The 70928-nt window shown below is 47.8% G+C and overlaps 3 protein-coding genes and 1 long non-coding RNA gene across 7 annotated transcripts in view; 1 reads left to right on the top strand and 3 right to left on the bottom strand.

Annotated features, from left to right (window-relative positions):
* Window positions 1–32071, bottom strand: part of WWOX (WW domain containing oxidoreductase) — a 483433-nt gene extending 451362 nt beyond the window's left edge. Inside the window, exons 1-5 of the mRNA XM_021541209.3 lie at window positions 31936–32071; window positions 28866–28930; window positions 27563–27620; window positions 26911–27089; window positions 7741–7847 (exon numbers count right to left, since the gene is read on the bottom strand). Of these exons, the coding sequence (XP_021396884.2) occupies window positions 7741–7847; window positions 26911–27089; window positions 27563–27620; window positions 28866–28930; window positions 31936–32042 (516 nt within the window). The 5' untranslated portion in view covers window positions 32043–32071. The remainder of the gene's footprint in view (window positions 1–7740; window positions 7848–26910; window positions 27090–27562; window positions 27621–28865; window positions 28931–31935) is intronic.
* A 2795-nt stretch (window positions 32072–34866) lies between these two features.
* NDRG4 (NDRG family member 4) lies at window positions 34867–54096 on the bottom strand. Of its 4 annotated transcripts, XM_021541204.3 has the most exons (17): window positions 53996–54096; window positions 50210–50301; window positions 49725–49769; window positions 43133–43238; window positions 41809–41929; window positions 41484–41546; window positions 41226–41286; window positions 40835–40921; window positions 40682–40738; window positions 40255–40358; window positions 39675–39731; window positions 39527–39578; window positions 38900–38947; window positions 38630–38665; window positions 38429–38480; window positions 37814–37852; window positions 34867–37201 (listed from the first exon to the last, which is right to left on the bottom strand). In XM_021541204.3, exons 1-17 carry the CDS (start codon window positions 54030–54032, stop codon window positions 37047–37049), a joined length of 1212 nt encoding a protein of 403 aa, XP_021396879.1. In that variant the 5' UTR covers window positions 54033–54096; the 3' UTR covers window positions 34867–37046. The 4 variants fall into 4 exon arrangements, with proteins under 4 accessions (XP_021396879.1, XP_021396880.1, XP_021396882.1 ...); XM_021541205.3 differs by lacking the exon at window positions 37814–37852; XM_021541207.2 differs by lacking the exons at window positions 49725–49769; window positions 50210–50301; window positions 53996–54096 and adding an exon at window positions 45623–45784.
* A 1039-nt stretch (window positions 54097–55135) lies between these two features.
* On the top strand, window positions 55136–56656 carry LOC144247039 (uncharacterized). Its single transcript, XR_013340733.1, has 2 exons — window positions 55136–55310; window positions 55510–56656. It is a non-coding gene; the product is annotated as an uncharacterized LOC144247039 (long non-coding RNA).
* Window positions 56657–62645: 5989 nt separating this feature from the next.
* GINS3 (GINS complex subunit 3) lies at window positions 62646–69000 on the bottom strand. The gene is made up of 3 exons (XM_021541072.3): window positions 68798–69000; window positions 67943–68176; window positions 62646–65510 (listed from the first exon to the last, which is right to left on the bottom strand). Exons 1-3 carry the CDS (start codon window positions 68969–68971, stop codon window positions 65280–65282), a joined length of 639 nt encoding a protein of 212 aa, XP_021396747.1. The 5' UTR covers window positions 68972–69000; the 3' UTR covers window positions 62646–65279.
* Window positions 69001–70928: the final 1928 nt, after the last annotated feature.

Raw genomic sequence — 70928 nt, 5'->3', positions numbered from 1 at the left:
CGGCGACAAAAACGACCCAGCAGATTCTAGCAGGACTTCCACAATAAAAAGATCCGAGTGCACATGAAATCATTAGCGAGACACAGCGCTGGCTGTTTTAAGATGCAGAGGTGGAAGTGGAGCAGAGGCAGGAGAGCAGCAGGGCTGTAATTACAAGCAGGGCTGTGCAGCCCAGTTAATGCCTGCTCTGACAGTGCAAGGCTACTCCTGTCCCCCGAGCCCCGCTGCAGACAGGGCTCGCTCTAATTGGGTCCAAAGCACAGCCCACCACCAGCAGCTCCTCCAGCCCAGGAATGGTAATTTCCACACCACTGTAAATAGTGTTTGCAAACAATACAAACACGGTAATAAGAGGCTAGGTGGGTAATTAATGTGGTTACAAAGCAGCTTATTTGCATTTTTATTTAAAACTGCCTTCTTTAAAAAGCTGCTCAGATTTCTTTTTGCAAGAGGAGCCTTGGTTAAGGAATAGAGCAGTAATTACTCTCTTTAGGGGTTCTTTTATGCATTCTTTAGGGAATTAGAATGAAAAGATAAGCAGAATTATAAAGGGAATCATGTAAAATATGAAATGCACTATAAACACTTAGTACTGTATTTACCATAAGCTAAGCTTGTCTTCTTCATTAATGGAATATATTACAAGCTTATGTTACAATCAGATTAATTGTGAAGATGGTTTAAAATATATATATATATATGTATATATCCAGACACTTTAATTCCTCCTCTCCCAGAACTGACAGCTAGAAATCCAGTGACAGCAGAACTCCCTCGATGTAAGAACACATCTATCTGGACTACAATAAATAAGTTTTTGACATCAGCAACATAAAATAGTTTTATAAAACACATTCTGAGAGAGAAAGGTTCAGGAAAAGACCAAATCCAAGTTACACTAAATATATAAATTATGAGAGAAACCCCAAACATTGCATCCTATAAGCTACACTTAAGTCAATGTACAAAGTCTACTTTTCTATAAAGACAGATATCCCCAGAAAGGTTGGTCATATATTTGAGCACACACTGTCTCCTAGTGACTTTTAATTGAAGACCAAGCATGAAGTGCAGTTTTTAAAGGGGTTATCCTGAGGTCTCTTACTGTCTTGGGGGGAGGGGGGGGGGTCTTAATTTTTTTTTTTTTTTTTTTTTAAAAAGCTCAAACTACATTTAAGTAGTATTATTATAAAGCTCAAGGCATGATAGGGATTTTGTGACTCACATTTCCAGATTAAGAACAGCAGGGCAGTGCTAAAGAAACAAATTACCAAAAAGATTGCTTCGACATTTCTATGTATAAAATTCTGCTGACTGGAGGAAAAAATTAAGGGATAGTAAAATACTGTGACTTCTTTTAAAATTGCATTCTACAATTTTTTTTAATACACGTGTAACAGATATTGGAATGTGAAGAGAATTATGCGAGTAGAAGTAATTAAGTCAACTCAAAAGACAACTTTTTTCTTTACTGGAGGAAACCATGGCAAATTGTCTTACTGTGTTAAAAACCCTGCAACCTCACAGCTGTGGGAGTCCTCAGCTATCAGCTGTGTACAGTGTTATGAACTCATACACACCTAGGTGGTTTGGGGTGCAAACGGATTTAGGGTTTGCTCCTGGATTTGGGCAAGGGTCAAGGACTAAAGGTTACCTCAGATTTGGGGATTGAAAGTTGTTAAAGGCAGCTGGTTGCATCATAATAAATAATAAATAATGAATAACAAATAATGAATAATAAATAATAAATAATAAAACTCTATCAGTTGTCTGTATCCATACAGCACCAGTGCACAGCTAACTGCAGATGGAAATGAAAGTGTGAAGCAGCTCAGCTGGAGCCAGTACATCAACTCTGCAAGTAACTGCTATCAGCATTCAGGAGGATGCCCAGCCCTGAAAGTTAGGGGCTTAACACATCTGCTATATAATTCAGACTCTGTTTTACAGCGGTTTCATTACTAACCATAAAAACTGTAACAGTGGAACTGTATAAACAAACTGAACTGTGTTTTTACTGTAAAACATGAATGTAATATAAATATTTGCCTTTCCCTTTTCTCAGCATCTGTAATGAAATCAAATTCATGCCATATGTTTATGGTGTACAAAAAAAAAAAATCTCAACAATCCATCCATGTAAATGTTGATTATACTGTTCCATGTTTTTAACTTCATGTGGGGGGATTTTTAAGCATCTGTATTTGGAAAATAGCTTTGCAGCACACATCACTCTCTTAAGGTTTCTCAACTGAGCAGATTACTCACAGAAACTCACTGAATTCTTAAACCATTATGGCCAAAATCTGGCCATACATTCATATTGGTCCCAATGAGTTGTTGCTAGCAACAGGACTGGATAATGTTTGTACTGTCAGTTCTCCACAAGTAACATACAGTCTGATTGCACAGCAATTAGTTAATTAAAAGATCCCTTCATTTCAGAAAAATCTGGATCACATTCTGAAGAATTAAAAAAAGGCCTTAGACTCAGCAGAGTCAATAATTCTTTAGTTGGAGTGTCCATAGCTGCAAGTGAGAGCAGTTGATGCAGTTTTTTTTTTTTATTGCATTACCAGTTCATTTAATACAAGATGCTGCCCCTTCCTGCAAGGCCTTTTCCCCACAGAAGGTTTGGATAATTACCTTTATCTTGATTCCTCAGCATGGGCACTGCTCAAGCACTGGAAAATGAAATATGTCCATATATTACAGGCCTTTCTAAGTGTATATTATACCATGATGGCATGTGAGCCAGCAATACATAGTTTAGGATATCCTGCTTTGAAACAAGACAATTCTTTATTGCAAAATAATAATAGAATATTAGAAGTAATATTCTCACAGAAATTCATGTTCTTTACTTGTAGGATAGTCTGAAACATTCCCTATTTTGAGGATTATTTTTAAGAGCTTTTATTTAGCACCACTTTGGAACCCTTTGATTCTGTACTAAGACTGTGGTTTCAGTCAGTATTTACTACATCTCCAAAACCATCTCCTAGGCAGTCTCCAGCTCTTCCCATAAATTAGAACCTAACCATGAGGAGGTTTACAAAAAATTCTAAACCAAGGACAGCAGTGGAGACAAAACACTTTATGGGAAAAACAGAGCCCCTTCCTCGAGGGGAAATGCAGAGTGACCACAGGAAAACTCTTGCCCATGGTCTGGTAAATGTGCCCAGTTTGCTTCTTGTCTTTCTGCACTTTACAGGATCACAACTGGAATACAAAGACTCACTTATCAGGCTTTAATTTCATTCAGTTACTTAATCAGCAAGAATATAAATCACTCCTTCGGTGAAGAATACTTCAGGGGAAAGGAATACAGCAAGGAGTCACGATTGTTTGGTTGGATTTCTTCACAGATTTTCTCTCTTCTCTTGTCACATCTCTACCTTGTGAGTCTCAACTTAAAAAGCAAAGTCAAATATTCTTTTTACAGTTTAATCTAATCTTTAATGTAGCTGTAACATTATACTTTTTAGGAAATATTAAACTTACAACTTATCTTTTAATATGTACTTCAAAGACTATCTGACAAGAATAAATAAATGAGAGCTTCTTGGCAAGAAAAGCTGTGATTTATGAAATATTTTATTCATTCATATTCTTAAGTATTTTCTTGAGAATACCACTAACATCTGGAGCTACGCAGTCTTATCCAAACATTCTGCTCATAGTCAATTAGAAAATTATATCAATAATAATGTAAAATAAATTACCTAGCCTCTCTTCCTGGAGCATAGATTTCCATGTTTGTCAGAGAAACTGTGTGTACAAACAGCACTGCAGTGTTTTTCATTAAGCCTCAAAGTCAATTAAACTACGAATTGGAACAATCATTCCTCCTTTGCAAAGTATTGATATTTTTCTTGGCTGCTTTCAGGCCTTTTCACTACTCAAGGAGAGATTTATGTTTGACAATTTCTTTCTGATTAAAATGAATCATAACTCTAGAATTCTAATTTCCTCTTTTCCAAGCAAGAAATTATCAAACAGTTTTAAATTGATATTGAACGTCATCGTGCATGAACACTCATTTTCAAGATATCAAATGTAAAGCTATACTGATCTCTCTTTTTATCTGCTGCCTTTACATACTTTCTCTTCCCTTTTCTGTCTATATATATGGCTGTGTTTAAACATTAGATTGCACCAATATAATCAACCATACCCCTCCATAAAAATGATATTTGATAGACCAGCCAGACCAATCACATTAAAACTTGTCACAATGCTTTACACAAGGCAATTACCCTTTATTTGCAATATTAGCAAAATTTTGCTGTAGTTTAGAAAGAAAATAACTGGAATACTGCAGGTTGCAAAGAAATGTCAGTTAACCAAAGTAATTAGCAAGTTTATGTGGGTAGTCCCTACTCAAATGGCTCAAACTCCCTATAAAACAGCTCTTCAGGCATAAATTGTTACAAAGAAAGTCCTCTAGATTTGTCTACAACAGCCAGTTAAGATCAGTTTTCATTTGCTTTTTAAACATAATGGCAGCTAATCTGAAAAAAAATCTTATTTTCTCCCATTATTCCTGCTTTTTACTCTAAATCTTAACAATTGGATTTTCCCAAGCCATTCAGCCATCCTATTTTGTCTTTATGAACTTGATTTTCAGCTTTCACTACAAACAAACTGAAACTCCATTTTTTGCCTAACAACTGATTTCAAAGTGCAACAGGCCCAGAGCAGAGCTGTGTCAGTCTGTGGCATTCCAGACTGGGATGTCACAAACAGACTCACCAAGGGACCCAGCTGGGTGGTTTTACTGTTATTTTATATACACTGTACTTCAATTTTAAAAGCTGCATTACACTAGGTTTGATATGAGTTTGCTTTGTTTTGTTGTGGCTTGGGAGAGGTTGGGGTTTTAAAAATTAGAGTTTTTCCATATATATTTCAGGCTCTAGTTAATACAGGCCATGAATTAGATAACTGTATCAAAATTTGCAATAATAATCTGCTCTGTTACACACTTTTAACTATTTTCTTTTCTTGCAAAGTATGTGGAACTCTTTTGTATCTACAAAGAATGGAAGAAGAAATATTCTGTGTCCAACATCTAAACCTTGAGTACCAAAGGATACTGTCCCACAGAAAAGTCAGCACAGGGTACACACTGCTTCTGGTAATATACATGTTTTTATAGAAATACCAATTATATTACAACAATTTATAGTAAAATCCCACACTTAGGACAGGTAAACACACTAGAACTCCATTTGGCAACAGTTTGGGGTTTTTTTGTTATAAGATCATACTTCATGCAAATGAAAAGAGGTTTGGGAATTCAGTTGAGGAGTAGGAACATATTCATCAAATTTCTACCCCTCAAATTACTGGAGGAACATTGTATTTAATAGTGCAGCTCGGGGACTTAATCTCAAAGATTTACAAGAAAACATGAAACAAGCAGGTAGCACTATTGCTACTGAAAATACTACCTGAGTACCATGAACATGAGACTGCAACCTAACCAGCTGTGTTTTTTGTTTCAATTGATTCCAAATTGAAAAGCAAATCAACTTCCTTTCAATAGTTTTGCTTTCCCTAGGAACAGAGATAAAATTCTATGCATGCTTTGAAGCTCTTTCTAGCAGAACAGTTGCAGCTACATATTGAGAATTCATCCCAATCAGATGCAGAGGTTGTTGGTATTTTTTTAAACCCTCTAATTTTCAGGAAAGGATTTTCAATTAACAACTTCCTGTAGTTACACCTATAAGCTAAAAATTAATATTTTACATCCATATTTTAATATTAGAAGCAAATCAGTCAAATTAATCTTTGTCTCTTTGTTTTCAGTAACTAATTTTGGGGCTGGTTTTTGTGTTTGTTTTCCTCAAGACTGCTTACAATTTGATGTAAATTTTAAGCATCTTGTAATTCATCAACTAATTCTCTCCTGGTTACACACTCCAAGTAATTAAAGTTCAGTAATAACTTATTCTTTCTGCTCCAGCACCTGCATTTCATTTGTTTATTTTCCCAGAGTCATAAATCTGAGGGACTGTCAAAGTGCCATAATATTAGTGCAATAATCAAAGTTAATTAGTCCCTCTCAATAAACAACAACAAAGCCATTACAAAGATGCATTGAAGGTTTTCCAGCTACCAGTTTACAGATGAGACTCTTTTTCTGAACAATTAGAATTTAAAAACTGTTAGCAAATAAATGTAGTGTTTCTGAAGTAATTTGACCTTCAATGTTCTTCATTCAATTAACAACTCATTAACTTTTGGTGAGATAATACAGGTATTTAAGACAAATATTCTGAACTCCCACTGTCTTCAAAGTGGTCAGAGATCTGGTTAGGATTAAGAGGGTAATGGAATATTTTCAAATAAAAGATGTTCACCACTATCTAATTTTAGTTAGCTAAACCCCATATAAACAGCCATATTTAGCTGGACTGGGACTATCAAATTCAAACAGAGCATCACCAAATCCAGTTTTATTGAAAGAGAACAGACACTATGCTGGCCTCTGTTGGAATTCTCTTGGAATGCTATGCTATTGAAATTTAAAAAAAAAACTAAAAAAATTTTTAAAAAAAATTTAGAAACAGCTTTAATAGGGTGAAAGCAGCAAAGAACCAACCAACCAATGCTTTACTATAAATCATTCATATGATCTGGGCAAGAGAAAGAGGCTTAAATCCAAAGACTGATTCTTCTTGAAACTTGTGGTTACAAAAATTAGCAATATTGAAAGCATCACTTATCTGGAAATACACGTAAATAAGCACCATTTTTTTTCCATTAATAAATATTATAATTATCTTTAGACTACTTATGTGTAAATATTAATACTACTGAGTGCTCTCCCATGTCATCTGGGAGCAGCTGAAATACTTTGAGAGCTCAGGAAATAAAAGCAAAACACTTATCACTAATTTTAGCTGGAAAGAAATAAAAATCCAAGAATCTGATCCATTGGTCTTTCATTCATACAAGTGTAGAGATGTCACCACATTCTCTCATGGAAGTCAGCAATCCCAGCAAGCTCAAACAAAAGTAGCCTGCAATCCTTGCTAACAAATAAATGATTCTGGGAGGAATAAATTAGGACAGCTGAATATATTTTAATAAAAGATTTAGAAGATATTTTTTTTTTTTAAATAGGGATCAGGGAAAGGAATCAAAGAGCAGCAAGGCAATAGATGGGACTGAAAAGCTGGTGTTTGTATGACAAAAATGGGAGAAAAATGAAAGGAAGTGGATAGAAGCTAGAAGGAAAAAACCACTATGACAGCCTGGCAGCAGGGCTGCAGAGCTTGATGAACTCAGAAAAGGAGAAACATTCTTGTGTTTGAAAAGTACAAAAATGACCCTCTGAAATCTTTCACTATAGAAAAATTATGAGCAAAACAGCAGCTGTTTTGGAGGACTGTGTCCATCCTTCTTTGGGTAGTTATTCACTTTGGTTCTGGAATGTCCTTTTCTACAAATCAAGCCTCAGTGGTTCTTCCAAACATATTTTTTTCCCTTACAAAGCATCCATAAACAACATGGATAACAGCACATCAAACCTTGCAGTCCAACGCTCCTAAGGAATGAAAAACCTCTATCGCCCATGCACCAGAGACTGAGCAGGGCGTTACCAAATAAGACAAATGACTTCTTGCTGGGATTCTGGCAGGGCAGTGCTGTGTGTGAGTGCTGGCACTGCACAGAGGATGTCACAGCCTGCAGAGCCAGCCCGTGCAGGCTCCGCTGTGCACTCACCCATTCCCCCAGGATGCGCTGCACGGCCGCCTCGCCTCGCGCCGGGCTCCTGCAGGCCAGGATAACGCACGCCCCGTGCAGGGCCAGGGACTTGGCAGTTTCAAATCCTAGGATAAAACATGGTCCGAGTCACAAACACATCCCAGGAGCAACACAGAGCTATAACATTACCTGACAACACGAGCCACACATTGAAGTGCAGCTATGCTACCTGCACTCTGTGACCTGACAGTCACCTGGCTCAGCTTTTAAGGCACACATGAAGAAACACAGACACCTCAATTTGATCAGGTCTTTCGGACAATAATCACATGTATTTTGTGCAAAACAGGTTTGGCATCTTCAAAAAACAGACTCAACTTCTGTCTACCAGTGTCCTCAGCCGTTAGAAGGGCAGGATTTGATGTGCTCCTTCCCTGTTTGACTGTGAACAATGTGCCACACAGAGAGACTGAGCAGCCACTGTGCCTGGCAACTTCACACTGGAAGTGACAGAGCACCCAAAACTAAGCTCAGGGCTCTTGAGATGCACAGTTGGCCTCAGAGTCATCAATCTGAGGACCACCCGTGGCAGGGGGAACAAAGCATTGTTTCACTGTTCAATTCACTAATGAAAAGCTGCGTAAAAGTTGGTCCAAAGAAAACTTCACTAAATGGGAAAAAAATCTGTGAGAATTTGCAACAGAAAATGAGGACTTTTGGGGAGAGCAGAATGCCCATGAAGTGCAGAGGACTGAGCCAGAACCTGGGTTTCTACCAGGAGTGAGCTACTACTTATTTGTGATACAGTTAATGGTATTACTGGGTGTCCATCTCCATGGAGAACTGTGCCAATGACAGGAATTGCCTTCTAGCTGAAAGAGGCATAGCACACCTTAATGAGTTCAATTAGAAAAGCCTAAACTATGAAAGGAAGAATCAAACTGAAATGCCCAACAATTTGAGTATGTGAAGAATTCAAAGAGAAGAGGCATTTGTTTTAGCTTTATGACATTTAAAGCATGTTCATGATTTCCTGTTAAAAACTGTTTACCAAGAAGCCTGTGAAGATGGGCTGTCTCACTTCCAAAACACCCTGGAGCAACGAAATCCAGTTACAGCACAAAACATAACTTACATTATAGAAACAACACACAGCAAGACAAATTTATACAATTTTCTGCAATTACATACTTACAGTATTTAAGTCCAAGCAATTTTCCTGTATCTCCTTTAAAGCCATTCACTGCACCAGGCAACTTTAATTACCTGGATAATTCATTGCATGCACATGAATTCAGCTACAGCATATGCAAAGATTTCCCTTGTTCCTAATTCCACTTTAAGCATATTTAACTAGAATTTTTCATGTAACTAATGTAAGATGTACCATTAGCTAGCTCTTATGCTTCTTGTTTTGCACAAGAATACTTATTTTGACTAGCTGACTGTATTATTAAAAACCTGTTGGAATGCCTGGGAATAGTTTTGCTATTGTTAAACAAAGATTGAGAGCTGGTGGCCAGATTAATTAGCAAAGCTTGATGGTGTTTTGCTAACTCTATGTCACACTGTGCAAAATAATCAACTGTGCAAAATAATAAATTCCACGCCATTCTCCCCTATAGTTAATAACTTCATATTCATTATAAACCAAGTAAGTTACATGCTGTGAGTTTAGCTCATTTTATGCCATTTTGACTCTTCCCTACAAATGTGGAGAGCAGTGTTAAGCACTTCTCTTTAGGATGTCCTTGCTCTTCTCTGAGCTTCAAAGAGCCATTCTTCACCCTTAGGCTGACATGTTCTGATCTTCACATGAAATCATGTGCTAAAAAAACCTCCATCTGAATGCTGCCACAGGTGAAGTGCTGACATGTCTCCCCATCACACATATTTTAAACTAATTCACAAACACTCCTGCACTTTATTTGGGACAGTTAGATACACATGCAACTTCTAACTGGAACATCTGAAGGAGGAAACTGGAAGCACCTCAGTATCCAAGTCTTTTTACAGCTTTAGCCCTCTGGTTCTTCTGCAAAAATTAATGCTTCTTCCCCCGCCCAGTACCAAAAAGCTTAGACAGGTAAAGCTTCCCTTTTCCCTTAGACAGGGAAAACTTCTAGCAGGCTGGAAAACATTTCCTGTCAGATTCACTCTGTTAAACTATGTCTGTCGACAGCATTTATTCTTCAGCAAAATGCAGCTATATTTTCAATATACAGTAAATTTTAAAACCTCAGCCTAACACATGGATTGAGTGAAGTACAAAACTATTTAAACTCTATAAATAAAATCTTACCTCTTTATAAAAACTACCATTCAATCACAATGAAGACTGAACGTGGTTTCATACACCAAAGTTAAACCACAAAGATCATAAACACCCAAAGAGTAAAATCTTGAAAAATATCAGAGCAGGGTTACATAGAAAGAGAAGCCTAAATAACTGTGTAAGGGACATGCACAATTAAGGAACCAGAGCAACTTTAATTCTACCCACAAAAGTAACTCTGTGAACTTTAAAAGAAGTAAAGATTTTCTTAATACTTCACTTAATCCGAGACTGCCACCACTTAGGGACACAGTCCTTCCACAGTGAGGGGACGCTAACAGCAATGACATTAGTTTCTTTTCCAATAAATAAGTGATATTCTCCAGGGGTGAATCTTCCCTGTACCACAGCATTAGGCTATTGCAGAGCTATTTAACCTAGGTAAGAGACAGCAGAGCCCACTGCCAAGAAGTTACATACTAGTTGTGGAGGTTTTAAAAGTAAGGAAAACTACACTAGAAAAACAGCGCAATTACAGACTTGGGCATCAAGGTCAACTAATTACAAGGAGTAAAAGAGACTCTTCCCCCAAATGTGACAGGAGAATAACATACTTAACTAACATCCACTTTCAAAAAGTAATCACTGCATTGTATGGAGTATTTAAATAAACTATTTTGAGCAAATGTTTTATAAAACTCATTTCCAGCAATTGCCCTGGAAATCTCAAGTTTGTGCTGAGACCGACTACTCTTGCTGCTGGTGCTGTGGCTGAACGAGCTCTAATCCGACACTCAGAAGTGAAAATCCTCTTTAAGAATAAGACATACATGGGGATAAACATTATGGCACAGTTCTACATCACCAGCTAACCCAAAGACTGGGAGCAGAACTAACAAGAGAGCTACAAGCACACGGGATTTGCTAGAGACATTTAAAACCCTTCAGCCCTTTCTTACAGCTTTCGTTCGGAAAGACTCAGAAATTAGCCCTCAATTTCATTCTTCATCTTCTATCATGATTGTTCAATTCTCTCACTTTCAATTCCTGGCTATCTGCAGTCGACTGCTGCCACTGAATTTGGGTGCAGATTTTCAGCTAATGGTGTCGATTAAGAAGCAGTTAGCATCGCTCAATTAATGCCAGCTACACTGTGTCAACACACAGCAGATGAGAACAGGGCTCTGTCCAATGGTGCAACGTCCTCTATAAAACAGAGAAAGGGATTCACCGAGTGGAAAAGTATTTCAGCGATTTTGTGTTTAAACAGAGAGCATACAGTCCATCAATCACCGGGGGACATTTTGTAAGGAATTTGCACCACGCCTTTACATGTTTTAAACATTCCTTTATTTCAAATATAAGGAGGTTTGAATACACAAAAAAAAATTCAAAAACATTTTAGACAATAGCAGGCTTTCTTCAGCTTCTCTACCTTTGCCCAAATACTCCAGGATACCTTGGAGCTGTCCTTTACAACACATTTGAAACACAATGATGTCATCATCTTTTGAACAGCTCAGTTCTCAGTGTAAAAGCCTACAGGGTTTGCTTGCAACAAACAGTCCTTAAAACTCAAAACAGACTCTGATCCCAACTGCTGCATCTCAGCAAACAGACTGTTTTCTCATTCTGAGGACTCAAAAGAACTACATATCAACAAAAAGGATACTTGTGTCCTAGAAATCACTTAGATTTCTTCAAATTTGGAAGACCTAAACACCAGAGAGAGTGAATCAGTTCATTTTATTTAACACTTCCTTAGAAGAGGAGTAAAGATGATTCAAATGTGCTACAGATAAAGCGATAAAGAATTCTTTTCAGGCTGAAATAGTCCAACACTAAAGTGTGATTTAGAGAAGAATCTTCTGCAACCAGGATCACTGCTGCCTGTGCTGGTGGATCCAGAGTGCAACATCCAACAGAGCTTGCACAGGCACATGCAAAATATCACATAATTGACAAACTCACACCCTCAGAGCCAAAAAAGCACCACACGTTCCACATCAGGATTCCTTGGCCTCACTCTGCTTCAGTACGGATATTTAGGATAAAATCTTAAGATGCATTATTCAACTTGCTCCAAATGCAAGTTTTCAAGCAACTAAAGCTCTACGATGTTTTAAGAGACTCAATTTAAAATGAGCACAGAATACTAATGCTGCCATTGTTTCCATGTGTTTACAGGTACAAGGCAATGACACTACAGATAGTTTTCATTGCAAAGTGTGATTTTATATGAAAGATACATCCTGAGTCTCCCTTTGTGTGTAAATTGGACAAACGTGTTTTTCTTGGAGTCATGAAGCACAGAAAAAGCCAACACAAATGAAACAGGATGAGTAATGCATTGGTCCTGTTTTCCATCTAAGTAACCCAAAACTATACACTTACTCCTTACACTTTTTTGCAATACACTACCCTGGGTAAGGCCAAGTTACTCTTAAGAGTAAGTGCACTGCTGCTGTCACTGACAAAACCCTAAAATATTTTGTTTCCTCTGAAGGGAGCGTGACACTAAACAAACATTGTAAAACACCCTTAAATTAATGGGATTATAAACAACTGTTGCATGTTGTTGCTGTAAAAAATTTCAAATGCATCATTTGAGGGTAAGAAAGCTGAATTTGTGCCTGATGGTGCTGCAAGTAACAAAGAATCCAGCACAGGGACCATGTCAGGCACATGCATCACAAATAAGCTGCAACTAAGAGCCATGGGGTTGCAACCAGACCTGGTATCTGCTCCAGCTCACTGCCCAAAGACATCCACCAACCCAAACTGACAATGTCCTGACACCAGAGATGAAGGAAGCTGGGACTTGAGTCGTTTCACCCAACCCTGATGAGTATCTCAGCTACCCAAAGGCCCCACAGCAGATCCAAGCACACGTTGCTGATCCTTCACAGTGTAGAGGAGCTTCTTCCCAATAAAAACATTGGAATAACAGCCAAGGGCTCCAGCCTGGACTGAGTCCTGGAGTGAGAGTGCAGCACATTAAATCCACAGCCAAGCTACCTCTGATGTCCCAAGGTAAGACCTTGCTTTGGTTGTGTCAAGGCCATTCCCACCAACCACTGAATGTCTGCCCCTGAAATACAAAGAGACCACTCAGAGTAACAGTGGTTTTCAGCTGAGTTAGATTGCCTTAGAACAGTCTAATAGAAATATAAGGGGAGACAAAACCAAAACTGAAACTTTATACTAAACTGCAGAGATCATCCCAATCAAGATTCTTTATCACTTCCCAAGTCATCTAAATGCAAACAGGTGGTGTAAGATGCCTGAATAGAGGAACAGTGGCCAGGGATTAAACTGAAGGGAAGAGAAGGAGAATCAGAGATAAGAAGTAAATTTTCTGTCAAATCCCAGTTCTTTCATACCTATTCCTTGCTTTAGATGTACATCAGTGACCAAAAATCACAGGGGAAAAGAGTTCAGATTTCAGTTGCATCTTCCATTTCAACCAATCCCAAAGCTCTGTTTGGATAAAATACACTCCTTTAAAAGGCAGCAAAAAGAAACCTCTAAGCCTTCATGTTTCATCTAGCATTTCTTTATCTATTACAGGATCATGCTCCTACCAAATCCCAAACAAATATTTACTGAATACTTTTGAAGGGTATTGTGCTAAGTCTAGTGGTCTATGGTATTTTACCTATACTAAAAAACTTTGCAGAAATTAGCACAACTATTCAAATCTTAGCCTCACATCTGGAACTACGGAAAATTCTCTTTGAACTTCATATTCTCAGTGTTTCTTCAAGCATAGAATAAATTCATGTTTTCATTTGATTGTCTTCAAATATGACAGTGTGGCTTCTTGCAAGCAAGGCAGTCAGTTTTCCTAACACAAATCCACTACTGTATTTAAAAAAAAAAAAAACACATCAAAATTTAGCATTTGGTTTTACCGTTGAATGTTTATGGAGAATTTAAAAAATAATTTCTTTTTCTGTTTGCATACAATTTTTTTCCATTGTAACAGATAACATATCATGAGGCAGACAGGCCTCTGAATAAGAAGAACTCAACACACAACTTCACATTTTCTAACAGAAAAAACCTTTCCACCTGAAAGTGTATTTAAATGTATTATTACCAATTCAAATAGAGTTACACACATTTTAAAAGAAACCTGAAATAGCACTTCATCTCAAAATAAGAACTTATTTTAGTGTGACACATATTCTTTATTTTAGTAGAAATACTAAATTATTCAGAATTATAAATGCTTATATTCATAAGGAATAAAAAAATATTTTCTTAGACTGTAGCTATGTTAATACACTACTTCTATTTTTACTCCAAAATAAACACTTCCAAATTAAACATTTAACTGAAATCTGGAGTAGCAGAAAACAAGAGATCTGCCCATAATCTAAGTCAACATCAAACCAGCATCTTGATGAAACCTGGATCAGGTCTGAGCAGTCAAATTTGCTGTGACATTTAGAGCACTCCATGTCTCAGCAGGAATTATTCCTCAAGGTTTAGCAGCTGTAGGTAAGTGACCAGTTCCTTAGTTTATTTGCTTAAATAAAGCCAGACTATTTATGAATACCAGTACTTTAATACATTATTAAGGAAAGAAATAACATTTCTGTGCATGCTGCTGTAGCTTCATTCTTATTTAACAGCAAAGCTGTGATGAGCTGAAGAGAGGTGGTGGCAACAGAACTTACATCAGTCCCACACACAAACCATAAAGATTTACCCAACATCAGCAAAGGCCAAGAGAAAAGAGACTTCAATTTCTACCTAATCCACACACCCCTGAAGGGTTTGTGTTCTGGAAAAATATCAGCCTCCACAGCATTCCTAATGGAACCTATGTCTGATCAGACATTCAGCATCAACTACATTTTAAAAGCTGTTTGGAGGGGTGGGGGTTTTGCATGCCCCCACCCCTTTCCAAAACTTTGGGGCTTTTTTCCTCCCTTATTGCTGCTACTTTTAACACACCTTCTTAAGACAAACTTACTGAAGTAACCAGAAAAAATCCCAGAGAATTTAAATTTTATCTATGACTGCCTCTCCTCGGATTTTATTTTTAATCAGATGTTTTTTAAATAAAAAGTTCCAAGTTCAGAGAAATGGGGTCAAACACTTCTTCTCTAAAACTGCTCTTTCCATCAGCAGCAGCTTTTGGCAACACAACAGTTTTTCCCACCAAAGCAAAAATGGAGAAAAAAAGCCAGAAATTGTCTAGCTTATTTTCAAGTACACTTCTGTTCCTCTGTTAGCCAAAGTTATCATAGGTTTCTGTACTGCTGAGCTGAGCCCTAATTAAACATAATAAAAAAATTAGTTGCATGTTTTGAATCTCCTTTTGGCAAGTACAAAAGTGCAATGTTAATAAAAGAAGTAAATTCAATAAAGAGGAATACTTCATCCAAGGCAGAATAATTAAAAGACATACTGTGCTGTCAGCTAAAGTGCTAGATCCTCCCAGCTTTAATCACAAAAAAAAAATCTCATTTCATGAGAAATGCTCAGTGTTATGTAAAGATTCAGAGAAAGTGCTACAACATAAACTGGACCAATTTTTTTTCTTAAAACAAACTTGATATTTATTTATATCAGTTACACAAACAGTGAATGATTTTAGAATGCACACTAGATATTTTACAGATAAATAATAAAACAAGGTTCCGTCCTAAAAAGCTCACAATTCAGCTTACAAAGAAAAAAAGAGATATCTCAGGGAATCAAACATACAGAGCCAGGTCCTGTTCTAAGGAGCTCACATTTTGTATCAGGGGGAAAGGAACAGACTGAAAATTAAAACAACACTACCTGATTTCTGGCAGTCTCCACCCACCTCTGTCTTTGGGCCATACAAGATGAGACAATTTGTTTAGTTTGGCAGCAAAGGAAGAGTTTAATAAAAGTCATTTGAGGATCCTGCAGAAAGACCTGAGTACACGCAGTTCATTGGTCTCTCTAGTTCAGAACTGGCAAACCTTTGGGTGTGCTTTAAACTACGAAGGGAAGAGGGAGGTGGGAAGCTGTTATGTAACTCAAATGATCCATCATGTGGCTCCAACAGACAAAGTAAGGCAGGAGATGGAGTTCTGAAACAAAAGATGGAGAATAAGAACAGTATTAACAAAAGGTGTCCGTACACAAAAGCAAGGAGAATGGGTAACAAGCAAGAATTAGAAGTCAATTACAATGTAAGGCCATGGGCAAAAAAAAAAATTTAAAACCTCTTTCCCACGCCTTCAAGAAAAGCATGAAAACATGCCATGCACCTTCCCACACCAAAATTAATCTGTATCTTTTTGGAAGACATTTAAAGTCTATCTGCTAACAGCTGGAACACCAGCAGCCCATCCAAGAGCTCAGTGACAACCATCCTCTAAAGCAAAGGACCAGTAACAGTCACACACTCCATACCAAGCTTTTTCCTCCATTCTACTATGAAGCCTCTCTCTGCCTTACATTCCAGATGCACAACTTCTTGTTTTGCCAGAGGTGAGTGTTCAAAGTGCCAGATGCAAAGAGCAGAACCAAGACGTCTCAGGCTCTATTCCCTGGACCACAGATTCAGTTCAGAAAGAGTGAGACACCTTCTCACAGATCACACTCTTCATTCACTCACAATGCCAAAATCATGCTGCCAAATGGGTCATGCATGTTTTTATGCACTTCTCTTTGCTTAGCAAGGCACAAAATAATCCAATTTTACCTTCAGAATTAAAAATCTTTAAGCAAGAGTAAGTTCATACCCCTCAGCATCTGCTCACAGCTGGACACAGACCCAAACAAATAAGGCTTTCTTAAAAAAGCCTTTTTTTAGTTACTGTATTTTCTACTCTTAATATATCTTAATTACTCTCTGCTGACGAATCAGAATAGCATTCAGAGAAAAATATATTGTACCTTGTGATAGAACAATCCAACTCCCACTTTAACCTGGAATATGGACATAATCTGTAAATGTAGGTCATTTACTGCATCCATACACTGCTCCATAAATAAAATAAGTCTAATAACACATTTCTCCAAATCTTAAATAGCACAATCAATGTCTACAATGCACAAATGTACAGAAGCAAGACATGCTGCTCATGCTTGCCAGGGGCACGAGAGGAACATGACCAGAATCTCTACAGTTCCTGAATATCTGAATACACAATGTGATATTGTCTCCTTCAATTTGATTGTGATACAGGAGAATTAGCAAACCTCCTCACAAACTTTTAAACTGTAAATCTTTTGCACAAAGGCAGCATTTTGACTATTTACCACAAGAGGAAAATGCCCTACAAGTTTTATGATTTTGATTTTCATATTAAAAAAAAAAAAATTAGAGAATGTAATGTGTTAAAACTGCTTGTATACAGAATAAATAATGAGGAGGTACCTTCTGCAAAGATAACATAACCTGGGAAAAATATGAAAAAAAGAAATCTAAGCAGCACTCATTATTTGGAACCTTGAGAGACACTGCATGAACAAGATTTCAATAAATACATCCAGAACTGAACTGGGACAACTCCTTTCTCACACATATTATTTCTACCAAGAAAGTGTAACAACAATCAGAAAACCTAACTTCACCAGTATCTTTAATACAAGAAAGATATTAACTGTGAATAGGAGCTTAGGAACAGTGACTAAGGTAACTATCATTAATTGAGGGAAACAAAATGTATTACTATGAAACTATTCAGATTTGAAGACAGACTGTAGGGAGTTTTCTGAAGCAACAGATGAAGTACTGAAATCCACAATGTAGAAATACTGCAAGAAATCAAAACCAGCTGGATGCTACAGGAACAAAAATACTGAGGTTATGTAGCTGAACATAAAGCTACAGGGATTTCACATATTTAAATGACAAGCTAACAGAATAAATGGAAAAAGGAGAAGAAAAAATATCCCCTTCACAGAAGAAAAATAAAAACAAAAGAAAGGCATAAGAGCTTAATGCGTGACCTAAAAACTGCAAATACCATTAACTATTAAAAAAAAAAGGAAGACAAAGGTACTTTTGTTTTTGACGGTCTTCCCTTGAGAACTCCTGAAAGAATGTGACACTTGACAAATTTATTTTCATAAATCACACACTGTCTTTTAAAAACCTCTGTGCATTGTAGACTTTTGGATGAGTGCAAGATCAGTTGTTTTCTCACTGTACTATTCTCATTCTCTAATTCAGATAAAATTCTGGCATCACAAATTCTGAAGATAAAATTAATTTTTATTATGTCAGGATTTTGATCTTTGTCTTCCAGGTTTTTACCTGTGTCCTTTTACTTCCTTCTTAATAGAGGATTTACTCTTTCAGATCTGAGTTTCAAGACCTTATAGCATCTTGACACAACCAAGCATAAGAAGCATAAAAGGGACATAGGATACTGAAATTCTTCCTTCTTGAGGATCTGCTTAGCATAGAGGTAGTCACTAAAATTTTTCTGCTAGTAAGACAAGAGCTTCACATTAATTTACATCTACAGACTATAACTAGAATTGTCAGCATCTAGAAAAGCCCCTACATGTTTCAGAAGATCCTATCATTAGAAAATAAAATGCATTTAGCAACCTCTTCCCTCTCCAGCATCTAGCATGCATTCCAGAATAACACAGATGTACATGCATGTATTCAAACAATTCTTGAAGCACAATGAGTTTTCAAAACATGAAGACAAAAAATGATGAAAAGAGAAATCTCAATGCTGCAGCAAGACAAAGTGAATAATGCAAAAGGTCTTTTCCCTCTGGACTATGAAGTAGGCATATAATAATATAAAAAACCTTTGTGAAATTAAATATTTCAAAAGACAGAATAGCAATCAAGTGGAAAAGTCTTTCTAGCTCTTGGAGATGAGACAAGAATTATCACCTAGGAAGGTTCCCTGTTCTACAGATATGTTTTTCCTCTGTAAAAGGAATACCTGAAAGTACAACACAGGCCCACAGCTCAATCCCACCCTTTGTGAAAATATTCCCTTACAAGCAGTAATCATTATTGAACCTTTTAGCCCAGATGTAATTTCTTACATGTTACAACAAGTTTCACATGCACTGTGAATTTCAGCCAAGGTTGATGAAGTTCAATAACTTGGCTAACCAACCATGTGTACTACTCATTACACAAGTAATAAATAGATTCATCAAAATGGACATGAAAAAGCAGTATGAACATCTGACACCATTTTCAGCTTACTCAATAAGAAATATAAATTACAGGAAGTCCAAGGGGACCTCTTAATATTTACACTATGTAACAAGTAAGCAGTTGGAGCCTTATGTAAAGCAGAGCAATATTAATATTCCACAATATTAAGCCACAGTTAATACAGAGTGATGGCACTCATGGAAAACTCACTCACTATTACCTGCCATAAATGTTAAGAATACAGTTCTGTAAGTTAAAGAGAACCCTCTTCTATTAATCCAATTTTGAAAATAATATTAGTGGATTTTTATTTGTTCAAACTACATCAGTACTAATCTCTGATTGACAGCTACAAACATCCCACAACATAAGGAGTTAAAAGTTCCACCCAGAGGCACGTACCCCTCAAGAAATCATGCTTTTCTACATCAGTTACCCAGCCAAAAATACACTTCCTGCAAGACCCAGGCTCTCCTGGAAAAGCACTGTACTCCCATTCCCTCAAAACACTGGTACAACAAAATTCATGCCTGCTACAAAGTTTTGGACTTCCACAAAGGAAATGCCTGAAAAAAAATTGCTAAGTGTAAGTTTAAGTAAGAAGCAAAAAAACAAAACTTTTACACAGGCACCAAGATTTTCATGGCAGTGCTAGTCATGGGGTATAAGATATGATACATGGAACCTAAGAGTCACAAAAAAATCAAAATATACATCAAGGAACAGCTCTTCCATGTTGTTAAAAGCCAAATAAATAAAAAAAATACATTAAGTACAATACATGAAAACATTTTCAGGGACAGCTAGGATTTGGCCAAGAAAAATAATCCAAAGTTAGATATTGCTGATTTTTCTGTCTGCCTCACAAACTCTGAGCAGAAACCTCCATAATGAGCACCACTGCATTTCTCCACACATGCCACACTTCCAACATGAAACCTCCAACCATGCAGAGGCTGCAACAGATCCCTCACCACAAAAATAAAAAGTTCTGCTCTGGACTGACAACACTAGATGCATCTCCCTTCTCTGTGCACCCCTGAGCTACATCACAACCATGTACATACAGAAACTCTCAAAAACAGGCATGAGTTTTATTAATCCACAGGATTTCATACATTTATGAACATGAATTTTGGTTAAGACAATGAACTCTTTTCACTACACTGGGAAAAGACAGCTCAAGAGGCATTGTCACAAGTTTGCTGTCCTAGCTCACATCCCTTGTTCTGTTCTTGTAACAAAAAGGATGTAAATAATTACTAGAAAGCAAACACCTTGCTCTTTTTTCATCATAATAAGCCATATAAAAAAAGCTTAAGAAATCTTAAAATCATATTATTAGAGTTAAGAAGTTAATAGTGTTGGACCAAAAGAAAACAGTTGTATTTTCTCTCTGAGGTTTTTTTTCTTCCGAAAACAAACTATCCAACAAAAACAAGCTGACTTTTTCAAGTCTGACAGAGTTCAGGTGTTCCAGCATAAGAGAAATTTCAAAACCATACAAGAAACCATAAAGTAAATCTGAACAAAGGCTATCTTGAGCAATTCCTTTGTAGAAGCCCTGCCAGTTGCAAAACCTCGACTTCATGTGGAAACAAGAGAGAAATTGGAAAACAAACAGGGCTTTCAAAGAAAAATGTGCACATTTTTCAAGGAAAACTTGCAATCTAGCTCCAAAATAGAGCTGAATAATTCCTTCCTGACAGACAAACATCTGTGGGCTTAGGCCACCAAACTCCAGGCAGTACAGCAAAAGAAAATGAACATATTTAACAGTCAGACTAATACTAATAAAATCAAGCACTCAGTGATATGTGAAGGGTCTGATTAATTCCTCCCATATGATCAGTTTGACTTAAATGAGACCATTCACTGGTCTAATTATCATTCAGCAAATGTTACCTTCTTTTTGAAGGCTGATGAAGCCTCAGTAAAAATGCTGTCACCCACAAATAACCTCAGTAGATTCTGAACTACAATAGTTCCCCATATTCACAAAGTTCTCCTCTCTGCAGGTACAGAGCAGTCAATTTTTGATTCCTTCAGGAATAAAAATATTTTTAATCATACTTTTCTGATCTCTCCATTGCCCACAGATTTAGGGCACAGTGGTGAAAAGTAGCCAGCATCTATTAGAGATCCTAAAGAGTCTTCATATAAAATTTAAGTAAGTTTTTAAAGTTTAGTTTTTCTTCTCTTACAAGTAGTAGCTTAAACAGCCATTACTCAATTAGTGATCACTTAACTGCCCTAAGAAATACAACAAAGGTTAACCACACTTGGTTCTATTAACACTCTCAAGGTAGATTCTGATTTTTAACTACAAGAAAGATTCATAACAATACTAATATAGTAAGTGCTCAAATACTGTTACACACAGAAATGACAGCTCAGAAATTAGGAATTCAGGAATTCTCCCACGAACTTTAAACTTTCATTATCTTCTGTGAAGTACAAAAGCACAGCCACAGCAGCCTGTCCACATGCTTTGTGTTGGTTATGGACAGGTTCTCTTATTTTTATACTATTTTGATGAAAAGAAAAAAGTAAAAAGTTACCAAAAACAGCTTCTCTTTTAATATAATAAAGTGATGGTAAAAATAAATAGTGATGGGCTCTTTCTGAATTAATGTAAGCACTGTATGCTTACTGAAAACAAAGAATCCCAGTTTTCCACAATTTAAAGTTCATTTCAACCTTGGTATTATCTGATCTTGGACACTACTGGTCCCAGAATTAACATGGTTAATCCCACATCCATCAGCACTAAAACCTTGCTGTATTTTCCAGTAAGGGACTCTAAAAAGTTCCTACTATACTGGGAACTGAAGGACCTCAGAGCAGTAGTTATTCTACATTGCTCACAGATGTAAAATGTTCAAATAATGTCCCATATGGGAGAGATGCCACAAGGAGGTGCAGGTGATACAGAGAAAGGGACAAGATAAATTGCAGAGCCACATAATTTGTATTTATCACAAAAGCACCCCCACATGTGAACCAAACATAATAATCTACCTCTTATCATGATGATTCATAAAAAGGAAATTATCAAGACCCTCAGCATCAAAGTATTACTTTCCACAGTTTCACAATGATCAGATATGTTTGTGTCTATATATAAATTTTCACTGCAATTAACCACAACATTTAATTAAATATATAAACATTTCAAAAGCTGCACCGGCTCCATTCTGAGAGTTGAGCTCAAAGCAGAGTTTAAACTTTAAGTCTTTTCTCCTAATTTCATATACCTGATCCTCAAGTAGTGACTACCTTTAAGGGGATGCAAATCAGATGTGATTGTGACATACATCAATTTTTGAAGAAAGAATGAAAGAATACAGCTGCTAAATCTATTCTAGTAGTCAAGGGGGAAAAAAGGAGGTTTCTTTTCATTTCCTTGGTTTGTAAGAATATGTTTTAATAAAACATGTCATCTTCTGCTACTATGTACTAACAAACAATTTTTAGTTTTAATCAGACTGAGTTTCAATGATAATGCTGCAATCTAACTTGCACAATTTTTGTAATAACCCTTTTTTTACTATTTCAAGCTAGTTTTTTATCTAAAAACATAATCACAAAAAGGTTTGGGTTAGAAGGGACCTTAAAGATCACCCAGCTCCTCCAATCTCAAACCTCAGAGAGGGACACCTTCCACTAGACCAGGTTGCTCAGAGAGTCTTTTGGGAAAGTTACAAGAGACAAGAATAAAACAGAAAAACTTATCATTTATAAAAATTAAATGGCCAGACATTGAAAACCATTTTTATATCATAAAGCAGATGCTTAATTGAGATAGATTATAAGCAGTTTCCCAACCTTTTGCACCAGGATGACAGAAGTTGCTAACACTGAAGTTCTGTCCAGGAAAAAAAAGAACCATGGTAACGTCTCACACCAAATGTATATACACACCAAAATCTCACTGGAGCAGTGACTCTTCTTTTAAGCACTGATTTAGTACCTAATCCACAGCTTTTCTCCTGGATAAGGCTTCTTCTACATTGCACAGAAGTAAAAGTGCCAAAAAGAAAGAGTTCCAACAAAACACTAAAAATTACTTTGAGGAAACAATCTAAAACATTAAAACATTATCAAGGAAAGCAATACAGCAAGCCACATTGTGGCTGGAGCTTCTGGATTTTCTTCAGCATCTGAAAAAAAACCTAATCTGGTTGTTTTGGGCATCCCTTACAAAAGCAATGAACAGGCTTCTTTTGACCTTCATCTAGCAGAAACATTAGAATCTCAGTTTGAGCAACTGCTTGTGATTATCAATACAGTTTTGTGATAAAATCTTGAAAAAGCATTAAGAAACACCTTGCTTTGTGGAATCTGCCTGATGGACAGAACAGACCCATTCTGTCCTTCCATTATTTTCTGCAACACCACTTGCACTTCACCACTCAGACACACTCCAGTCTCTGGGTTAGATGCAACTGCACCTGACACAGCAACCAGATCACATCATGGTCCCATGGTCATACATGATCCTTAAAAACAGACAGCAATTTTTATATAAGTCAGAAAATCATATTAGCTACAGAAGTGGCTCTCTGATACTAAAACCAAGTTAAGAGTAGCTTTTTAAAAAAATGCATCATTAAAGATTGCTTACACATACAGTTGAAAATACCACATCTCTGTAAAATTAAACCTAGAGGAACTGCTGACACACTTTTATAAATTTACAATTCTAGCCCTAATAATTAAGAACACAAACAACAGAATTACAGGAGCATTTCCTAAGAACAGCAATAAGCACAAGGTTGCTTTTGTTCAGTATTTTCAAAGAGCAACACAGACCTCTACTGGCAACACTGGGGAGCAGAAGTCAGCTCATACCAGCAGCCAGCTGGGGAAGGTCTTTCTCTGCAAGTTCATGTTAAGGCCTTTAAACAGAAAAACAACACTCAAAATTACACACACCTTCAATTCCTACTAGTGGAATAAGCCTTACTGCCTCTTCCAGAACCAACTGACAATTGATACTATTCATGTTTAAATGTACAGAGAATATGTTTTTAAAATCAGGACTGATGCACAAGACTTCTTTTTAATACACCAGCTTTACTGGAACCAAAAGTTACCTTAACTCTCCAATGTGATATTCAGATAAAATTTAGATTGAGCATAAGAAGTAGATGAGAAAAGAAACCCTAAGGAATACTTGAACTGCACTGCCAGAAGAAAAAGCTTCCAAAATAAAGAAGAAAATATTTCACTATTAACTCTTGAGCTGCTAGGACCTCTTTGTATTGTAAGAACAGAATAATTTGTCAGCCTTTTCCAAGTTGCAAAATAAAAATTAAATGTTTTTAAATTTCATTTTTAGTACTCACACACACACTTTCAACAGCAATTTTAAGGATTAAGTTAAGAAAGTGGGTGTATAATCTAGGAAGTTTTTACAGATCATCTCCTAATCAGAAATGAAAAGAACCAGCACAGGGCAGACAGTGTCCCTGTTTACAGATATGTTAAATTAATGTCAATGAGGCAACATGTGACATCACTAAAACCCTAAAACTGCTTAAGTCATCCAAATTATTCCCTCACTAACTAAGCAAGCATCTCTATTCTTCAGAAATTGAGGACATTTTTCAACTCTAAGAGAAAAAAGTGCTCCTGACAAGCTAGACAGAAGTCCCTGTATTAGATGCACAAATAAAGTGAATTAAGATATTATTCCATCTTTGCTGATCTGTTTTTAACATTGCTATCTTAAAGCAGAGTATATAGATTAATAAAAACATCACTATGTGTTCATCCATCTTTCAAGGGATTCTCAGCATTTCACAAACTTTATCTTGAGCATCCAGCAATGCAGTAATTGAAAACACATTTTTCTGACTGCAGGCTACCAAGTTACAGCTTGATCTTTGTTCTACCCATCCCAAAATGAAATATTTCTCAACAAATGAACAGACACCACAGTTAGTTATTTTCAAATATACCACTGAACCTCATTTGGACAACTATTAAAGGTTTTGGTTATTTTTTGCCTTGCATTATTGAGTACAAATGCTCAGTAAGTGATACATTATTTTTATATCTCTTTCTACTTCATGGACAACATTTCCCTCAAATTATTTATGCTTGCCTCTAAAAGAAAACATTTTGCTGTTCTGAAATCACAGGAATTGTTTACTCCTCAAAATAATCAGAGAGGAAACTATTACCTCCAACATACACAGAAAATTTAAAAGGAATATCTACAACACCAAGCGGAGCACAGCATTTAAATCCTAAACTAATTGTAAAATAAGCTCCAAAACTGGTAAGAGTCCCCTTGAACCAGCTAATTAAACCATGCTCCATGGCAACTGGTAGGAAACATCAGATACTGCACAGGACTAAAGCAGCACTAAATGCAACACACAAATTTTCTACCTTCATACTTATGAACTCTATGTCAGAGCAAAAAATATTTCAAGCAAGGATATGATTGATTACTTGTGATCAATTCAGATTATAAACTAAGGGATAAACATGGAAAAAAATCTTGACAAAACCATCATATATCTTGGATTAATCTTTTGCTATGTTTGAAACACCTCCCACTCATCCAGCAAGGCTGAGTGGCAGCTCTGCTCCTGCTGAAGGCAAATCCCTTTGAGTCCAGGTAACTTTGAATGTTCAGACACTGCACAGTTACATACAAAGCAAACTGTACTGCTGGATGTAATGTAGAGAAATGCTGTGCCAAGAATTTGGAATGCAAACCTCACTGGAAAAGCCCAAATTCATTGAGACAGGTCAGTGCAACACTTGCTGCCCCAACTGCAGTGCCAATCTGTAGGAGTACATCAGGCAGTGACAGCAGGATGTCACTGCAAGGACAGTAAAGCTCTAAATTCTTCTTCATGCAACTCCTGTGCAGTAACAGTCCCTTAAATAATTAAGAAATACTACTCTGAATTTTCTTGAGTTTTAAGTCGTGTTCTTAACCCATTTTCCAGAACATCTTCAAGGTTTTCCAATGTCCTCAAAAATACATTTAAATCAAAATTCTGAACTAAAATAAAAACCACCAAATAATTTGCATGAGGACTCCTTCAATATTGATGTAATCCCATCACAAATAAAAAGGCAAACAACACAAGGCAACAAAAAAATGAACAAAAGGCAACAAAAGATCTGCATCTCTCTCACCCACTATAGAAGCAATAATATTTAACAAATATCTAAAAAAACTGGGTCTGAAAGGACTGATAAACCTGTGAGACAATACAGCTAACAAGGATTACTAAAGGCCATAAATTGTATTTCTTTGAACTAAAGGAGCATTGAGTAAAACATCCTGACATGAGTTTATCATCCAATTCACTTAAAACTACCTTCAGAGAGAAAAATTCCACAACCCCCTGGGAAAATCTTCACCTGAATTTACTTGCTAGCATTAGGAAGTCTTTCTGAATACTCCACCTGAACTGCCCTGCAGCCATACAAACCTCGCTCCTTGTCCCAGCCACCAAGATCATAAAAATAAAATTCTTTTCTCTTTCACAGCCATCCTTTATATATTTGCATAATGTAAAATGTCTCCATCAATATTCTCCTAGACAAAAATCAATTGTTTCAGCACTTCATGTCTTTCCTGTAAGCTCCAAATTCTCCACACATTTTTAAAGAATACCTTTCTAACCAGTGGTTTTCTATGAAAAAAGTGCAAATCAAGTTTGAAAACCAAAAATACAGAGATATTTAAACAAGCAAGTAGCATGTAAGATAAAGTTTGCCATATTTTACCTTCCATGCCATGTTAACCTACCTATTCCTGAATTGGCTCCTGTGATGATAACCACCTTCCCACTCAAGTCACGTCCCTGGAGAATCTCCATTGCAGTACTGTTCCCATCATATTTTTGTCTAGTAGTAGGCTTCACTGGATTATCTTCAACTGTAAAGGCCAGTCTTGGGTCAAGGTAGGTAGTCCTTTTGTTTATATGGCTGCAAAAGAACACAAAAACTCAACTGTTTGAACCCTTCTGCTCTCTGAATTTAGATTTTAAATGTATTTAAACCACTGCTGGGTACAACTCCAGTGGATTATTTAGATTCCCAAAAATATTTTTTTTTCAGTTTGGTTGAAATTATCCCAATTATTTTTTTTAATCAAACATTTTTCCAGTTGTGACAGCATCCATTAATAATTGTATTTACATACTTCTCAAGCCATTCTGAACTTCACGCAAACCCCTGACATAAAAGGCAGGACTTTGCATGGGGAAAAAAAAAAATCTTGTTACATTAGAGAAGATCATATTCTCTCTTATAGCAAGTCTATATTGGATTCTGAAGCTGCATTTATTAATCTTTTTGTCTTTCCAGCTGATATTGTCACAGTATCATAACTCAGGAGGCTACTCAGCATGTAACCCAGCTGTCCTCCTTCTACATACTCCACAACTTGAGATACTTACTCCACAAAATAGACTTGCCCATTTTCATCAGTCTCCTGCTCCCATCCATATGGCAGATCTAGGAAGCACATTAAACATTAACTTTATTTTTAGGCATTAGCATACTCTTCAATTTGAAGTTTAAGTGATTTCTGATGAGACACAATTCTGCATAGTTTTCTGTAGGTGGTGCAGCTACCTGCTGCCCTTGAATTCAGAACTTGACAGAAAGTTTGCTTCCCTAATCACACACAATTGCTCTCTCCTAGAAATACAATACACAGAAGATCTGGTACAAGTGCAATGGCTGGCAGATTAAGTATAAAGACAGTCTAAAAAATCTTTATAAAGATTATTTCATGTTATAGCAGAGAAAAATAAAACAGCAAAATGCAACCATGCTGCCAAGCACATACAGATCTATACTACTCACAGTTCAGTATCTACCCCTGCTAAAATAAAAAGCAAAAGCTTTTTAGGAAAAGTTATGTGTAACACATACCAAAAGCTGAAAGATCAGAACCCTCAAGTGGGCATGAGATACAATAAATCAAACCTAAATGAGTCAATGAAGCTGGAAGGATAGATAGAAGGAAAATGACAAATCTCTACATAACAAGTTCTTATATCAAAGAGTCTACAAAGGTAGTTAACAGATGGCATTCAGAGTATTTCTAACCTTAGCTAGAAAGTATTCATTTCACTTCCATTAACTTCAGACTTGGTGAAAACATTCCACTTATAGTCAGATTACCAATGCCAAAAGAAACATGGCTTGCCAACAGTGTAGTGTCCCCAGGTACAGAAGCTTCTGGGAAGATCTGATTTAAGGCACTGACCCAAGGTCCTTGAAAAGCTTTTTCCCCTGGAATTTTCCTGCAACACTGCCTGCCTTCTGTTCTGGCACAAATATTCAGCTGGGTTGGGGAAAACAGGTAAAATGAGAACTAATGAGGCTTCTTTCTGTGCCAGGGATACTCCTTGATGAAATACATTCTTTGAAAAATATTATCCAACTATAAATATTATCTGACGGACACCAGGAACACAGAACCCCAGCTTTTGACTATATCCTTTACAAGCCACAGTAAAACAAACTGTGTAACCTCGAATTGGTACTTTGGCCTTATGGAGCAATACAGAAAAGCCATAAAACTGCAAATCATCACACAATCACAGGGGTAAAACCCCACTGAAGTCAGCCATATTCTACCCACTCAGAATCAGTGACAACTCAAAGATCAAAATGAGATCAGTTGGAGTTTGTGGAGGAACCAGGTGTTTGTAAGATAATGTCAGCTCATTACAGAAGTTTAACACAAACCTCCTGCAACACGTTTCCTCTTCCCAGACTTAGGATGTTCCCACTGTGTTTTTTCTTCTAGGTGGCTGCAGGAAAATAAAAAGTTTAAGATTTTTTAAAACTGCCTAATAAGCTTTCTGATGTAACCCAAAATATTCCCCACACTTCTGAAAATAATCAACCAGAGAGCACAGGAGTCTATAAAAATTCAAATAAATGTTTGACTTCCAATCCAGGTTTTGTTGATTATTAGGAAAAAAAAACAAACATAAAAACACATTTAAAAATAACATTAACAGACTCAGAAGACACCTCAAAAAGATGATGATCCTTGGCAGGAGTAAGGAAGAAAGAACAAGAAAATAATTTATTACCAGCTAGTAATACTAATATTAGAAAGTCTTCAAATTACAAAGGTACCTTTTTAAAACTCCAGCCTAAGAATATTGATTTGTAGAGTATAATATACGTAAGTTGGATTTCTATGAGCAATTGTATCTTTGGACAGATAAGTTTATCCAAGGACCTTGACTAGCAGGATATTTATTTAACATACATAACAATGGTATCCTATCTTTTCTTCAAAATAGGAGACTTCATTCATTTAAATCACTAACAGAATTAAAATATTCCATTGTAAAATTTTCTGCACTGTAGACTAATAAGCAAAGTCATGTGCATATACACAATGTCTTAAAATAACCAAAGTGCTGAAATCGAGTTGGACATTACCATCTCATCTTTCACTGAGTATTTTTAAATAATAACCAAGTTTTAAGAGTCAGGCAGGGATTAATTGAGTGCCCAAATTGATAGCTGCCCAAGTGTGAAATAAAGAGTGACAACAGCAATAAATAACACACAAATAATTACAAATAACCTACAGGCCCAACAGCAATTTACACACAACATAAGCAACTTTCCCTTCTTACAGCAAGCCCACAGTGACAGCTCATGGTATTAGAGGAATCACAGCTGGGGAGCTGAGACTAAACACGTGCACATGTGTGACCAGAAAAATAGGAGATATTTAAGCAAATTACAGCTGCCTGACAAACAGGCTGTGTCCACCTGTGTGCACACCTACGTGATCATAAATACCTTTAAAAGCCTTCAACTAAAATAATCTTTTCCAGCTAGAAGTTCATATTGATGATAAGGTTTAAAGTAAATTCCCAGAATATGCAGAAAAATCACACATACAGAGTGTATACTTAAAGGCAGCGACAGTGTAACACCTCTTCACATCTAATATATTTTTGGACATATTGAGCAAGATTTTAAAACAGTTAAGATATATTATGTAATGTTGTTAAACTGAACCAGTCCAGTTTCACAAGAGTTCAGAAACTGACCTGTTGAACTGACTGTGTAACAATTATGCTCAATAACACCTTGTTATTTCATAGGTTTGTTACTTTCACCAAGTGAATCCTTCCTGACAGGGCTCTTGAAGTCAAGGGAAATATACAATCAATTGACCTAAGCAAAACAAACACCTAGAGAGTAATCGCAGTGTTTACAAAGTGTAGATAAACTAAAGCATTTTGTCCAGTGTTAATAAGGGCAGAACCTGGGAGGACAAGGCGAACTCACCACCAGTGAGACTGAAGCATACTTTCCCACCTTGTTGTGGAAGGGAATAACTCTTGTAGCTTTAAACAGACGGAAGGAAAACCCAAGATGAGCATGGCTACAGAAACCACACAAGAGGAGAGAGTGTATAAACACATATTCTCCTCAGTTAGCTCATCCTGCATTTGTAACCTGGGAGGATGGAATCGTGTCCAGCGGCACGGGCAGAAGGTGCAAAATGCAATTCCTACGCAATTCTTCATCTCGTGCCCAAGGTGCACTGAAGAGACGAGGAACGCCATGCACAGCGTTGAACTTCCCATCGCACCTGCTTCTCTTCTGTTCCCACAAAGAAGAAACCGACCCACCTGCAACATTGTGTAAGCCTCACCCAGAACGCAGAAAGATCGCCCACGGAGCCCCGAGGGCACTGGAACAGCCCCGGGATGGCTCCGGCCGCTCCCACCGGCGGCTCCGCCGACCCTCCCCGGCGGGGCCGGTGCCGCCGGCTCGGCACCGCGCACACGGGCACCGCGCGCACCGGCACCGCGCACACCGGCACCGCGCACACCGGCACCGCGCACACCGGCACCGCGCACACCGGCACCGCGCACACCGGCACCGCGCGCACCGGCACCGCGCACTCGGGCACCGCGCACACGGGCACCGCGCACTCGGGCACCGCGCACACCGGCACCGCGCACCGGCACCGCGCGCACCGGCACCGCGCACACGGGCACCGCGCACTCGGGCACCGCGCACTCGGGCACCGCGCGCACCGGCACCGCGCACTCGGGCACCGCGCACTCGGGCACCGCGCACACCGGCACCGCGCACCGGCACCGCGCACACGGGCACCGCGCACTCGGGCACCGCGCACTCGGGCACCGCGCACTCGGGCACCGCGCACACCGGCACCGCGCACTCGGGCACCGCGCACTCGGGCACCGCGCACACCGGCACCGCGCACTCGGGCACCGCGCGCACCGGCACCGCGCACACCGGCACCGCGCACTCGGGCACCGCGCGCACCGGCACCGCGCGCACCGGCACCGCGCACACGGGCACCGCGCACTCGGGCACGCGCGCACCGGCATCGCGCACACGGGCACCGCGCACTCGGGCACCGCGCACACGGGCACCGCGCACTCGGGCACCGCGCACTCGGGCACCGCGCACTCGGGCACCGCGCGCACCGGCACCGCGCACCGGCACCGCGCACACGGGCACCGCGCACACGGGCACCGCGCACACGGGCACCGCGCACTCGGGCACCGCGCACTCGGGCACCGCGCGCACCGGCACCGCGCACTCGGGCACCATTCCACAGGGTGGCTGTGGCTGCCACAGCCTCGGAGCCCGTCCCGCACACCAGCGGGCACCGCGCACGGGCGCCGCGTCCCCGCTCCCGCCCCGCGGTCCGCCCGTGAGGCGCGGCTCCTGCCCCGCACCGAGGGGCGGCTCTGCGGACCCTGCCACAGCGCTCCCGGCGGGCTCGCCCCGCTCCCGCCCTTACTTAGCATAGTAAACCCAGCCGTCCTTGGTGGTGCGCTCCTCCCAGCCCGGCGGCAGCTCCTCCTCGCTGTCCGTGTCCTCCAGCCCCGCGTACTTGAGCGCGGCCATGGGCTCGGCGCGGCCCGCTCGGCCGGAGCGCCCCGCTTCCGCCCCGCCCCGCGGCACCATGGGAGCTGTAGTTCCGCCTCACGGCCCGGTGCGGGCATGGCCACCGAGGGCATGGGCGCCGCGGGGCGCCCCGGTGAGCGCGGAACGGGGGTGGCAGGGGTTTAGGGTGCTCTGCTCAGCCCCAGTGAGGCACGTCTGGAGTGCTCTGGGATCTTCAGCACCAGGAGATAGAGGAGAGGGTCCGCAGAGGGCGCGCAGATGATGAGGGGTATTGTAAATGCAGGCGAACCCAATGGGAAGAAATGACTATGTCTGACTCAATTCAGAAGGGTGAATTATTTCTTTATTGTAACTATGCTAAAATACATTAATATACTATATAAAAGGAGGATACTCAAACTACATACTGCTTTCTCTGACTCTATCTCTAACCCTCCCACAACTCATGACCCTCTCTGAGAGTCCAGCCCCAGGTGGGTTGGATTGGCCAAGACCTCAAACAATCCTCACCAGAATTCAACCAAGCACTCACCCCAGCTAAACAATTCTCCAAACACATTCCACATAGGAAAAACAAGGAGCAGGAATATATATTGTTTTCTCTTTCATTTCTCTCTGTGCACCTCTATGAAAAATCCAGAGAGGGAGAGAAATGCGCTTGCCACAGGGGTCTGGAGCAGCCGATGTCAGGAGGGACCGCAGGAGCTGGGCGTTTGGTCTGCAGAAGAGAAGACTCAGAGGGGAGCTCATCAATGCATAGAAATATCTCAAAGACTGTGCCAAGGGGGTGGTGCAAGGCTCTTTTCTGTCGTGCCCAGCAGTGGGATGAGGGGCAATGGCCGGAAACTACAACACAAGCTCCACCTCGACATGAGGAAGAGCTTCTTTACATGGAGGGTGGCAGAGCTCTGGAATAGCTGCCCAGAGAGGTTGTGAATTCCTCTCTGGAGACATTCAAAACACACCTGGACATGTTCTTGTGCCACCTGCTGCAAGTGACTCTGCCTTGGAAGGGGGATTGGACTGGATGATCTGCCAAGGTGCCTTCCCATATGAGCAGTTTGGTGAATTTGTGCATTTAGTGCTTCCAGCCCTGTTTTCAGAGCAGCGAATACAGCTAGGCCCTGGGCAGCAATGGGAAATGAACTGTTCTTTAAGCTGTCCCCACCTCATCTCGGGGATGAGATCTTCCTCATCAGCGAGGGATCCTTGCTGAGGAAGGCCTGGCAGGAGAGAAGTACCTGTCTGTGCTAACACCCACCTGGGACCTTGCAGGCAGCTTCACCTGCTGGGAGGCACAAACACAGTCACCCTTGCCAAGCCTGGCTCACCTGGGGACACAGCACAGTCGGCTGCTAAGGCTGGAGCATTCAGGGAGTTGGCAGAAACCTGCAGTAACTCTGTCCTGGCAGCTGAAGCCCTCTCCCCTGTACACCTGGGACAGATGGAGGGGGAGTGCCTGGCACCATTGCTCAGCTGCTTCTGATTCCCAGACCTGTGTGCTGTCATGTTCCTGTTTACATAACCAAACCCAACAGCCAGCGGTTGTAACAGCATTGTTGTCCTTTGGTGGGGTGTTTTAAACAAAAAACAAGGCAAAGGCGGCGTTGGGCAGAGGCTGTGAGCACTTCAAACCGCACCAGATGGCAGTGCAGCCTCACAGATGCACCGCAGGCTCTAAGTCGAATTTTCATGCACTATTTGAGACACTGACCTATATCGTTCCCTCACTCCCCGCTAATGGCATCCATATCTGGCCAGAAAAAACAGCCTGAATTTTTTTCTGCCCTGCTGCTCCCATTGTTTTGCAGGTTCCTCCAAGGGATTACACGTACTAAATGATCTCCTGCTAGAAATAAAAACTCATGCATCATCAACAGCCTGTTCTCATGAGAGTATTACTGGCAGTATTAAAAAAAACTGTGACTATACTTTTTTTGGGTAAATATATGGGAAGGGAAGCTTCAGTGACTCACTTGCTTCTGGTCCAAGAAGAGGTAACTGAATGGTGAGATGGGCCAAGTCCCAGGAAAATAGATTATTTAATCTGAAGAACAGAGTTTTAATCTAGCAGTAGCAGGGATATGGAGTTTTCAGTTTTCTTCCTACTGCAGTCTGTCAGCATTCAGCATCTAGCACTCCATGAATTGCATTCAGTGGGAATGTGGAAATCATTTGTCTGACATCCTATCCCAGCCATGGCCCTTTGCATTCCCCCCACATGTCCAGGCTTTCTGTGCCTCCCCCAGGGAACCATGAGTGTGGACACAGCCACAGTGTCTCCATGCTTTGGCTCTGGGCCCCTCTGCAGGGCCTGGGACCAGTCTGGAGTGACCCAGCACAAGGCAGACACTGACAGACTCCACAAGGACTAGGATGCAGGGACAGGATCCTTCCCAGGCAGGACTTCATGCACTTGGAAAGGGTTAAGACCTGGGACACTTAATGGGGAGACAAACAGGGGCCCTGGCAGTGGACAGGGAAGCTGAGTTTCCCAAGGACCCTGCTCATCCCCAGAGTTGTGCAGCCACAGATCTTTTCTTCCCCAGTGGGCGCCCCTTGGATCCAACCTCACTGGGCTACAACTGGCAGCTTTCCAGCTTCCATCCACTCTTTACATACAGGGCAGCCTGGCTATGGCTACCCTGAAGCCAAAGCACCCCACAGCTTTCCCCCACGTGCACCCTGGGGTCCTGTGGGCATCACTAGTGGGGCTGGTGGCCAAGGTGTGTCCCCCTTGTCCTCCCCGTGCCTGCCAAGTCTCTGCAGGCAGGCCCCAGGTGGGCTCAGACCCATTTCCCTACAGCATGTTGTAAAGAGCACAGCAGGTTCTTAACATCTTTATTAGTTAGTTGGTTTATTTCCAACACAGTAACTCCTCTCTACAGCAACAGGTTAGTTAAATCCGGTTTACATATTGCTGTCTCATGAGTGCTGCGGCCTCGATGCCGCTGTGACAAAACCAGGCTGCACTCAGACAGGAAAACATGTTAAATTCCGCTGTGACTGGGAAAAAAAGGAAAACCAACAAAAATCAAAAGAACAAACCACCAGGGAAAACCAAACCAACCAACCAACAAAACCAAGGTGAGGAACTGAAGGTGAGCACGGCCACACCACCTCCAGGGAAACCACACGGCACTGCTTGGACAAGAATGCAAGGAGTGAACCCAAAAAGGTCAGGTATTGGGCAAACCCTTATATATATATTATGTATAGGTATTTATATATATATATCATCTGGAAGGACACGCTGAGAAAACAAGAGATCGCAGCGGTATCTACCGTAAAAAGGAGCTACGTAGCTTTCAGAGTCACACCAAGAAGGAAGCACACAGCAGAACAAAGTGGGGGACAAAGGGGCACACTGGTGTTTTGGGGTGGCCTTTTACTATGAGAGGGTTTGGGTGGGGCATGGGTCTCAGGGCCAAAAGCCCTCATACACCCGCTGGGAGCCCCAGGAGCTCTGTGCCCTTCACTGGGGAGCAGGGATGGGCTCTGAGGGTAGAATGCTTTTGTGGGGCTGGGTGGGACCTGCTTTCAGCGGGCTGGTTCTGCTCGCCCAGGCGGTGGCACCTGGTGGGTTCCCTGCTCAGGTCCCCCATGGACCACCTACAGAGACCTGAGCACCCATCAGCAGAGGCAGGGCCACCCTTAGCTGTGCCTCACAGCGTGCCCAGGAGGGGCTGGGCACGGCAGCAGAGGTTGGGTGGCCATCACTGGGGTTGTGCAATGGCAGGAGCCTCCGTGCCGAGTGCAAGAGGCAAGAGCCACCTGGAGTTGGTGGCCAGAGGGGGCCCCACGGCCCTGAGGGAGCCAAGCCCTTGAGAGACGCCCCGCTCAGCGCGCAGGCAAAATGCTGGAGCTGGGGTGTGGATCTGGGGAGCCACGGTGGGTCTGGCAGCTGTGTGGGCAAAGACAGAGCATGGAGTGCTCCCCACATCCCATAGGGCACCCCACAGTGTCAGCACCTTGTGGTGAGGCACCCTGTGGGGCAGAGGGTGCTGAGGGCTCCCCAGAATGGTGGGGGGAGTGTCTCATCTTATTGCTAATGGCTCCTCGGTGATGACACCCACAGGTTGTGGCAAAACTTGAGGTGGGATTTGCTGTGTGACATCCCCTAAAACAGTGGCCTCTGAACCCTGGCAGGCTCAGCCCAAGAGCTGGAAGTGGAACTGACAGTGTGACAGGGGCCAAGCCAGCCAATTCCCCCCTCCCCAGTGCATTTCTGGTGGCAGACAGTAATTGTCCTTCTTGCAACAAGGGATGAAGGAAGTGCCACCACCAGTGAGGGCATGGACAGAGGCAGGGGGACACGCATGCCACCCTCCTGCCCTTAGAGCTTCTGGAGTAGGGCTGACCTCTCTTCACTTGCCCCAGGGCAGCCCTCAGGGTACATGACCAGGGCGAAGGGACAGTTTGGGATGTGATTTCTCACGAGGCTCAGCCAGCTCTGGGGTAGCAAGTCCTGGGTGTGCTGGGGGATCCCATGCTAGCTCTCCCTAGAGAGGGCCATCAGGGAGAAATGAAAACTGCATCCCTAAGAACAGACCAGTGACCTCCCTTTAAGCGCTGCTCCCTGTTCCCGTCTTCCTTTTAGGCAGCCATCAGTTGAACTTGAGAGACCAACCTACCTCCTGTGTCCTCTCCACGTGCTGTCCCACCCCATCATTCCGTCCCACCCCAACATCCTGTCCCCATCTCATCACCCTGACCCTGCTACCCCATCCTGGCCCTGTCCCCCTGCCACCCACCCTCCCAAGCCGGAGCCAAGCCGATGCTGGGGAGGGTGAGGACCAGTGCAGAACCATGTGTGACTGCTGGATGAAGCCCCTCTCCTTCTCCTGTACCAGACAAGGGGATGAGGCCAACGGCAAAGAAGACAAATTGACCCCAAAGAAGCGAGGGCCCTGGTGGAGGGTGTCCACGGGGCAGGTGGGTGCTGGCGGGATGCTGACGGATGGGAGATGGCTCTGAAGGAGACGTCGGCGGCGGGCGTGGACCTCAGCACGATACCTCCATGGTGTGGTTGATCTGCCCCATGGCCTCGGTGCTCTCCGAGTGGGTGCAGGCACGTGGGCGGGTGCCATCCACGGAGCTGGCGCTGGTGAGGGAGGCGGTGCGGGAGCGTGCCAGGCGGGTCATGCTGGCAGATGGCACTGCACGGGCACAGAGAGATGGCCAGGGTGCTCAGATCCCTCTGAAAACCTGAGGGACTGAGCCAACATTGCCAGCAGCCCTGCTCCCCGATGCGACTGAGCCTGGGCACAAGCTTGCAGCAAGCGGTGGTGTGACAACATGAGCAGCTCCAGGTAAGGGACAGCAGAGCAGGGCTGCTCTGGGCAGGCTGAACACCGGGCTCACTCCTGGGCATGCAACCTCTGGGCATCAGGCAGTGGGAACCCTGGACTACCACGCTCCAGGAAAGGAGTGAGCTGGGATCAGAGCTCCCCTGGCTGCCCAGGGTGTGCAGGGAAGGTGGCACCCTCCCCTAGCCAGGATGGCCAGTGGGCATAGCTCCTGGCTTGCCTGGAAGAGGGTACAGTGAGCACATTGCCAAGACTGTGCCTGCATGGAGAGGGAATTCTCTGAATGCCATTTCTCAGCCCTCAGACCTGGCATATGTTGCCATCTCAGGCAAAGCAGAGCAAGACAGTGGGAATCTGGCTGGGAATGGCCAGTCCTGCACCCAGGCTGCTCCCAAAGGTGCCCAGGCAGCTGGAGGGCACAGGCCAGGCAGGCACCATGCAGCAGTGGGCACTGAGCAGTACCTGTGCCTCCACTCAGCCTCCGATCCTTCAGGTGGGTGACTGGCAGGGGCAGGAGAAGGGCAGGGAGGGCAGAGAGAGAGTGTCAGCCACTCTGCTGGGCCAGGAGCCCCTGCCCAGCCCACGTGTGCCTGCACACGCAGCTGTCCCTGTGCACACAGACTGCACACACATACACACGTGCAACAGACTTGCAAAAACACACACACACACACACACACACGTGCAACAGACTTGCAAAAACACACACACACACACGCACGTGCACGTGGACTTTTGCAAGCATGCACACACAGGTATAAACACACACTCACACGTAGTCTTAAACTTTGCACACACACATGCACAGACTTCTGCATGTGAGCTCTGCTTGTCTTTGTTGCACACACACACAGCCCTGCTCGTGCATGCCCAGACACACACACACATGCACACCAACACAGGGAGCCTACACACACATTTGTACACACAGAGCCCTTGTACACACCTGTGTGTGCACACAGAGCCTGTACACCCCACACCCGTGTGGACACACAGACAGACCTGCAGCACATCAGCACATGTGCACACCAGCACACACAGACCCACAGCAGCCCCACACCCAGCCCCAGCACTCACTGTAGCCCATGCCTTGCAGGAAGTACTTGAAGGCTTCGGTCAGCTTGCCTGGCTGTAGGGAGAGAGCAGGGTGAGCTGAGCTGAGGCAGCACTGAGGCTGAGATCTCCTCAACAGCCCAACCCCAGCTAGCCAAGGACAGCACCAGTGCATGTCTCATGGCCCAGTATGCCCAGGTAACTGGGGAAATTGTGAGGGCTCACCTGTGTGACCTGGGGCAGCCCACCAGAATCAGCCATCTGCAAAGAGAAGGTCCTGCTTAGTTTGGGAGGGTGCCTGTACTGCCCACCATCCCCCCGGACCCACTGGCAGGATGCCACTGCTGGGGTCACCCTGCTTCCCCATACACCTACAAGGTGTATGATGGACCTGGAATGGGGAGATGGGGACACCCTGCAGCCCTAGGGCAGAAGGTAATGGGGCACTTCATAGGCAGCAGGAACCACCCTACTGCCTCTTGCCACCAGCCCTACCTTCAGGAATGTGGTGTTGGTGGGATCCAGCTTGGAGTTACACTCCACCTGCAGACAAGAGAGATGATATTAGCACCCTAGGAAGCCAGGAGCCAAGCAGAAGTTTTCCACATGTACCATCACTGGCCCACTGGAATTTGCCATTGCAGCTCCACCCCAGCCAGGAGCAGACAGGGCACTAAGTGAGCCCTGTGCCCGCAGGACCACCATCCCTGCCATGGGACAGAGGGGACTTTGCTTCTGTCAGTCTGGGCAAGAGTAGGGACTGGAACGGGAGGAAAGGGGGACTAGTGAGGCATTCCGTGTCACACGTGTGTGTACATGCACAAAAGTGTGCCAGCAGCCGTGTGGGTGCAGATGGCCAAGCAGAGATGTGCTCGTGTGCCGACACATCCGAGCGTGCACAGCGCGACCACACTTGGGCAGATGAAGAAGGGGAAGTTTTCCAGGTGTGGCAACCACGCACAGCTGCGTGTGCACAGGTGCCCACAGGAGCAGGCAGGTCTGCACACGAGCACGTTCCCACCCCCACGAGCTGCCGTGTGTCGGAGCAGGCAGTGAACATGTGCGTGCCCGTGCGTGGGCATCGCCCGCCTGCCACCCTGCAGGCAGCGCCCCAGCACTCACCACCCCCTCCTCAGCAGGCGCGTTGTCTCCAACCACCAGCATCACGGGGCAGCTGGAAGTGAGAGGAGAAAGGGGCCTCGTCAGCGTTTGGTCTGAGTGAATTCCACTGCCCCAGGACCCCTCTCTGACTTGCCAGCACGACTCTTACCGCAGGGTCTTGGCATTGGGCACAGTCCCAGGCCGGTTGATGTCCAGGTCCCTGCGGCTGATGAAGGAGAAAGGCCAGTGTGAGCTCATGGGCAGGTGCCACCACTGATGCCATAGCACAAGAATCAGGCCACTGCCAGCCCTGAGAAGCCACACCCAGCCCGCTGTCCTGGCACCTTGTGCATGGAGGATGCTGTGGCCATCTCTGCCACGGCCCAAGCAGAGCCTGTGCCGCAGGATGCAGCACCCAGCAGAGTGGCAGGGCTCCCTGCATGCATGGCACAGCATCTCTGCCCCCTTCCCCAGGCCTGTGCCAGCACCCAGTGCAGGAGGAGACATGGGAATGTGTACTCATGGCAGTGGGCTCTGACACATGGCAAGGCTTTGGCTCAGGTACCATCCCCATCCAGCAGTGGCAGACAGCTTTGCACTGCTGCCTCCATGCACTGGAGGGTGACGACAGCACCCAACAGGAGTCTGGGTTCTCACAGTGACCTCAGAGCCACCCACCAGCAATGCAGCCCCTCACCCTAGCACAGACAGGGATGCAGCCCTGCAGTGGGGCTGCCTGGAGCACTCACCCATTGTACATGTTGAGGAAGAGCTGGAGGTTGAACTGGTTCACCACACTGCCGATCTGCTGCCGGTAACTCTGCACCAGCTCCGTGTTGTTCATCAGCTCCTCCTGTGCCAGCAGGGGATGGAGGTCAGGGCAGGTGCTGGGGGCACACCCTGCTCCCCACGTCCTGCCCATGCCGTGCAGCCAGCACGGACAAGAAGGGGGATGCTGGGCAATGCAGCTGGGCACAGTGGTGCTGCAGGCAGAACACCCAGGCAGGACATGGGCACGGGTCACACACTCATCAGGGTTAAGCCCCAGACCAGGCAGGGCTTGACTGACCCCAGCCCTGTACATGGGACACAGTGGCACTGTGGCAGCTGGCAGGGTGACCCAGCTGGGACGCTGGGCTGGGGATGATGGCAGGGGCTGGAGGATGCAGCCCTTACCTGGCTGAACAGGTGGGACAGGACAATGTCTGGCAGCGTGCTGGTGAGGCCGGAGAGCTGCGGAGGGAGCACAGAGAGTTACTGCACTGCCCTGGCTGCCTCCTGCCCCAGGAAGCCGCCAGGACTGGGAGGAGGGGTCGGGGCCCTGCCCACCTTGGCAGCTGCCCAGTCAATCCAGCCTTTGCCGTTGGGGTCGATGTTCATAAGGACCAGCCCTTCGACCAGGTCAGGGAAGATGAGCTGCAGTGAGCAAGAGGGGAGAGGCTCAGAGGGGAGGGGAGATGTGCCCTGGACAGTCCCCCATGAGAGCCACTGCACAGGCATCGGATGGAGCTGACATGATCCCATCCTGAGAGCAACAGGAGACCTGTGGCAAGACTACCCAGCCTTAGCACTGCTGTGCTGGGTCTCTCAGCACCCCAGGAGCCTTTGCAGCAACAGAGACTGCCTGGAGGTATCGGCTCCTGCTCTTCCCCATGTCTAGCCCTGGACTGACAGCAGGTACAAGCAACTCAAGGCCAGCCCATCCCAGCCCCAGGCTCACCGCAAACTTGGCCAGCACGTAGGCTCCTGCCCCAACACCGATCCCAATCACATACTTGAACCTGGAAATATGGAGAGGTCCATATGAGGGGACAGCGGGCTCCAACATAATTCCCTGGGACACCCCTCCACCCACAACAAGATGACTTGCAGGATGCCATCTTACAGGGACAACTCCCCCAGACCCAAATCCTTGTCTTCTGTCCATCTCCCTGCCCAGGACCCTCAGCCAGCAGCTGTGGAAGAGAGGCTGACTCACCCGAAATGCTGCACCACGCTGGGTAACATGGCAGCCAGCTGGTCCATGGATGGATACTGGTACCTGTGGCACAGGGAGGCACAGGATGGTGATAACGGAACCTGTTCAGAGCAGAGTGTCTGGGACAGGGCAGCTGGGCTGCCCAAAATGGGCAAGGAAATGCCACCCACCCTCAAACCACCCACCCTGGGCCAGTCGTCTGCCACAGGCTTTGGCACAGTTTGGAAAGACCCACAGGCAGGGCACAACTGCCAGGCAGCAACAACCCAAGGGGCAGAGAGGTGACACCCCAGCAGGCACAGTGTGTCCTGCAGATGACACCTACCCCTGAGGGAACTGTGAGGCTCCTGCCTGTTGTCCTGGTGCATCCACGTGGCACACCACAAAGTGTTTCGTGATCTCCTGCATGTCCTCGTAGTTGAAGAAGGTGTTGAAACAAAGCTTGTCTGTCAAAGGGCAGGTGGGTATCAGAGACCAAACACCCCAACACTAGGGCCTGATGGGCCAGGGGAGCATGGACAGCAGCTGCCCGCCCTCCCACTGCCCTTCATCCAGGAGGTGACATGCCACCAAAACCATCCCATCCCCTTCCCTCCAGGATCCTTGTCCTCCCAGCAGAGCCCACAGCTACTGTTAGCAAGGGCTGCATCCCTACAGGTGTCAGGAGGCACGGGGATGGACAGGCACAGCCAGGAGAATGAGGAGTTTGGGATGGCTTCATTGGGGAGCCTCAGAAGGATGGGACCGAGGGATGCAGAGCCCAGGACTGCAAGATCACCCAGTAGGCAGCAGGATTAGCAGTCTGGGGTATCAGCCCTGTCCAAAATCCCCAGAAAGGGTTCAAGCAAACACAGGATTTGAGGAACAGCTGTAAATCTCCCTGCCTGGAAAGAGTCAAAGAAACATCCCCAGCTGTGGACAAGACCCCACCATTGCAGCAGGACACAGATACTGCCAGGGCTTGGAGGGGTCCTGTCCCATGGCATCAGTGTTTGGACATCCCTCCCACAACATGGGGTGAGGCAGGTTGTAAGGCCCTTTGCAGCCAGCATGATGTGCACCTGAACAGCCAGAGCTGCTGCAATGGTGACACAGCTCATGTGGCATGTCAGTGACTCAGCCTCAGCCGCCAGCGGAGCGGGAGATGCTTCTCCCCACTCACAGGGAATTGTGCATCCTGGCTCAGCTGGAGGGCACAGCCCGGGACAGAGCTCTGGGTTGCAGGTCTAGGGCTGCAGGCTGACAGAAAGTGCAGCATCTCCACACCAGAGCCCCCACTCGGGGTCCCTCCTTCCCTGCTGTTCCCTGTCTCTTTTATCCCCCACTCTGCCTTGCTGCCAGCTGGGTCCATGCTCTGAATACCAACGGGCTGGCAGTGGCAGTGAGGACCAGCCCAGCATCCCCCAAGCCCCATCCCTGCCTGCTGTGGGCCAGCCAGCACCGGGCTGGCCAAGCACTCCTGGCTGTGCCTGGCCTGTGTCCAGCTGAGCATCCAAACTCCCCTGGTGCTTTCAGATGCCCGGGGGGACCCGCTGCAGCCACGGTGGAGGCAAAGGAGCTGAGCCAGGGGTGGTGGTGTCCTGGCAGCCTGTGGAGCCCAGGGCTCAGCCCTGCCTGCCCTGCACCCCCAACCCAGGAGCAGCACTCACGGTTGAGCCCCACATCGTGGTAGGTCAGGATGGCCGGGCGGTTCCCCTTGGGAGAGCCCCGGATGACCACGTGCAGCAGCCCGTAGGGGGTCTCAATGTCGTGTTCCTGGGGAAGAGCAGAGATGGGGTGATGCCCACCTGCCCTGAGGCATTCTTTCATCCTCTCCTGCCCTGCCATCACACCCTTCCCTGCTGCTTCCCCAAATGGCTGGGTCCCGTGGGAAGCCATGGGAAAGAGGAGCAGCTGTCCCAGGAAAAACACAGCTCTGGGCATCCCAGAGAGGGTAGAAAGCAGGACAAATTGGGAAGGGAAGGGAAGGGAAGGGAAGGGAAGGGAAGGGAAGGGAAGGGAAGGGAAGGGAAGGGAAGGGAAGGGAAGGGAAGGGAAGGGAAGGGAAGGGAAGGGAAGGGAAGGGAAGGGAAGGGAAGGGAAGGGAAGGGAAGGGAAGGGAAGGGAAGGGAAGGGAAGGGAAGGGAAGGGAAGGGAAGGGAAGGGAAGGGAAGGGAAGGGAAGGGAAGGGAAGGGAAGGGAAGGGAAGGGAAGGGAAGGGAAGGGAAGGGAAGGGAAGGGAAGGGAAGGGAAGGGAAGGGAAGGGAAGGGAAGGGAAGGGAAGGGAAGGGAAGGGAAGGGAAGGCTTTGGATAGGATCATAGGATGTAGGATTAGACATGTATATCATGTGATGGGATCACAGAATGGTATCAAGGGATGGATCCAAGAGGGCTTGAGAGAGAAGGATAATAGGATGGGACAGGTGGACCACAGCATGGAAAAGGAGATCTTCAAGGGCTTGAGACTGAGAAAATTTTGGCAACAGGATAGGGTTTCACAGCATGGCCCAGTTGGGCACAGATTCGATGTATCTGGGACAGACAGAGGTCAGACCCTGGACAGCACTCCAGGAAATGCTGCAACCTGCTCCCAAAATAACAGCTAAAGTAACTTTAAAACCCCTGGTCTGAAATGGTAGTGCCCCCACAAAAACTACCTCATGCCTCAGTTTCTCTGTCTAGGAGGGCTCCTTTCCTTCCACATCCTGGCTCTTGCTCCCAGCCAGCACAGGAAACTGAGCCCAGGTGCTCCCCAAGGACAAGGGACCAGAGGTCCCCTCCAGATGCCTGTGCCTGTCCAGCAGCAGTGACCTCGAGGCTGGGATCTGCTGGGTGCAGGGGCAGCATGTGCTGAGCAGGGCAGGGCAGGGCATGGTGGCAGGGTGCCCAAGCATCACAGTCCTCGCTGCTGGCACTGGCAGCCCCATGGCTGGGCTGGTGGGAGGGGAGCAGGTACGTGGATGCTCACGCGGGTTACACGCCACCAAGGACTCTGAAGGACACGGGCCTGGGTGGGAGGAACCACCTGGGGACAGGGTCTCCTCACTGCAGTGCTTCCCCTCACTGAGACCTGCTGTCCCTGGGGGAACACGGTGGCCAAAAGCAGATCCAGAGCTCTGTGGAGACATCTCTTCGCACCCAAGGGCACCCTGACCCCATCCCTCATCCACAGCTGTCCCTCCACCCCCTGCAGCTGCATCAGGCAGAAGTGCATGAGCAGTGACATCCCTCTGCAAGAACAGATTGGGACACTGAGGCAGAGGAAGGGCCTAGCCCAAGGTCATAGAGCAGGAGGCATCCATGTGGTCTGGTCCTGGGCACAGGGCTACCTCCTTGCCATCACCATCCCTGTGGTCCCATCACATCCCCAACGGCTCAGCTTTCAACCCTACCCCAAAATCACCTGCCCAAGGTAGCAGATCCAGCCTCAGCACTGCTCTTTCCTGCCCCCCATCCTCCACCAAGCCAGACACATCCTGCTCGTGGTGCAGCCTCTGCAGCACCGCTGGCTACCACAGCCCTGCCCTTTGCCGCAGGGATGCTCGCTGGGGGAAGAGCTTGGGATGCAGGGCATGCACGCAGCAAGGAGAGAGGGGCACAGACAACCCACAGCCCCAGCGAGGAGGGGCACGGGGGTCTCAGCACCCATAGGTGTCTGACAGAGCCCATCCATGTCCAGGTTACCTGCTCACAGCTGCAGTGCTCCCACCTCACTCACCCCCTCTGCACCAGCCTGTTACCTTCGGGTGTTGCCATCACCGCAGAGGCCAGAAAACAACTGAGGGCTTGCTTCAAAACAGCCAGAGACCCTCTTCCTTGCAGGTCAGGGGGTGGGCACGGGGCAGTGTGCCCCCGCCAGCACCCAGCCCCAGCCCGGGCCAGAGCTGCTCACCCTCAGCCTCGGCACAGCATCTCTGCCGGCCTCGGGGAGGACACGCTCAAGGACAATGCGTCCCCAAAACCTGCAGCACATCAGGGATGCGGCAGCAGGGCTGGGGGAAGGAAGGACTCTCCAGCAGTGCGTCCTCCCTGCCACAACGCCCGCCTGACCCACGCCGAGCCCTGCTGGCTGCAAAGGCCCAGCCTGGGCAAGCAGGAGAGACGCTGGGGCAAAACCCCTGGGAGGGAGGGCAGCGAGCAGGGGAGCGGCGGTACCTACCCCATCCCAGCACTCCGGCATGCTGAGGAACTGGGCGGACGAGGCTGCTCAGGCAGTGTGGGCCAAGCCGGAGGTCCGGGTGTGGGGCACAGCAACGCAGCCACCGGGGCGAAGCTCAGCTCTGCGCTGGCTCAGCCCTCGCCTCGATTTATAGCGGAGCCCCAGCCCTGCGCTAAGCCCTCCCTCGCCCTTCCCCCTCGGCAGGTCTGGCCTCCATTGCGGGCGAGCGCCGCGATGGAGCCAGCACTCAGCCATTGGCTGCCGCGGGAATTATTCATGCTCCAATTGGCCCCAAATACCCTTGTTTATGAAGAAAAAACGCCTGGCACCGTGCGGTACCTTCTCCATCTTCCCTCTTTGGGCAGACTGAGGCAGGCGGGGTGTCTGCACACGCACCCCGCGGAGCAGCCCCGGCACGGTCCGGGCAGCGCTCGCCGTGCCCGCTGCACACACCTGGCTGCACACACCTGGCTGCACACATCTGGCTGCACACATCTGGATGCATACACCTGGCTGACCTGGCTGCACACATCTGGCTGCACACACCTGGCTGCACACACCTGGCTGCATACACCTGGCTGCACACACCTGGCTGCACACACCTTGCTGCACACGCCTGGCTGTATACACCTGGGTGCACACACCTGGCTGCACACACCTGGCTGCACACATCTGGCTGCACACACCTGGCTGACCTGGCTGCACACATCTGGCTGCACACACCTGGCTGCACACACCTGGGTGCACACGCCTGACTGCACACACCTGGCTGCAGCCCCGCACCGACACAGAGCCACGGCCAAGCCCGCAGCCAAGGCCCTGAGCCATGGCCAGGCAGGGCAGCACACACACAGCCACAGATGGACACGCTAAAAACAGGAGAAGGACACGGCAGGCGTGTACGTGTACGTGACCACGCGTGTCCATGCACAGGAACATGCACCACACATGGGCAAAACCCTGTCTGCCAGGGGGAAAACTGGGAAAATTAACACCATACCCACACCGAAGCCCATGCACCCCACAAAATACTTGTGGCATAGTCCCCAGGCCAGGCCCCGTGTGTGACAGTTCCTGTACATGTTGTGCATACCAGGAGCACACCTGCTGCATCCTCCTCCCGTGTGCTCAGCATGGATGCCATGGCCATCACTAATGCTGGTGGATGCACAGCGAGCTGCACACCTGCAGAGACCTGCACAGGTGTGCACAGAGGGGGACACACGTGTCCACACCTGCGTCACCTCACCCAGCAGCACACTCACCCCACCTGCTGCGGGATGATGACACACAGGGCACGTGCAGGGTTTAGCCCTGACCTGGGCATCACCAGTGGCAGGCAAATAAAGCAAGAGGAGAGACAATCCAGCAGCTCCAAGGGCTTGGATCGTGTCCCTGGACTGACACAATCAGTGTACATGCACACACATGTGAGTATTCCCATGTGCACATGTGTGCAGGCAGATGATTTCTTCCATGATTCCAACTAAGGCCTCTTACCACCACAGCCCCAAAAATCCCCCAGCAGTGTGTGGGTGCCCTCCCCCTGCACCCTGCCTGCCCCTGCCCAGCCCAGCACCACTGCCCAGCTTGGCATGACAGGCACAAAGCTGGGCAATTGTGGATGGAGGAGTCCCACAGAGCCCTTCAGGAACCCACTGAAAGCCATGTCCTACAAACAAGTCAGGGTTGCACAGCCAGGATGTGGGAGAAAGGACAGACAGGCAGAGGGATGACAGTCACACTGCCTCCATCAGAGAGGCTTTACTCTGCACTGCTTTGTCCTGTGGGGAGCTCAGACCCAGGCCTGGAAAGAGGCATCTCTGCAAATGAAGGCCCGAGTGTGGTGGAGAAGCCCTGCTCCCAGGTGGTTCCTGACACTTTAGGTGCCATTTTTGGTTTCCCCAGCCCTGGTGCCTGTAGAGCCAAAGACCATGAGAGCCACAGTGCCCGGAAAAAATACAAGAGATGCAGAGGGACAAAAAAAGACAGGAAGTAGTTAACAGAAGACAGAAGGGGTAGGAGAGCCAAGGTGAATGCAAAAGGGTTTCAGGGAGAAGGGAGGGCTGAGCAAGGTCGATTTTGCTGGAGTAGCATCAAATGGGATCGCCACTGCCTTGGCTACTAGCCCCCTTGCCAGGCAGGTGGCCCAGACCTCCAGCAGGATCCAGGGCACCTGGTCCCAGGGAACCTTCCTCCAGCTCTCCTGCACTGTGGCTTATGTCTCAAGGGCTTTACTTTGGCTGGTGGCAGAAGTGGGGCTCCCCAGGCCCCCCACTGCCCCAGCCACACCTGAGCAGCCCATCAATGACTGGCTCTAGGAAGGAGCAGATGGACAGTGAAGAGTTAAGCTGGGGGCTGGATTGGATTATCCCAAGGAGGTGAACCTAGAAATTTGGGTAAGATCTCCCCAAGGAATGGCAGGCAGCCCCCAGCCTTTGCACTGCACCAACTTGCAAATGTCAGGGTGGAGAAAAGGAGGTGGTTGCCTTGGCATAGCCCGGGAAACTCAGCCCATTCCTGCCCTGAGGCTCTTGGAGGGAAACCAAAAGGTCTCGGGGTCTGGCTGGCTTGGGAAAAGCTGTCTTGATTGTTGCCCAATTCCTTTTTTAGGTCCTGAGGTCATGGAAGTGAATCTCTGTGGCATTTGCTGTCCAGAACTGCTCCACTTGGGCACCACCATGGACACAGTTCAGTGCCACCGTGGGCCAACCCCTAAAATACACAAGGATTGTCCTGGGAGGGTCATTGCTCTTTAATATCCCCTGCGTGCCAACCAAGCCCTGCCCCAGCACAGCTGAGCCAGAGCCATCCTGGTGCCTCTGGTGCTCCTGAGAGCTCTGGGCAGCCTGGCACTGCCATCTTCCTCCCCTCCTCGCCTCCCTCCCCCTACTCTCTCTCTCTCTGGTGACACCAGGAGGTTTGGTTTCCCCTCCAGTGGCCAACAGAAGTCCTGAGCAAGCAGAGAAAGGAGCAGCCCAGCCCTGCACACCCTGCTGCTCCCAGCCCCAGCACCTCACCTGCTTCAGAGCTGCTGGGGAGGGCAGCATTTTAATTATTTTGTGGCTTTTGAGAGGGCCATCAGATATGTCCCACTCTGTGAACCACAGCAGCCAGCACCCTGCCAAAGGCCTTGCTTCCTTACCAGCTGCACCCTCCCACCCACATGGGTGACAAGCACTAGTGGGCCAGCCCCAAAATTCTGGGCCTGATAAAACAGGGACCTGTGCTCCCCTGCCCTTATCCCGGGATGAATGAATTCCACATGTATTTTGTCCTTACAGGTGCTGTTGTTTCAGTGCTGTACCTGCAAGGGCTCAGCCATGACCACCTGAGCCCACTCTCCCCATAGTCCCACAGCTGGCAAAGTGGCAGCACAAAACCTGAGGTTGTGTGACAATCATTGGTGTCCCCTGGCAGGGGAACACTTTGGAGAGGGACAAGCAGAACTACCGATTACCCTCCCTCCCCACCACCCTGGTCCCCACAGAGGGAGCCTTGGCAGAGGTGTGAGAGGGATGCAGACCAGTGTGGGAGCCAGGCAGGAGCTGAGCTCCCATGAGTGCCAGAGCTGTGTCATGGGGCTCCTTTGGAGAGCAGAAATGGAGGTACAAAATGAGCAGGTGTCAGCCAAGGGAGCAGAGGGGCCCTGCTCTCCAAGAGAGGTGGGTGGTATAGGGGGCAATGCCCCAGCCCTCCAAAAGAGAAAGAGGCTTTCAAACATCCTTATGTAAGCAGGGAGCTGGCATCGCCTGGAAACCATTGCCATGGCAATGGTAGAGGGGCTGGAAAAGCAGCTCGGCCTTCCTGAGAAGAAATTGCCTGTTTTAAAGGTTTTGTCCCCAGCCCATGGCCAAGTGCCCACCAGCCACATCTGAGCGCCAGCACAGAGATGTCTGGCAGCATCCCCCTGTCCCCTTCTGACAAGGACCATGATGGATGTGCAACCTCATGCACAGACACTGAGCAGGCACTGCATCCCCTGAAAAAAGGGACAGCAACACTCCTGAGTCCATTCAGTGCCCCCCAGCCTTCCCCAGGCACAGGCTGCTGTTCCATGTGAAACCCGGGGGTGGGCAGCACCTCCCATGGCTGGTCCTACCTTCCAGTCTGTGTCCACAGTGGAGAGGAAGACATCCGAGTTCTCCTGGGATGAGAAGGAGCCATTAGGGACAGAGACACCCCTGAGTTCTGCAGTGCCCTCCCGTGCAGCTCACAAAGCCCCCGACACCACAGGCACCACTCCCGGGGGCTGCAGGGGACACAGTGCCCACACGTGTGCACACACACACCCCTCCACAACAGCTGCACACACGTGCACGTGTTACCTGCGGGTGTGCACACACACAGGCGTGTGGGAGCATGACGTGCAACCTCTGCACACGCATCCATCATCCCGGCAGGCCTCACTTATGCTCATCACCGCGGGCACGCACACACTGAGGAGCACAAACGTGCACCCAAAGCCAGCACACACACACAGAGTGCCACCCCTGGTACAGCACACAGCCCCTCCACCCGTCCCAAGCTCCCGTGTCCTGGTGCCCCACGTGCAGGAGCCGGAGCCAGTGTGGTCACCAAACTCACCAGCTCGGCGTCCTGTCCCCGCAGCAGCGGCTTCTCCTCGGTGAAGCGCAGCTCGTGCAGCCCTGCCATGGTCATCTCCTGCAGCAGCAGCCCTGCCCGGGACAAGGGACATGTCAGGCCAGGTCCTTTCCTTGGTCCTCTTTGCCCTCCAGAGCCTCCCAGGTCTCCCTCCCATAGGAATGGGACTCAAATCATCTGCTATGGGTACTTGGTGCTTCAGCTTGTCCAGGGGCTGCAGTGAGCCCCTCTGCTGGGAGCTGGCAGCAGGCACAGAGCAGACAGTGCCCAGATGAGCTCAGCTCCCAGCTCCTAGCCAGGTCCAGTTCTCCTGGTTAAGGACAAACCTATCTCCAGGGCACTGAGGGGGACAACTTTATCTGTCCGTGCTGGTCACCTCAGTAAGCACCCAACCCAGAGCAAGAACATCCAAATTTCCATCCCAACTTTCAGCATCAGTCAAAGATAGAAAATCCAAATTTTTGGCCAGTTTTAGGCTGCAAATGGGTATAGATGGGACAGAGGGAGATCTCCCTGCACAGGCAGAATGAGGGGTGATGTTTCTCAGCCATGCTGGGAGGCAGAGAGATGTTCCAAGCAGAAAGAGAACAGAGAGACAGCCTGAAGTTTGTACAGCAATGATGGAAGAAATCCAGATGTGAAGGCTTTGCTCCCAAAGTCTTCTCCTTGCCTGTGAATCAGGTTCCAGCCCTTTGGTACCTCAGCCCCACATCTTGGAGGGACAGACCTCTCTCCATGGAGCCATCACTCAGCAGCAGTGTGAGACTGGGTGCTGCTGACCTCAACCAACACTGGCATTTCCAAAAACACCCCCAGGCACACGCTCAGCTCAGCGAGCAAAAGAGAGCAAGGAGATGAGCAGCTGGCTGCACACAGAAGGTGAAAGACATGGGGACACAGGGAACAGTCCAGGCTCCCCTGTGTTTGAATGGAATGGGTATCTGGCAAATGCCAGTGCCAGGGGATAATCTACACTCAAGCAGGATCCAGACCTCAGGCATTGCCTTTGCAGCCTGTTTTCACCCTTTCCACAAGACAGACAAGCTGTTGCCTCTCCAAATGAGCCAGCACTGATCCCACATCCTCCCAGCTGTCTCCCCCCCCCGTGCAATCTCCCTGGACATAACGGGGATGCTCTGGGCTGTACGGGCACCGCAGCAGACACGGAACCACTCCATCCTCACGGCCTCAGCCGAGCCTGCTTCACACTTTGTCCACCTCCAAACCTAGATCACTCCAGGCTGACAATGTGGGAAGGCCAAGAAATGCCACAAATATTGCAAAACCACCAGGATACAGAAGTTGGTCATAAACTTCCCTCCAAAGTCGGGTTTTGCTCCTCCGACTGGGTTTTCCATTCAAAACTCAAGCAGGCTGTGCCACCTGCCTGCTTCCTGCAGACACAGCACTTTGCCTTGCTCCCTGGGAGCCATCCAAAGATCCAGAACTGTTTGGAGGGAGAAACACCACTCCAAAGCCTCTCGAGATTCCCGGGGCACCCAGCACCAGGAGTCTCCATGCCACCCCTGCCCAGAGAGTCCCACGAGATCAGGGGATGTGGAGAGGTGCCATGAGCCCCATGGAGAGGCACAAATGAGGGGCACACTGCTCCAGGCTGGGCTGTGCTGCTGGGGAGATGGCTCTGTGCACAGGGACAGCCCTGGCCTGCAGCCCACCAGCACAGCCGAGCCAACACAGCCTGCAGAGCCACCAACTGAGCAACCCCACAACCCCAGGGGAAAAACCAGGAGAAAAATCAGCCTCACCAATAGCTGGGTCTGGAGGAGAGCAGGAGTGTCCCACGCTGAGCACACCAACCCACCGTGTGGCCACAGCCCCAGCGTGGCTGGGAACAGCACTTAGTGTATGGTGAATGCCTTTATTAATTACAGCCTGCAGCTAATATGGGAGGGAGGGAGGGTGGCTGAGCCATGAGGAAAGGCCCCGTGACCTTGTTTGCATGGTGGGGGCAATGCTGGCTCAGGAGGAACGTAGCAGAGCTCTGCCCCAACCAGCTTCCCCTGCACAGCTTCCTAAAGTGGTGCTGAGTGTGGGAATAGAGGAGGGATCAGCGAGTCAGGGATCAGTAAGCAGGGTCACAGCCATGCAGCCACCCATCCTGGGTGCTCTGCATCCCATGCCACCCACAGGAACCCTCGTCCCTCCTCAGCACTGTAGCTGTGGGGCTGTGGGCAGTCTCACCCAGCCCCACTGGGCCACTGTCACTGTTGAGGGCTGGTGAGGAAGCCACAGCTCCAGGTCTCCTAGCCAAAACAACTTGGCTCCCATCTTCTGCCAGGGTAATGTGCCCAGCAACGAGTCCTTTTCCTTGCAGCTCACCCCAGTGCTCCCCAACAAGCACCCATTCCCAGGGCATCACCCCAAACACACCCATCTCTGCTCCCACTCTGCCTTCCCAGTGTGGTGCCACAGTTTCCTTGGCACAGCCAGGACATGTCTCTTCCCTAATTCCCAATCAGTTCCAAACCCAGCAGGACATAAGTGCTCTGTCTGGGACTAGTGTTCTCTCCCACCAGGGCCCTGGCACTGTGTATATAGATGGGACAGGAACAGCCACATTGGCTTACCTTCCCCAGGGATCTGCAGCCCACTGCTGGCTAACTGCAGGAGAACCAGCTTGTAGCATTATTATTATTATTATTATTATTATTATTATTATTACTACTACTACTAAATTATCACAACAAAGTTGTGAGCTCCATTACACACTTGGGAGCATGTGTGGTCACAGGGCCGGGATCCCTCAGATGTTGTCTCACTCTCACAAGAGTCCCCACACTGACTACCTGCCTGCTGCCCTGGCACGGATGTGTTGCCCACAGGATGTTGGCACGGATACCTCGGGCTGACTGAGCAGCGTGCAACAAACAGGCAGACAAATCAGGAGAAGTGAGGGCTGGTTCCTGCCAGCCAGTGAAGCCAAGGCAGCCTTCAGTGAGGCTGGGAGAGGGAGGAAGGGAACTTGCAGCTCAGTCTGAGCCACGGCCGTGTGCCCACTGCATTGCCCCCGGAGCAGGAGCGATGGGGGAGCACCATGGGGTGAAGGAAAACCCCGGTGTGACACAGTCTGGGCCACATCCTCCTCCACCAGTGCAGGAGGAACAGCCTCAGCTTTCTCTGAACCCGTGAGGGACACAGGTCTGTACCCCAGCAGCCCCCACAAAGCAGCCGAACAGTGTGGTCCGGCTGAGGGGCGCAGACCGGGCAGCCCCGCCACGGAGCCCCGTGGGGGACGCGGCGCCACTGACGCGTGGGCTGAGCCGCGCAGGGTCTGGGGGCGGCGGTGGCAGCAGGGGGCTGTGTGGGGGCTCAGGCTGTCCACGGTGGCTGTTGCTAAGAGCGGCCTCCTTCCCAGCCCAGCGCGTTCGTCGGGGCAGCGGGGAGACTCCCAGGGGAGGCTGGCTGAGGAGCGGGGAGGCACCGCAGGGATGCTCCAGCAATCCCCCCTGGCACCCCCACCCCCGGCTGTCTGCCGGCCGGCCCTCTTTGCCAGGAGCTGCCGGCTCCGTTCCCCCTTCCCAGCACACCCGGGCTGGGCTTTCCCCGCTGCAGCAAGGCATCAGCTCCCGGACTCCGACAAGGACCCGACCCCGGCACCCGCACCTGCGGGAGCAAAGGCGGGCGGGCGGTGCGGGCAGCTCCATCTCCTCGGCAGGGGCTGAGGGGCCGAAGGCTCTCGCCACCCCCGGTCCCATCGCCCCTCCTCGGTTCACAGCCCCCGTTCCGGCACGGGCGGCCGGGCCGTACCTGTCAGGAGCTCGATCTTGTGCCGGAGCACCTTCATGCCGGGCGGCGAGTCCCGGCGGGCGGGGCGGGCTGAGGCGGCGGCGGCCCCGGCGCGGGGCGAGCGGAGCCGGAGCCGGAGCCGGTGCCGGTGCCGGTGCCGGTGCCGGAGCGAGGTGCGCGGGGCGGCGCAGGGGCTGGGCTGGGCACGGCCCCGCCGGCCGGATCCTCCTCCCCTCGCCGGGGCCGGAGGGGAGGGACGGGGCCGGGATCGGGAACGGGGGCACCCGGAGAACAGCGGTGCTGAGGGAGGCGGGAGCGGACGGGAGATGGAGGCTGCGGGGGTTACGCGGAGCGCTGGGGGCTGCGGGGGGTTGCACGGGGGATGGAGGCTGCCGAGGACACACATCACTCTGCAGGGAACCATTTCGGTCCCAGAGTGGGACCGTGATGACCAACAGGTCCAACAGGTCCCTGTGGTCGTGGAGTCCCAGAAGCAGAGGACAGCGGCAGCCCCAGGTATGGACCATGCACGAGGGGTCTGGGTCTCCCTGAGAGCAGGGGAAGGCGATAATCAAGGTGCTCAGGGAGGATCTGGGACAAGAGGAGACCTGTGCACAACAATGATACCTGGAACACAGCCACTGGTGGCCAAGGGATGTAGGGAGACCTGGAAAGTGGGGCCACGAAGGACAAAGGGCTTGGGAGTATCCAGGAAAGAAAACACAGATTACAAGGGACCTAAGGGTCCTCTGGGGCATGGGAATGTAGGTTGCCCTGAACATAGGATGGTCCCAATCAAGGTTGCCAGGTGGTTTCAGGATAAGAAGGGCCTGTCCAATGAAGGTCCCCACAGCAGGACCACAATGGTCTGTGAGGGAATGGAGATTGTGACAGTCAAGAAGGATCACCCAGGAGTGGAGGCTGTGACTGGGGTCATGATGAACCCACGAACACTGATGCTGGAGGTGTAGGGTGGCAGCTGTGTTTGGGGCAGAGCAGGAGGTTGTAAATCACTTGAATTCTCCTGAATTGGGACAATTGGGACATTGAGGACAGAGGGCCTTGGCTTGCCCCAGAGCAAGGGCTGAATCCTGCTTGTCTCCACACCTGACAAGGTCATGCTGGCAGTGTTCCTTCCTCTGTACTTGTCTGATATCACTTTAACTGATTTTTTTTCTCACAGCTAGGGATGTAACAGCCTCCACTCCCATGCTGCCTGAGGCAACTGCACAGGACATACCATCCAAAACTGGCTCTTATCAAACCATGGGGAGCTCCTGAGGACCCCATCACCTCCTCTCAACAGGCTTGGTTCCTCAGCACTGGGCTGAATCAGGTATCTCAGAGCTCAGCCTCATTGCCCCTCAGCCAGCCACAGTGGCCAACAGACCCCTCTGCTTCAGGGCGCCTTTGCCTGCTGGGCCATGGGGTGCCTTGAGAGAAGCCACAGGCAGTCATCCTACAAATAGCTGCTGAGGGGCTGGAGAAATGTCTGCTCATACTGACATTCATCCCTGGTACATCAATTTTAACAGCTTGTCCCAGGCTTTTTGGATGGCAACCAGATTTCAGCTGATTTCAGCCTCTCCCGCTGAGTCACCACGAGTTCTGCATCCAGGCTGCATTCGCCTTCTCACCTCAAAGAGCGAAAAGCCCATGATGTCAGGGAGCTCAGGGACTCTTAAATCCCTCAAGTAGGAGCCAGTCCCTCACCTAGCACTTCAATGGGATCAAATCTTCCCTGCCTTCAGCGCTGCTTTTCCCCCTCTTCTGTGGGTCCAGCAGCCAAGAGGTTTTCTCTGAACTTGGTCAGGGACGAGACAGTGTTGGTTCTGATCTTCCTAATATTGCACACATTTAAACCTCCTCCTCCTCTCCCTTCAGTTGCCAGGGGTTTCTATGGGAATAAATTCTTTTTCATGCTTGGGATTTATCTTCTCCTCAGCAGTCACACCTTCAAGCAGAGAGAGAGTGGGCCAGAACTGCTGAACCCACAGATGCCATTGGTGGCAAGAGGGAGATGGCAGGACCAGAGGTCCTGGGACCTTTCATTTTCCTTCCCTCTGGAAGAAACCTGGAAAGATTTCATTAAAAAGGCAGAGACCATAAAACTCCAATAAAAATGCTCCAGCATGACCCCACAAAACGTTCCTGTTGTGATGGTGCAATCTCAGCCTGGCAGAGGTGAGCTGGGACCCCTAAACCTGTTGCAGGTAGCTCTGAACCCCTTGGCCACCCTTCCCACAGTGGCACCCAACACTGGCAGTGGACCCCTCCTGTGGTGGGCAGCTGGTGGTGGACAGAGCACACAGCTGCCATCAGCAGAGAGAGATGTAGAGGTGACCAGCAGGGAAGCAGAGCCCTGAATCCAAGCCCTGAGGCAGGGCAGGGTTTGACACACGTCCACAGCTCCAGGCTGCATCCTGTGCTGCACACACAGGGCTGATTTGGGAGCAGGAGGAGAAGCAGCCTGGGGCTGATGTGCTGGCTGCCCAGGCTGGCTGTGCAGGGGAGCAGCAGGATCAATGTGCCTGTATCGAAGGGCTTCATGGGGATTAGATACCACCCTGAGGCACAGGCAGTCCAGTGACGATGTGCAGAGGAGTCACAGCTAAATTTAGCCTCATTTGTGCGTGAGTGTGATGTTTTTATTCTTGCCCTTAAATATAAACATTGTTTGAAGCCAGTGGCTGCTGGTTCTGCTTTGCTAGCTCTGGATCTTGGATGGATTGTTTCAGTCAAGCTATTCAAAAGAGGGAGAAATGCGAATAAGCAGTTGGTGAGACATATCCCAAAGACCTATTTTCAAAAATGCTCAGGAACCATTTCCCAGAATCCAGCAGTGCACACAAAGCAGTGAGTGTGACGTTGGTGGCTGTGGGGATGTGCTGGTGCTGAGGGAGAGGTGTCTCCCAGGTAAAGCTGCTCCATGGGCATGGGATCACATGCTGGAGCTTTGACCATAATGAGGGTTATCTTGGGTGTGAGGCAGCAGCACTGGAGTGGCAGCAGCTGTTGGTGATGGGTCCCATCCTGCATCCCACCTTGGCTGGACATCCCACCCCTAGGGCAGGCACAATCTGCCCCAGCCTTACATCCCCAGGGCAGCAAAAGGTCCACACCTTGCTGGCTCCAAAATAATCCAAACCAGAATGGCAGCAGGGCAATTAAATCTTGGGTGCCCCAAAAGAGACACCTCAAACCTTGCCCAGAGGTCCCAGATTGGTGCCAGGAGGGGTTGGTGTCCCCAGAAGTGCTGGGCTTCATGCAGAACAAGGCAAGGCTGCACTGTGGCACTGCCTGTGCGTGAGCTCAGGGCTGTGGGCAGAGACAGAGACAGGGACAGGCAGGAGCCAGCCCTGCTGCTCCACATCCTGACACCACACATTCCACTGAAGCTGCCTGGGAAGGTAAAATCCTGCAGGGAGCTCTGTATCCTCTCCATGCAACACAGCCCCTGAGGCCAGGACGGGAGCAGAGGCTCTGTGACCCAGCCCAGGGCAGAGCTGTGCTGTGCCCTGTGTGCCCCACAAAGCATGTGCTGGGGCTGGCGAGCTGCCCGTCCCCCCCGGCTGCCTCCTGCCCTCCAAACACAGGGCTACCAGTAATTTTCCATCCTGGCTGTGAGCTCTGCCCTAACGAGATGTTCTCCTCTGTCCCTCTAGCAGGGCTGGGCCCCATTCAAGTTTCTCTGTTCATTCAGACCCTGAGTCCACCCCCTCCGTTTTGCTGCTCAAGCTGCCCGCCAGTTCTGCAGGGTGGCTGCTCCTCCAAGCCCCGTTCCTCACAGTGCTCACAGCCCCTCTGCCTCAGGGCAATGGGAAGATTTTGTCCAAAAGCCAGGGGGGAAAAAAAATTTAAAAAAAAGATCAGCAACCAGCCAAGAAAAATTCCCATGGCTCAGCTGCACTGGGGCCAGGAACAAGGCAGCCCTGGGGACTTTGCCCTCAGCCATTTCCAAAGCTGCCTCTGCACAGGCACCTCTGCCTGGAATTGAAGGTCTGGTCCATCAGCTGCACTGGTTGGTCAAGCACATCAGAGTAAAGCTGATTTCCAGAGGAAGGTACCTGGCCCTGGAGCACTGTGCCTGCAGCAGTGCACTCCCCTCAGCTCCTCCTTGCAATGAAGCTGCTCAACTCTGACCTCAGTTTAGGCATTCACTTTGTGGGCCTGGAGAGCCACCCAGTGCCAGGAGACACTTTCCAGAGGGAGGATTCTGTGCCCATCTCTCCAGAGCAGGCCCCTTCATCCCTTCCTGCCTCCCCCCAGCCACAGGAGCCAGCAGCACTGCTCAGGCCCACTTTGCTGCTTCTGCCATAGCCTCTTTTCGGAATCAAGCCAAGTTTTAAATAAATACCTGTCAGCAGAGCCAAGCCGGGTGCTCAGAATGATGGCATGTGTGTTTAGCAGGTTGATAGGCGTGAGACAGAGCACAGACAGCAGGGGCTCTCTCCTCAGAGGCCAGAAACTGGCACATTCTCAAAGGCAGCATTAATCAGCATTTTCAACTGCACAGCACCTGTCACAACACAGCAAAGTTGCCCACTCTTACCTTCCCTCAGAGGATGGAATAATGCCATTTCCAAGGGCTGACCTCTCTAGCTGCAAGCTGCTGTGATGCTTTAGGGGGAGGGTGATGGATTTGGAGCACTGAATTTCTGTTCTCAGTTTCCACAGTTTCCCAGTCCCCACCAGCTGCAGCCACCTGCAGTCCCTCCTCCTTGATGGTCAAGAAAGCCTTCACAGGAGCAGCCCAACACCCAACTCCCCTTGCCTTGCACCCCACCAGTTCTGCCCCTGACCTTCTCCTTGGCCCTCAGCTGATCAATACCTCTAGCTCTGATCCATCAATCCTAACGATTTCATCCCACTTCTCACTAATGCACTCTCTTGTTATGCTGCACTGGGGCCATGGACCCAGCAGATGCTGGGAGAGAGGCAAGAAGAGGGCTGCCCAAAGGTGTGTCACTGCTGTCTCAGGACAGCACATTGACTCTTTGAAACACCAACCTCTCTCACTTCCTGAGGCAGGTCTTCATCTCTTGCTACTACAGCTCTTGGCTCACTGGACAACCACAAACCTTCCTCTCTCAGCTCTTCAGCTCCCTGCACACTCATCCTCTCCTTCCCTTTTTAGCCCTGTCCCTTGTAGAAACCTAAGACAAAATCAAGATGACGTCCCAAAACTGGTTTGGGGAGAGTTGGACACCAGGTGCTGCCCTGGCTTGTGCATCTTCCCACCTCAGGGGCTTTAAATCCAATCTTTGTATCACCTAGCCCTGGAAAGAGTGCTTTGTACCAGTGGGTGCCAGATGCCTCCCCAGACCCTCTTCTCCTGGAGTCTCCACGTGCTCCTGAGTCAGGGTGTTGCACAGCCCGGGGTTAAATGTCCCCTGAAGCTGCTGGCTGTGTGACCGTGCTGCTGCTTTACAGCTGATCCTGGCAGGGCTCCTGGAGCCCCATCCCCCGTGCTGGGGTTCACCAAACAAGGGGCTCTGGCCCATTCTGGCACTGACCTTCCCTTTGAATCCAGTCACACGCACCCCATCAATAACGAAGTGCAAGATAACAAAATGAGCTGTCACAGCCAATTAACATGCTGGGCTTAATCGGCTTGTGGACTTTCAGGGTGGAGGTGAGGGGCTGGCTCCAGGCTGGAAGGGCCAGAGGGAGGCAGGGTGAGGCGTTCCATGGATTGCAGCCACCCCTCTCTGCCGGCTCCCCGGGCCCAGAGCCAGGAGGGGTGGCCAGGGCAGTGCTTCCCGACAGCTGTGCCATCATCTCAGGGGTGTGTGGGCACCGCAGCCCCGGGCAGGGCAGCAGACAGGGACAGGCAGCCCCAGGTGACTGGTGTCAGACACTCCACACAGGGCTTTAGCCCCCAGGCAGACCCACTTGCTAGGACAGCGGCCAGCACAAATGCCAAACCCAAAAGGCTTCCTCCACTTAAAGCCAGAAGGGATCTCAATGGCTGTCGCTGAGCACCTCTCAATTAATTAGCATCCTGCTGATTCTACAATTGAGGCGATTGCTAAGGAGATTAAATCGGTCTCTGCCATAAAGCAGATGCTGTTCCTAAGGCCTGATTTGCAGTGATTTTCTTTTCCTAGAGCCTTTTTCCTGCCCTGTTGACTCAGCTGAACCCCAGGGTGCTGGGTGCAGCCAGGACAGAGCAGAGCTCCAGAGATGAGGGTGGGCCCACTCAGTTAAATGTCACTGCATGCCCGGGGAGGGCTCCCTTGGAGGATGCTGTGGGAATCCAGAGCAGTGCTGGGTGAACTGAGCCTGGCCACCCAGGGAGGCGGTGATCTGTTCACCCCATTCCGCCTGTGTCAGCAGGGACAGACTCAGCCAGGCAGCCAGAGCTGCATGTGTGCACCTGAGAGCCCAAACTGAAAGGAAAAATAACAACTCAGCCTCCAGGCAGAGCTCAGTAAATCCACCACGACTGCAATAAGCCCTGCTGATTTGGTGCAAACTTGGAGTAACCCCAAATGCAAGGGGCAGTAGTACATGAGTACAGAGTACAGCCCTGCCCAGGAGGGCTCCACTCCATCTGCACTCCCTGGTCTCCATCAGCACAGCTGAGGAGAGGGAGGACTTTTCTCTGGAAGCCTTTGCAAAGGGTGTGACTCCCACAGTTGGTTTTTACTGCTGCCCAGGGCCCATGCGAGGCTTGTTTCCTCACCCCAGCAGAGAAATGGCCATTCAGCCACCCATGGACACAGAGGACCTAGGAAAGAGGCTGCAGGATGTCAACTAAATAGCCAAAAACCTGCAAATCTTGTATTTGTGAGGTGAAGGCAAGAAACTCATCTGAAATCCTTGCTGTGATGAGAGCCTGTCTGCAAAGATACACCCACCTTGCCCAGGATAGTCCCACAGCAGGAGAAATAAGCACATGTGAGGGCTGCTTTGCTTGTACTCTGATTACTGCATCTGCTTCACTGCTTCCTCCCATGTGCATCGCTGCCAAGTCCCACAGCCACCTCCTCACTCCACTTTTGCTCTAATGCCCGAGGAAAAAAAGCACCACACTACATTCTAAGCATTTGTCAGCTTCCTGGTCTGAAGTCAGGGGGAAAATTGTCTTTTATATTCAGCAAGGGTTTGTCACAATCCTCCTCTGCTTTCCCTGGGGAGAACCCATGGCCCTGAAGGGACCAACAGACAGCTAGAGACAAGCCCCCTCCTACCCGCCACACAAGCTGAGAGTCCAGGTTTCAACCTCCATTTGATTTCTGCCACCTTTTTTTTTTTTTTTTTTTTATCACAGCATCACAACAGAAATGGAACACCATTGTGACCCTCAGGAGGTATCTCCTTAGCACTGCCCATTTCCAGACACAGAAATCCAAGGAGGGAAAGTTTGGGACTGTCTTTAAGCTCATCTGCAGGCAAAGTGGGATTCCTTATTCCCTGTCCTTCTATGTCCCTCACACCCCAAACCCTGCTCAGCCCATCTGCTGCCTGTGCTTTGCCTCAAGCCACCAGCAGCAAAGTGGCTTTTTTTCCTTTAACAGAGGAGACTTCTGCCTTGCACAGTCCAGCTGGGAATCCCAAAGAAAGTGCATTTTCCCCAAGGTGAGGGAAAGCACTGCAAAGAGCTGCAGCTGTAAACCCTCACAAAGGCTAATGAAAGGCAATGGACCAGTGTGCCCTGCCAGTCCTGATAGAAAGGATACTGAGGCTGCTGGCACTGCCTGGCAGCCTGCCATGAGGAATAACTCTTCAAAAATAGAAGCAAGCTAATCTGAGGAACCTGCTGGTATTGTCAATGACATTAATGAAGTGTTTGGAAAACCAAAACAAATGCCTTGGCTTTTTGGGGCTGTGCCCCTTGTAATTTTCCACACCAGCTGAGGAGTGCTCTGGCAAACAGCACGGTGCTCTTGGTGCTCTCCTGCTCCCCAGAGCAGAGCAAGGACTCTGCTCTGGGGGCTTCCAGCAAGCCTGGCCCCTGTGCAGCAGAGCCTGGCCAGCCCTCAGGGAAGAGGCTCCCCAGAGTAATTTCCACTGGGAAACAAAGCCATCAAACAGACTCAGTGTGCCATGGGGAGGTGGAAGCTCACTGTCTCCTCTTCCTTCTTATTTTCATGCCTTGTCTCAAGCCCTCTCTTTCACCACCGTGGTCAGGACCTGTGGGATGGCAAATTTCTCCCTGGCAGAAGGGTTTTGAATTCCACAGCTTTCTCATCACTTCCCTCCTGCAGCAGCAGTCAGTAATCCTTCATTTTCATTGCCAACCATGAGATCCACTCCTCGTGTATGCTCTAATCTAGGACAAGGTAATGCAACCTACCAAACCCAGTTTTGAATTAAAATTTTGAACAAAGCTTTTGTTTTAGCTGGTTACCCAAAAAAAGAGTAGAAAATCACTGGTTGAAGATCAGAACAGCTTGTGCTCCTAACTCAGCCAGGTGCCACTGTGTCTCTCATTAAAATAATACTTGGTGTTACAGTATGTCAGTTCCCAGAACACTTCTTGTTGCTGCTCATCCTGGTTGGTGCTCAAAGTTTGCCTATTTTTTCACTTGATTACAATGAAAGTATTTGTGGCAATACAATAAAATGTGTCTATGGACTGATCTGTCATAAACATCAGCAGTCCTTAAATTTAAAAGCCAAAGGACATGGGAGAAATAAAAGTCCTTTTCAGACACTTCCCAGATAGTTCTGTAATGAAGATTTATTGTACCATTCTGAAAACACACAAGTTCAAACTCCTCTAACTTAAAGCTTGCTGCAGTGCTATGGAAAAGGACAGTTGTGTTCACAAGAAGTAAAGACCACTCTTGTACTTCTGGATGGGAAAAAACTAAGCAATACTGTAATTTAAAATTACAGGATCAGATTTTTTCAGGGTCTTAAACTCAGGGTTACTAGAAGTGGCATTGTCTTCTTACAAAAAACCTGTGACATTGAAGACTACTTCAGGGATTTATTTTTCTCCCTACTCTGAAGGCTGTTGCACAAAATGTTGGCAAGTGAGCAACCTTCTGTTTGAATTTTGCATCCAGCAGTAGAGAAGAAAAATGTTCTTACAAATGCAGGAAAATTAGCTTGGATCATCAACAAAACCAGTCCAGAAATTGATGAAACTCACGATTTTGGTTATAAACCAGCTACATCCCAAAGCCAACATCTCAGTAAAATAATATTTACAACTGAAAGATGCTTCTTGCCACAGATGGACTTCAACTTGCTCCCCTTGCAGCACTGATCACAGCTCTGCCACGGTACACGAAGTGTTTCCACAGTGCCTGGAGCAGCAGGATCTGGATAGAGACAGCCAATTCCCACCTCCCACCACCACTACAACAAAGCTGAGGTAACATGGAGTCATCTCTACCCATTTTATGTTCCTAAAAATGCAATTCATTAAAGGGATAGCTTACTAATTGGCTGGCAGAGTCTCTGCCACAACCTGTACAAGCTGCCAGACCCCACCTGGGCTAAGTCAGATAGGAACTATTTCTACACTGGTACAACTGCACAAGTTAGCTCCTGACCACATTACTTGTAAGAGAAGAGGGATTATCTATCATGGCCACACTTTTGCAGAGACCTGGACTTTCCCACTTGATTTCTCTTCTGCAGCACAATTAACAACAGACTTTTCACGTTACGAGCATTCCCTTACAAAACATTTATTCAGGATAAAAATCCAGAAATGGACAACTGCCAAATGTGTAAGCCATTATGTGCCATTAAGTCATTAAGCTCAGCAGCACTTCATCCTGCACATACTTCAAATAGTTTGACAGGCAATCTTCCAGCTAGTCTCCTGTGGCAGGACAGCTGCTGGCCCTGTGCAGCTGAGGGGGAGGCCCTGTGATGGCTGTGAAGGCACAACACTGTCCCCTCTCACCACCTCCACAGGCTGAGCTTCAACAGCTCTGCCCAAGGAATGGCCCTTGATGCTCGAGGTCTTCTTTGAAGCATCCAATATCCAGGTGCATCTGCAAGTCCAGTGCAGCTCCCCTGAGACCTGGATCTTGCTGTCACCTCCCAGGGAGGTGAAAGAAACCTCCCACAGAGGGAAGTGGAAGTGCTCAGCAGCACCAGGATCCAGCTCCTCTGCTTAGGTTCTCTTTCTCCAGAGGCACAGAAGCACCTGTAAGGTGGCTAATACTGCTCCCAAAGGACAACCATCCTGATGACTGCAGGAACTAAGCCCTACAGAGATAACCATGTCTTCTGTCTCCAGTCCAATGGGACTTGAGATGATACAGGTTTAAGGGCATCCACATGGGATGATAATCACTGTGCTGTTTAGCAAGTCCCAAATCCAGTCACTCCTACTGGGAAGGATGACATTTACCAGGATCATATTCCTAGATTCATTTGGATGGAGCAGAAGGAAGGAAACTCAGTTTATTTGCTATGTCTCTTCTACTAAGCAAATTTAGAAATTAGATGAATTTCTCATGGGAGGAACAAATATCTCAAAGGCTGATAATGGGACAGTTTCCATTGAAGTTTCTGCTTTTGATCTGGTCCAGACTTTACTCTTTGCTGCCTTCTGCTTCCTCCTCTGTAGAACACCCATCACAGAGACAGCCAATTCCCACATCCAGCACAAAAGCCACAGGCATCAAACAAGAACACTCTTTACTGCACAGCACCAAGGTCACAAGGGCCAAAAAGGGAGAGAGAGGACAAGGCAGCACGAGACCTGTGCAGCCACTTGCTGTGTGGGTTTGAGGAGGTATTTCTCTCCAGGGCACTGGTACTGTGTACAGGAGTCAGCAAAGAAAAACATTCCTGCCTCACAAAGAGCACATGTTCCACCTCAGTGGATAAGAAATTAAAAAAAAAATAATGCTGTATCAGTTTTTTTCCAAATCACTGGGGCTCTCTAAAGAACAGGGAACCTGGAAACGGCTGTTCATAGAATCAACAGCTGTTTCCAGGAGGTTGGGATGGGAAGGACAAGATGAAATACACAAATTACATTTCTGTCCAGATCTGGTATTGTAAATATCAATTTGGAGCAATAATTACTATTTATTACCCTTTTAGAAAATCCTCTCATAGCCTTTCAGCCACCTAGCAAACACTTTAGCTGCAACTCCTCAGGAGTGCTATGAGTAAGCTGTAAGGCTGTTCAGTGGTGTGATCTAGTTTTTGTACCCTTGCCCTCTACCTTTAAAATTTTCATTAGTTTTATCCAAAGCTGTTACAGAGAAGAATTCCCATTAACGGACAGGGAGTCTGTCCTTCCCTAAATTGATTGATTTTTCTCTTCTGCGAAGGGCTGTAAATCTGTATCCCCCACTACAACTTCACGTTCTTCATACATTTAACCATCCACTTCTGTGAGCTTTCTTTTCCCATAGTTCTGCACCAGACTGGAAGCTGTGATTTGAGAAGCCTGTCCCTTTTCCCAGCACTGGAAGTCATTCAGCCCTTTCTGGCCCACTTGAAAGAGAGCCCGTTCCAGCTCGTCCAGCCGAGCCACCAGCGCAGACGTGTCCTCGTTGTAGGCGTTCTGAGAGGAGTCCATGATGCGGCGGAAACGGGCAATGAACGTCTGGGGGGAACAAACAGAGTCACTGGCAGGCAACACAGAGCCACCCCAGCTCAGACCTGGTGGCTTGAGCTCTCAAAATTAAAAATCCAAAGTTTTAGGCTGCTGTTCACAACAAGCCAAGGGTCTGCAACCAGCACAGCACTTGTTAAGCTTAGCTACAAAGACAAAACCACTCCCTGCTTGAGCTGGGACATCAAATACCTGATGGGAAGCAAACACAGAATTGGATTTTGGCTGCTCCCTGACAACAGTCTTGAGGAGACCACAGGATACAACACAATTATGATCTATTCTGTCTCACTTCTCAAGCAATCATTGCTTTAGAGCAGGGGGAATTAATTTCAATCCACAGCAGCTGCTGCAGGAACGTACAAGCTGCAAGTTGTCACTGTCCTGCAAGTTAAGCCAAACTGCTGCTGAAAAGCATTCAGTATGCTAGAAAAACACTTAACCATTAAAAATGTGAAAACCCAAACCAATCTGCAAGTTATAAATAGCATTTTGAAAAGCTAAGCAACAAGACATATTTAAGGCGTTTTATTTTCCTCTCTATCTTTGCTTTTGGGAACTGGAAAAAAAAGGGGTCAAAACTCTTTGAAAACTGAGCTTCAGAAGTTGATTTTACAATCACCAGAACTTATAGGATAAGGTAATAGGTTAAATAAAGGACAAATAAAGCACAACTCCCCTCTTGTTTGCTTTTAAAAAGAGAAATCAAACCTGTAATACTTTCATTTTTCTGTCAATAAGTAATGAATTTTACTATGGCTTTTTTCTTTAAGATGTCCATTAGGAGAAAAAGACAAAAAGAGGCATGGGCACCCCCTCAATGCACAAAGCACATGCTCAGTGGATAGCTCCAAGAAAGCAGCAGTACTTTAATGCCTCTCTGCATCAGCCTTAATGTAAAGCACAGAGAAAGAAAAAAAAATTGCAATAAAAATCATCCCAGCCCACTTAGAGACCTGGCTGAAGAGATCGCAGAGCTGTTAGTGGTTATGTTTAAAAGCTCAAGAAGACTGAAGTCTGGAAATAGACAAAGATGACATCTATCTTTTAAAAGAGAAAGGGGAGATGGAGAGGGAGAAGGGAAGAGCCATGGAATTATAAATCCATCAGCATCAATTCCTGGAAGCATACTGGAACAAAGAAGCAACAGAGAAACTTCTGCAAGACAATAAAAGAATTACAGCCATCGTGGACTTGCCAAGAACAAACTCCCAGTGCCCAGCCTGCTTTCCTGCTAGGGCAGGATGCCAGGCCTTGCACAGGCAGGAAGAGCAGCAGAGGGGTATCTGTCATGGGGCATTGTTGGAAGATGCAGCCAGAGCAGCCAAAGATGGTCAGGAGAGACAGCCATCATCCACAGCTCCTGTCAGCAGGGAGGAACACACTGAGTGGAGTTCCACTGGGGTCTCTGTGGAACCAACTACTGTTTGAGATGTTAATTAATGAGCTTACTAAAGGAATAGAAGCTGTGCTTATTAAATCAGCAAGCTACATGCAGGAGAAGGGATGACTACAGGCATGTCAGGGAGCAGACCTCTTTAATTCATAACAATCCTGACTAATTAGAAAGATGGTGGGAAAACAAGAGGATGTCATTCACCCAGGACTAACAGAAGGTTTTACATTAAGGCAGAAATAGTGTAGAGTCAGGAAATTATTTGTTCACAGATGCACCCTGTACCACATCACTGTGGACTGCAAACCAAACACAGATCCATGTGACTGCATCGTGACAAACCAGATGCTGCACCAAGATGAGCCAAGAGCATCACAGCCACACAAAACTCACAAAGTAATCCTTTTGTTTGCATCAGCACAAGTCCTGAGACTGCACTGCTGTTCAGGACATGGCGTGGTGGATGCAGATCCACTGGAGAGGCACCAGCAGTGCACAATGAGGGCAGTCAGAGGTTAGGGAGCATGACACATTGAGAAACATCAAATGAACTGGGACTGCTGCAGGAAGGAAGAGAATAATTTGTCCTCAGCATTTGCTTTGTATGAGACAAACAGAACAGAGCTTGTGAAGGAGCTTTGGTTCAAACACTGGAGCAAAGCTCCTAAGGTGAGGCTGGCAAGGTACTGAAAGAGATTGCCCAGAGCGGTGTGAGGTCTCAGTGTTAGAGAGATTTAAAGACAGGTATAATTAAATAATCCTACATCTCCTCTAGTCCTGTTTTACAGGATTTTATGAAATACCATATTCACAGTGTGGAAACACCAAGCTAAAATTACACTTCTGAATGCACACTGGAGGCTTCCAGCACCAGCCTGTGCAGCTGCCAAGAGGGACATCCATATTCAATCCAGAAGTAATTTGGATTAAACCAGGATATTTCTCCTGAAGACTGCTAAGCAGGTGGGAACAAAATGAAGATAGAAAAATGCAAATCTAAGTTTCAGGACCTGATTCAGATACTTGCCTGCAGGATAGTCTGAGCTATCTCAGGATTCTCTGGATTCTCAAAATTCAGGAGCTGTGAGCCAAATCCGTAGTAGTAGGGCCCCATTTTATGCAGATCAACCACATTGGCATCAGCACTGAACACCGTCCTCCAGGCTTCCTTGTAAATCTTTGGCAGTTCCACAGAGATGATTCTCCTTTTGCTGTCGTGCAGCCCTTTAGCAAGCCACAGGGGGATTTCCAGCTTTGATCCCTGGAGGAACGAGAGAAGCCAAAAGTGATCCTTGACATGGAAGTACACCTGAAGCAACCCCAAAGACTTAGAGTGCATGTCTAGAGGAAATTCTCTTTATTAATGAAGATCCAGCATTATAAAAAGTCACTTTTGTTTTCAGAACAGTTCTTTGTGACTGTAGCATAAACCAGACACCCTTTAGAGGCCTTATTACCACAACACTCAGAAAGTGGACTTTTTATTGATGCTCTATGGTTTAAGAATTGTCAGCTGATGAAACAGCAAGAGAAAAAGAAGGGGGAAAAAAAACAAACAGGCAAAGAGTATATAATAAAAGCAAAAATAACTTTAGGGAAAGTAGCGAAGAGCATCACTCAGTGACCAGGATGAGAGGGCGGCCGGGCCTGGGAGGCGCAACAGGAGATGGAGGCGAGGGAGGGGCCCCGGGGCAGAGCCCCCCGCGCCCGTCCCCTCCCGAGAGCGACAGGCCCGTGTCCCCTGTCCCCTGTCCCGTGTCCCGTGTCCCGTGTCCCTGTCCCCCGTCCCGTGTCCCCTGTCCCGTGTCCCCTGTCCCGTGTCCCTGTCCCCCGTCCCGTGTCCCCTGTCCCTGTCCCCCGTCCCATGTCCCCTCCCCGTTACCTCCGGGACGGACTCGGCGCTGCCGCCGCCCTGCCCCATCAGCACGGCCAGGCGCGGCAGCGCGCTCTCGGCGCGGCCCGGCAGCTTCTCCTGCGACATCAGGATATCGTCCAGCGAGAGGAAATTCTCCTCCATGCCCAGCCCCGGGCCCACGGGGAAATACGCCTCGGACATGGCCGGGCCGCGGCTCCCGCCAGCCCGTGAGGCACCGCCCGCCGCGGCACCGCGCATGCGCCGGGCCCGCCGCGCCCGGCCCCGCTGAGCGGGGAGCGGGATCGGGAATGGGAGCGGGATGGGGAATGGGAGCGGGATCGGGGAGCGGGATCGGGAATGGGAGCGGGAGCGGGAGCGGGGAATGGGATCGGGATGGGGCTCGGGATCGGGAATGGGAGCGGGATCGGGAATGGGAGCGGGATGGGGAGCGGGATGGGGAGCGGGATGGGGAATGGGAGCGGGATCGGGAATGGGAGCGGGATCGGGAATGGGAGCGGGATGGGGATGGGGAGCGGGGAGCGGGAGCGGGGATAGGGATCGGTATGGGGCTCGGGATCGGGAATGGGAGCGGGATCGGGAATGGGAGCGGGATCGGGAATGGGAGCGGGATCGGGAATGGGAGCGGGGAACGGGATCGGGGAGCGGGAATGGGAGCGGGATCGGGATGGGGAGCGGGAGCGGGGATAGGGATCGGGATGGGGATCTGGATCGGGATGCGGATGGGGCTCGAGATCGGGAATGGGAGCGGGATCGGGATAGGGATGGGGATCGGGATCGGGGAGCGGGATGGGGATGGGGATGGGGATCGGGATAGGATCGGGAATGGGGTCGGGTATCGGGATGAGGATAGGGAATGGGAGCGGGGTCGAGGATCGGAAATGGGAGCGGGGATCGGGACTGGGAGTGGGATCAGGATCGGGAATAGGAGCGGGGTCGGGAATCGGGATCAGGATCGGGAATGGGAGCGGGGTCGGGGATCGGGACTGGGAGCGGGGTCGGGAATGGGAGCGGGGATCGGGAATGGGAGCGGGGTCGGGACTGCGAGCGGGGTCGGGAATGGGAGCGGGGTCGGGACTGGGAGCGGGGTCGGGACTGGGAGCGGGGTCGGGACTGGGAGCGGGATGGGTGATCGGAAGCGGGATGGGGATGGGCGCCGGCATCGGCGCCGGGGCTCCACTCCGGTGCCGCCCGTCCCCCCGCAGCCCGAGGCGCGTTAGCGGTTCCCGGAGCCGTGTCGGGACAGGACAGGGGCATGGACCCACACCGGGATTGGGTTTTGCGGGGAATTCCTCGCTGTGAGGCACTGGCACAGCCCGCCCAGAGCAGCTGTGGATGCTCCATCCCTGCCGCTGTCCGAGGCCGGGTCGGACGGGGTTTGGAGCAGCCGGGGCCAGCGGGAGGTGTCCCTGGTGTCCCTGCCAGGGATTCCCTGTCCCCCTGCCCCAGCGCAGGGCCTGCCCCTCAAGCGCTGTTCCAAAGGCGGGGATGTGTCCCCGGGGCTCCAGCACTCCATCCGCACCCTGCAGGGCCTGTGGAAAGCCAGGGCAGCGCTGGTTGGGGCTGGTTGTGCCCGTGCTGTGCTGAGCGGGCAGCGCAAACCAACTGTGCATACCTTGGCTTTCAAGGGGAGGCTACAGCCCAGAGTAATTTATTTTAGTGCTGTAATACAAAGAATCAAGTCATGTTTTGATGGCAGAATCAAATACCCTGTGCTAAATTCTGGGTTTGGTTGTGTGAGGATAAAAGAAGTGGTTATCCCCCATTTTGATGGGTATTTTTCTTCATTTTAGAACCTGACCTTGTGCTTTTTTTGCTCATCATTTTGTTGTTTAGAAAGTAGTTCATTTTTCATCAGATTAAAATTTTTATGCTATTCCTTGAGCTGTATATGCTGAAAACTACTTTTTCTATAGACAGTGGTCTATAAAATAACGTTTAAATAATCTAGTAAATATTTCAGTCTTTGTTCTGTTGAGGAAGGAAAATAAACAATTGAGCACTGTTGCAACGCCTGACAATTTCCCTGAGAAATAATCATGGAGTTATTTATAGAGGGTTTGATGACTTTTTTAATGACATTTTCAGTCCATGACTAAGGCGTAGCCCAATGCACCTTTAATCATCTGTTAATTCCTAC

Source organism: Lonchura striata, chromosome 13 (genome assembly GCF_046129695.1).
Source record: "Lonchura striata isolate bLonStr1 chromosome 13, bLonStr1.mat, whole genome shotgun sequence".
In the NCBI taxonomy this organism is placed as follows: domain Eukaryota; kingdom Metazoa; phylum Chordata; class Aves; order Passeriformes; family Estrildidae; genus Lonchura; species Lonchura striata.
Note: the sequence above shows the minus strand (reverse complement) of the source record. Positions and strands in the feature narration are given on the sequence as shown.

Excerpts from the sequence above, each read along its gene's own strand:
- NDRG4 (XM_021541204.3), bottom strand. The coding sequence starts at position 54,032 with ATGAAGGTGCTCCGGCACAAGATCGAGCTCCTGACAG. Across the intron at positions 41,287-41,483 it reads AGCGTGGTGCAGCATTTCGG|GTTCAAGTATGTGATTGGGA; the intron begins GTGAGTCAGCCT and ends CCATATTTCCAG. Across the intron at positions 39,579-39,674 it reads CCCAATGCCAAGACCCTGCG|CTGCCCCGTGATGCTGGTGG; the intron begins GTAAGAGTCGTG and ends TCTCACTTCCAG.
- GINS3 (XM_021541072.3), bottom strand. The coding sequence starts at position 68,971 with ATGTCCGAGGCGTATTTCCCCGTGGGCCCGGGGCTGGGCATGGAGGAG. Across the intron at positions 68,177-68,797 it reads GCGCCGAGTCCGTCCCGGAG|GGATCAAAGCTGGAAATCCC; the intron begins GTAACGGGGAGG and ends TCGTTCCTCCAG. Across the intron at positions 65,511-67,942 it reads TAGCTCAGACTATCCTGCAG|ACGTTCATTGCCCGTTTCCG; the intron begins GCAAGTATCTGA and ends TGTTCCCCCCAG.